This window comes from Bubalus bubalis, chromosome 16 (genome assembly GCF_019923935.1).
Source record: "Bubalus bubalis isolate 160015118507 breed Murrah chromosome 16, NDDB_SH_1, whole genome shotgun sequence".
Taxonomy (NCBI): Eukaryota; Metazoa; Chordata; class Mammalia; order Artiodactyla; family Bovidae; genus Bubalus; species Bubalus bubalis.
Genome location: NC_059172.1, coordinates 43,497,460 through 43,569,115, shown reverse-complemented (window position 1 = coordinate 43,569,115; position 71,656 = coordinate 43,497,460). Strand labels below are relative to the sequence as shown.

At 41.5% G+C, this 71,656-nt stretch overlaps 2 protein-coding genes, 1 non-coding gene and 1 pseudogene across 3 annotated transcripts; 2 read left to right on the top strand and 2 right to left on the bottom strand.

Annotated features, from left to right (window-relative positions):
• Positions 1-7,311: 7,311 nt before the first annotated feature.
• On the top strand, positions 7,312-19,063 carry EIF4G2 (eukaryotic translation initiation factor 4 gamma 2; the record flags this gene model as incomplete). Its single annotated transcript, XM_044929027.1, has 22 exons — positions 7,312-7,611; positions 9,023-9,087; positions 9,402-9,467; positions 10,085-10,225; positions 10,717-10,819; positions 11,507-11,638; positions 11,724-11,790; positions 12,354-12,505; positions 12,873-12,983; positions 13,140-13,223; positions 13,312-13,410; positions 13,688-13,829; positions 13,919-14,079; positions 14,469-14,582; positions 15,172-15,297; positions 15,461-15,565; positions 15,653-15,868; positions 15,948-16,206; positions 16,523-16,727; positions 16,885-17,096; positions 17,178-17,299; positions 18,234-19,063. Coding segments are annotated over 22 exons (3,048 nt in total), but the record flags the coding sequence as incomplete, so codon positions are not given.
• On the top strand, positions 14,635-14,785 carry LOC112579753. Its single transcript, XR_003104089.1, has one exon. It is a non-coding gene; the product is annotated as a small nucleolar RNA SNORD97 (small nucleolar RNA).
• A 16,846-nt stretch (positions 19,064-35,909) lies between the features above and the next one.
• CTR9 (CTR9 homolog, Paf1/RNA polymerase II complex component) lies at positions 35,910-59,893 on the bottom strand. The gene is made up of 25 exons (XM_006045986.4): positions 59,345-59,893; positions 57,921-58,019; positions 55,833-56,072; positions 55,207-55,324; positions 54,220-54,309; positions 53,105-53,253; positions 51,922-52,029; positions 49,916-50,023; positions 49,573-49,809; positions 49,267-49,356; positions 49,033-49,161; positions 48,739-48,922; positions 47,184-47,272; positions 46,138-46,323; positions 45,970-46,057; positions 45,682-45,830; positions 44,014-44,130; positions 43,729-43,874; positions 42,151-42,222; positions 41,490-41,625; positions 41,193-41,339; positions 40,677-40,834; positions 39,568-39,664; positions 39,252-39,364; positions 35,910-36,978 (listed from the first exon to the last, which is right to left on the bottom strand). Exons 1-25 carry the CDS (start codon positions 59,387-59,389, stop codon positions 36,552-36,554), a joined length of 3,522 nt encoding a protein of 1,173 aa, XP_006046048.1. The 5' UTR covers positions 59,390-59,893; the 3' UTR covers positions 35,910-36,551.
• Positions 59,894-68,370: 8,477 nt separating this feature from the next.
• On the bottom strand, positions 68,371-68,682 carry LOC123329627 (annotated as a pseudogene).
• Between the last annotated feature and the right edge of the window lie 2,974 nt (positions 68,683-71,656).

Genomic DNA, 71,656 nt, shown 5'->3' with positions numbered 1-71,656 from the left:
CACCTGAACTGGCTCTATGAGAGACGACTGAGTGGGAGTGGTGAAAAGGCCATCAGAAGAGGTAGGATAAGGCCCACATATGAAGGGTTTGGAAGCCAGGCAAAGGCATTTGAACTGGGATCCCTAGGTTTTAATGCCTATTTCCCTACTTGGGCAGAGTCCTTAATTATTTGTAGAACCCAGTTTCCTTTTCCTAGGGTTTTATTTAATTTCATGCAGCCATGAAATGAAAAGACCCTTGCTCCTTGGAATAAAAGCTATGACAAACCTAGACAGCATATTAAAAAGCAGAGACATTACTTTGCCAACAAGGTCCATATAATCAAAGCTATGGTCTTTCCTGTTTGACCACTTCCAATTTGCTTTAATTCATGAACCTAACATTCCAGGTTCCTATGCGAGATGGCAAGAGTGAACGTTGACATTCTAGGAATCAGTGAACTAAAAGGGACTGGAATGGGTGAATTTAACTCAGATGACCATTATATCTACTACTGCGGGCAGGAATCCCTTAGAACAAATGGAGTAGCCATCATGGTCAACTAAAGAGTCCGAAATGCAGTACTTGGATGCAATCTCATAAACGACAGAATGATCTCTGTTCGTTTCCAAGGCAAACCATTCAATATCACAGTAATCCAAGTCTATGCCCCAACCAGTAACGCTGAAGAAGCTGAAGTTGAACGGTTCTATGAAGACCTACAAAACCTTTTAGAACTAACATCCAAAAAAGATGTCCTTTTCATTATAGGGGACTGGAATGCAAAAGTAGGAAGTCAAGAAACACCTGGAGTAACAGGCAAATTTGGCCTTGGAATATGGAATGAAGTAGGGCAAAGGCTAATAGAGATTTGCCAAGAAAATGCACTGGTCATAGCAAACACCATCTTCCAACTACACAAGAGAAGACTCTACACATGGACATCACCAGATGGTCAACACTGAAATCAGATTGATTATATTCTTTGCAGCCAAAGACGGAGAAGCTCTATACAGTCAGAAAAAAACAAGACCAGGAGCTGACTGTGGCTCAGATCATGAACTCCTTATTGCCAAATATAGACTGAAATTGAAGAAAGTAGGGAAAACCACTAGACCATTCAGGTATGACCTAAATCAAATCCCTTATGATTATACAGTGGAAGTGAGAAATAGATTTAAGGGACTAGATCTGATAGAGTGCCTGATGAACTATGGATGGAGGTTCATGACTTGTACAGGAGACAGGGATCAAGATCATCCCTATGGAAAAGAAATGCAAAAAAGCAAAATGGCTGTCTGAGGAGGGCTTACAAATAGCTGTGAAAAGAAGAGAAGCGAAAAGCAAAGGAGAAAAGGAAAGATATAAGCATCTGAATGCAGAGTTCCAAAGCATAGCAAGGAGAGATAAAGCCTTCCTCAGCGATCAATGCAAAGAAATAGAGGAAAACAACAGAATGGGAAAGACTAGAGATCTCTTCAAGAAAATTAGAGATCCCAAGGGAACATTTCATGCAAAGATGGGCTCAATAAAGGAATAATGGTATGGACCTAACAGAAGCAGAAGATATTAAGAAGAGGTGGCAAGAATACACAGAACTGTACAAAAAAGATCTTCACGACCCAGATAATCACGATGGTGTGATCACTCACCTAGAGCCAGACATCCTGGAATGTGAACTCAAGTGGGCCTTAGAAAGCATCACTATGAACAAAGCTAGTGGAGGTGATGGAATTCCAGTTGAACTATTTCAAATCCTGAAAGATGATGCTGTGAAAGTGCTGCACTCAATATGCCAGCAAATTTGGAAAACTCAGCAGCGGCCACAGGACTGGAAAAGGGCAGTTTTCATTCCAATCCCAAAGAAAGGCAATGCCAAAGAATGCTCAAACTACAATTGCACTCATCTCACACGCTAGTAAAGTAATGCTCAAAATTCTCAAAATCAGGCTTCAGCAATACATGAACTGTGAACTTCCTGATATTCAAGCTGGTTTTAGAAAAGGCAGAAGAACCAGAGATGAAATTGTCAACATCCACTGGATCATCGAAAAAGCACGAGAGTTCCAGAAAAACATCTATTTCTGCTTTATTGACTATGCCAAAGCCTTTGACTGTGTGGATCACAATAAACTGTGGAAAATTCTGAAAGACATGGGAATACCAGACCACCTCACCTGCCTCTTGAGAAACCTATATGCAGGTCAGGAAGCAACAGTTAGAACTGGACATGGAACAACAGACTGGTTCCAAATAGGAAAAGGAGTACATCAAGGCTGTATATTGTCACCCTGCTTATTTAACTTATATGCAGAGTACATCATGAGAAATGCTGGGCTGGAAGAAGCACAAGCTGGAATCAAGATTGCTGGGAGAAATATCAATAACTTCAGATATGCAGATGACACCACCCTTATGGCAGAAAGTGAAGAGGAACTAAAAAGCCTCTTGATGAAAGTGAAAGAGGAGTGAAAAAGTTGGCTTAAAGCTCAATATTCAGAAAACTAAGATCATGGCATCTGGTCCCATCACTTCATGGGAAATAGATGGGGAAACAGTGGAAACAGTGTCAGACTTTATTTTTTAGGGCTCCAAAATCACTTCAGATGGTGATTGCAGCCATGAAATTAAAAGATGCTTACTCCGTGGAAGGAAAGTTATGACCAACCTAGATAGCATATTCAAAAGCAGAGACATTACATTGCCAACAAAGGTCCGTCTAGTCAAGGCTATGGTTTTTCCTGTGGTCATGTATGGATGTGAGAGTTGGACTGTAAAGAAGGCTGAGCGCCAAAGAATTGATGCTTTTGAATGGTGGTGTTGGAGAAGACTCTTGAGAGTCCCTTGGACTGCAAGGAGATCCAACCAGTCCATTCTGAAGGAGATCAGCCCTGGGATTTCTTTGGAAGGAATGATGCTAAAGCTGAAACTCCAGTACTTTGGCCACCTCATGGGAAGAGTTGACTCATTGGAAAAGACTCTGATGCTGGGAGGGATTGGGGGCAGGAGGAGAAAGGGATGACAGAGGATGAGATGGCTGGATGGCATCACTGACTCAATGGACGTGAGTCTGGGTGAACTCCGGGAGTTGGTGATGGACAGGGAGGCCTGGTATGCTGCGGTTCATGGGGTCGCAAAGAGTCGGACACGACTGAGTGACTGAACTGAACTGAACTGATGATCTTTCCAATAATCACGTATAGATGTGACAGTTGGACCATAAAGAAGGCTGAGTGCCAAAGAATTGATGCTTTTGAACTGTGGTGCTGGAGAAGACTGCTGAGAGTCCCTTGGACAGCAAGGAGATCAAACCTAGTCAATCTTAAAGGAAATCAACAATGAATATTCATTGGAGGGACTGATGCTGAAGCTGAAGCTCTAGTACTTTGGCTACCTGATGCAAAGAGCTGACTCATTGGAAGAGACCCTGATGCTGGGAAAAACTGAAGGCAGTAAGAGAAGGGAACGACAGAGAACAAGATAGTTTGATGGGATCACCAACTGAATGGACATAAATTTTAGCAAACCCTGGGAGATGGTGAAGGACAGGGAAGCCTGACGTGGGGTCATAAAGAGTTGGACACAAGTGAGCAACTGAACAACAGTTTTCTTCAGCTGTACATGTTTTCATTTTCTATAATTCTATGACCTGTTACAGTGTTTCTCAAACCTTGACTGCACACTAGTCACTTGAAGAGCTTTAAAAGCTGTTGATGTCTGGATCCTACTCTGAGAGATTTGGTATGTCTAGTCTTGGATGCAGCCTGGACTTGAAGAGTTTTAAAATATTCCCTCAGGAGACTACTGTGCAGCCAAGGTTGAGATCAAACTGATGTAGAAAATAGTGAAGCACTAAAATTCTTTTAAGAATGATAATAATACATTGTGTTGCAGTGGGGAGTGTTTTAAAGAAGACCAATATGAGTACACAGCTAAGAAGGAAAAGATTCTAGGAGAACAACTGGAATTTTTCAATCATTCAGGAGGAACAATTGCTAAGGCTAACCTTAGCATGCATGCAGTGACACTGTAGGAAAGAAGATGAATGTAGGAAGATTATTATTTAGAGGGAAGTAACACAAGGACTTAGTAATTGAATGTCATACCTGATCAAAGGGAAAGAGAAAATGTAGAGTCAAGTTTCTAGTTTAGAAGAATCCTTAGCAAAACTAAAGTAGTTATAAAATAGTTGGATAATCAATATTATTGATAATTTGGTAACTGACATTATGTAATTACTACATCAGGGACTATGCTGTGTGCTTTACATACATTATCTTATTTAATCTTTACAACTCTGTAGATACAGCTATTCCCACTTTATAGATTCAGAAACTAAGAAGAGAGAGCAGTTAATTTGCCCAGAGTTACACAGTAAGTGGCAGAGAAGATATTTGTACTAAATGGTCTATTCCTTTTCCTTTAATAGGAAGATGATCAGTTAATACTAAGTCTGTTGCATTTGAACAAATAACAAAAAAGAAAACTGGCTATAAGAGGCCATGAATGCATGTTCAGTTGTACTGTACTGCCAGGCTCCTCTGTCCATGGAATTTCCCAGACAAGAATACTGGAGTGGGTTGCCATTTTCTACTCCAGAGGGTCTTCTACTTCAAGGGATCTTCCCAGCCCAAGGATCAAACCAGAGTCTCTTGTGTCTCCTGCATCGGCAGGCAGATTCTTTACCACTCTGCACAACCTGGCCTATGCGTGAATCAAGTCAGTTTCACTGTGGTGGAATTTCAGGCCAGTATTGCCATATTTTCATGAAAAGATGGAAATCTAGATTTGTATGGAAAAATCTCATAAAATTTCAATGTCAACTAATGCAAATGTTTAAAATTACCGTGTGGCCTAAACTAAATATGGCTACAAGTTTGTGTCTCTGATAAACAGGCGTTAGAAACTCAGAATTCTAATAAGAGATCTGAGCTAGGGATGTATGACTGGGGAATCCTTAAGCACAGAGAGGATAGCAGACACTTTAGAAGTTAGAATGTTATAATAATAGACAACATTTGATATTATTAAAATAATGCAATTATCTGTAAGTTAACAACTCAGGACTCTAAGATCTTCTCAATCTTTAGAAAACTAACATAAAATATAAGTGTTAAAACTAGCAGATTGAAGTGGGTGTATTTAAAATTCAATTTCCTATAAACTGAAAGCTAAATTCCAGATGACTTGAATTTTCATACATCCATGATGTGATGGAAACATTTCAAAATATGAATGTCTTATGTCTCCCACCTATTGAATATTGAAAGGTAATTGAAAGATTATATTTTATCCATATTTCTACTTTACTCCTCTTAGCCCAGTTTCTACATACACTTATCCTTCAAAGCCCATAGCAAAGGTTCACAATCAGCAAAGATTAAATACAAGATTAAGTAAAACCTCTTTTATGTTTAATTATTGAGTTTCAAGTTCCTCAATTAAAAGACTATCCAGTGACTTCCCTGGTGGTCCAGTGGCTAAGACTCCACTCCCATGGCAGGGGGCCTGGGTTCCATCCCTGGTCAGGGAACTGGATTCCATATGCTGCAATTAAAAGATTCCACATGCTGTAACTAAGACCAAGTGCAGACAAATGAATAAATAAATATATATATTTTAAAAGACCATCTATAGGCTCTAGGGTTCAGTATATTATTCTCTTTGAAGTCTAACCTAGTGTAGTGTTTTTAAACACTATTCTATCAGATTAATGTCATGAAGAATGTAACCCAGTTATGTAAAAAAAAAAAAAATCAAACATATGAAAACATTTTTGCAAACTGTAAAGCCCTATAGAAATTATTTTGAAATATTGTGTTATTTTGAAGCTAAAGGGTCCTAATCCTATTTGAAATACAATTTTTGTCTTTCCTAAAAATATAGTTTATTTTTTCTTTTAACATGTAACTAACTCCAAGGGTGGGAATATCAAGTTGTCAAAGTTCAAGTGAAATTAGCTTAATAGCAAAATAACTTTAGAAAAATATGAAGGGGAATGATCAGCCTAATAATATATGGCAAAGATCTAAAGATGTTACAAACGTTCAGGGCCCCACCGCACCCTTCCATATTCTGGTATAAATGTCCTAAGAAAAAAAGGCACCTCTCTTGAAAATCATATGGACTAGGTACTTTCAACCCCAAAAGCTGTTTTCACATGTCAAACATGTTGGAAACCTTGAAAATCCTGGTTTATTGGACTTTCTTTAAAGGTTATCCATGTTAAACAAAACATATACATATGGTTTCTCTCTTTAGATTACACATTGTATCAAGAACAAAATTCTAAATGAAAATGGGGGCATTTTTGTTGTTGTGTAAGTATATGGAAACATGACTCCATTTTTGTATAGCTAAAATGTCGCATACGATGGAACACTTCATTTTACCCTTCCTCTCACTTAAAACATTAGCTGAGAAGTATAAATAGTTCAGCCTGACGCCTTTGAAAAGCCTAATCCTATTTGTTAGAGTGGACCTTATATAAAATGTAAAATACAGTCTTCAACGTGCTTTAAAAAAACAAACCAGGAGCTGGCAATTAAAATCCTCCAGACGCCCGCGCTCCGCAAACACTACTTCTCAAGAATTCTGGTATATTCTGGGTCTTCCGTGACTGTTGGACGGACATTCCTTTGGGAAAAGCTTTCTCCACAGTGAGGTACGAAGACTATAAAGCCCTTCCTTTCATCCTTTTCTCATTCACTCAGTAGGGGATGGAATAAATAGGGAGCTGAATAAAGCTTTCTTAACGCACTGAGGTGCACCGTCCAGTCTCCTGAACCCTACACTCAGGGCTTCCCTACCCAAAGGCGAAGCCGAGCACCTGAAGACCAACGATTCCCGGCGCTGCGCCCCAGCGGCGCCAGGCCTTAGCACTGCAGGCCAGTCCCAGGGAGGCTCAGCCTGCGAGGGGCAATCTCGGCTTCCCGGGGGCGCCAGAAAAATCAGTGCTCGCACACGCCAAGGACGGGAATCGGGCCGGGTGGAAGGGCGAATTTCCTTCCCACATTCCCTGTGAGAAAACGAGGTGGAGGAGCTGAGGGCTGCATATCTCGAACACGGGATACGGACCCCGGGAACAAAGAGACAGGAGGAAGACGAGGCAGCCACACCAACGCAGACTCAGAGGATTCTACGAGTTTACGCAAGCGAGCCGCATCTCGACCGTCCCCAGTTCCCCTTACGCCACTGGCTTGGTCTCAGAGCCTTCGCGAATATGGCTTTGCGCACTGCGGCGGGGCTGCACCGCAACCGAGCTTGGCCTTGTGGCTCCTCCCCGTCGCCCTGCGCCGATTGGCGGTAGACAGCAGCCAGGCCGCTGATTGGGTGGCGAAGGAGCCATTCGGGGTGGCTCTGGTGGGTTCGGCTGCCCTAGAGTGATAAGTTCGGCTTCAGACACGCCTCAGCGCCAGCAGCGAGTCGGAGCTCTATGGAGGTGGCGGCAAGTATCGGGTGGTGGTTGCAGCAGCGACTCTTCTGAGCTGTTTCAAGCCGGTTCCGACTCCTTCCTCCCCCTTCCCTCCCCCTTTTTTGTTTTCCGTTCCCCTTCCCCCTCCCTTCCCCGTCCCCGACGACCGGATCCTGAGGAGGCAGCTGCTGTAGCAGCTGCTGAGTTCTCGGTGAAGGTGAGTGGAGCTACCGCCGGCGCTGCCGCCGAGTGGAGCGCTCTAAAATGGCCGCCGTCCCCGGCCGCTTCTTCCCGAGCAGTACAAAATGGCGGCCACAGGCGGAGCCGGGCGGGGCGACCCTTTTTTAGCGTTTCCTCTGGGCTTCTGGCACTTGGAAATTCCTCGTCTTTGTTCTCCATTCCCGTCGCTGGCGGAGTAGGAGGAAGTTGGCAGCCCTGGCGGTCTATGGCCGTCTTCGTGGCTGTCGGTGGCCGTCCTCCGCGGGGCCCGGGCCGGGACGGGCCAAGGCGCGCGTGTGCTCGGACGTGGAGAGAGCGTGGCCGGGCGGCGCGCGCGGCGGGGAGGGACGCGGGCCGGCGGGGGCGGGGGGCCCGGCCGTTGGCGCGGGACCAGCCGAGGCGGAGGAGTCCCGGAGCCCGGCCTCCCGGCGGGGAGGAAGTGTGTGGGGCCGGCGCCGTCGGGGAGCGGTGGGGCTGCCCTTGGTGGGGGAGCGGAGGGCCTGCCCGGCGAGCCCCGCCTGCGACGGGAGAAGGGAGGGAAATGACGGTTTCTGAGGTTTTGTCGATTGGGCAGGGAGCGGCGAGGCGGCTGTCAGTCCCTCGGGGATTTATGGGTGGGAGGGGGCCGCTGGAGGCGGCGGCGGGTGGGAAGGAGGCCGCCTTTCTGCCCGAGAACAAAGAGCCGGGCGCCTAGCCGCGGGGGCGGCCTCCGCTCCTCCCCGAGGTTTGCCGCCGGCGGCTTCGGTAGGAAGCTGTCGGAAGCACTTCCCTAACTCGGGCCTGGGTGGGAGGAATCCACTGCTCTTTTGTTCCCAGGAAGGGGAAAATGGGGCGGAGGTTCCTGCTGCCATGTTGTGGCCCTGGTTTTCCGCCTGCCCGATGTCAGCCGCTGTGCGCCTCTCGTCTCCCCCTCAGGCCCTCTGCGCCCAGTTAAGGGGTGGATAGTGGGAAAAGCCGTCTTCAGTTACCCCTTACTCAGTGTTGCTCGTCGTTGAGGCAGTAAAATATTACAACGTTTTCACATGGTGTACCCGTTTGCTAACATTTTTCCACTATTGATCTCCGTACTCAGCTGTAAAGGAGGCAGAAAGTGGCTTTTTCAAAGATTGATTCTATCGCTGTGTAGTAACTTGCTGCGTCCTTGAACACAAGTGAATTTCTAAGTGGCCAACAAAATTTTACTGTTCGTTTGTGTTTTGAGTACGTTCTATTTTAGTCTAACGGGACCTGCAATGCAGTGTAAGTTCAATCAACTGCAGTGTCAGGCTGAAATACATTGTAACTGAAGGAGGGTTTACAAATTTGTATGTTAGCGGTGACTAATTTTGGTACTCTTTCTCATTCTAGGTTTTTCATTTCTCCCATCCTCTTCCCTCCCCACCCCATCCATTAATATTATTCTTTTGAAGATTCTTCGTTGTCAAGCCGCCAAAGTGGAGAGTGCGATCGCAGAAGGGGGTGCTTCTCGTTTCAGGTATGTGTAGATTTTGTTTTGGCAATTATTAGGACCGAAAGAATAACCACACCAAATAGTTCTGACTTAATTGTGCTGAGGGATTAATTTATAATGAGCATGTACCTTTCTTTAAAGCCCTTAAATTTCCACTGTTTTCTGTTTGCTATCTGAAGAATAAATGTAATTACTTGGCTTTCCATTGGGCCTAAGTTCAGTCTTCATCTATGATGTACTGTAATGCAGAATAATTAGAGAGATCCTATATCTGTTTTGAGTGAAACATACTTGGGGTGTACTTTTTTTTTTTTTAAAAAAGTTTTTCTTTTAAATAGTGCTTCTTCGGGCGGAGGAGGAAGTAGGGGTGCACCTCAGCACTATCCCAAGACTGCTGGCAACAGGTATAGTAAACAGTGAAAAGAGTGACTTATATAGCAGGTTGAGGTTAAGGGTCTTTCTAACATTACAACATATAGTTAGTAGGACATCAGCAATCCTAATCATTATTTCTGCTACATATTTTAAATATAGACTATCAGTTCTTGATTATTCTTTAGCCAAATCATCTAATAAGAGTTGAGGCTCTCAAACTGCTCTTTTATTCTCTTACTCTGGATTATTTTCACTGATGTTATTTCTTCAAACATTCATACGAAATTATAGTAATAAATCTGTAAGTGTATAACGTGGTCATGAGACATTAGAAAATGTTGGTTTTCATTCACTATGTGGGTTCTGGACCAACATCACTGACATCACCGGTGAGCTTACTAGAGATGCGAATTAATCAGGCCTTACCCGGAGCCACTACAGCAGAGACTGGGGTGGGAGTGGGAGTTCCTTTAACAAATTCTTCAAGTTATTCTGATGCACTGATTAAGAGTTGCTTAGTTGTAAGGGAGTTGAGAAAACCTAAACTTTTTTCTATTTAGAAGGATTTTTGATCTGTATGATACTTGATATGTGACTGGATGCTGTGCTTAAGTTGTCTTATTTTAATTCTCTTAATTTTTACTAGCGAGTTCCTGGGGAAAACCCCAGGGCAAAACGCTCAGAAATGGATTCCTGCACGAAGCACTAGACGAGATGACAACTCCGCAGCAAACAACTCCGCAAATGAAAAAGAACGACATGATGCAATCTTCAGGAAAGTAAGAGGGTAAGTTTATTAGGTCTGTTTTGCCTTTTAAAAAGGAGGGGAGACTGGATTAACTACTTCTGTGAAATGCCAATGTTGACAGTTTTAAGCTGAAAATCAGCACATCACTGTTTGGGGCTCAGTTAGTTGCTTTCGGTCATTAGATTAAAATGCAGAAGCCTATTGTGCTGACATATTCTGTACCTGGTGTGTAAGCCAGTGATGGCAAAATATAACAGTTTAGCTCCTGTATCTAGCCTCGATATTAAGGAGGGACGCTCTTGATCTGGGTTTCGAGAATGAGATCTTGCCCAGTAGCTGGGAACCCCCACCAGTTAGATAGGTGTTCTTAAATAGGTTTATTTCAACACTGCTTTGGTTAGATGGGTAAGAAAAATGTCTTGATGTTAAAGGGGAAAGTGATGAAAGGGAAAAAGCATAATTTAAAGGCTATTTTTTTAACTCGATAATTTTGTATGTTGGTGATACCTAGTCTGATTCCTTTTTCATAGCATATTAAACAAGCTTACTCCTGAGAAGTTTGACAAGCTATGCCTTGAGCTCCTCAATGTGGGTGTAGAGTCTAAACTCATCCTTAAAGGGGTCATACTGCTGGTAAGTTAAATGTTGGCTTAACTGAAAGGAGGAGGAAAATACTTTCAACCCAGGTTGGGTTTTGAGTGGTTTTTTGTTGTTTGCTTTTGTTTTTATACACTTCATTGTTGCTTCTAAAACTGAGGTGTGAGTTAAGTGTATGTATATTTGAACACTGTTGTTGTTGCTGTTGTTTTTAATTACTTTTGATGGTATCAAACTTCAGAGGTCAATTTGAAATGGTATATACTGTGCTTGGGTTAATTGGATTATCAGGCTCTTGGGGGCTGGGGGTTGCTTTGTTTTTCCTTTTGTGAAAAATACCACATTTTGGAAAAGTTCGTTTTATGGTGATTCCATTTTTCCAAGGTAATTTCAACTCCTCAAAGGGGAGAGGGTTTTACTAGTATGAGATATATGTAATTAGACTTTTTTGGTACTCTGTAATAGCTAACATTTAAGTGCTTACATTTTTCCGGCCTGTGTGCTGGGCATTTTACATACCTCATCTTAAGTTCATGTAAGAAGCCTTCCAAAAGAGATGTGCTTATTTCCAGGTTACCAGTAAGGCATTTGTATAGGGAATTTGTCAGAAGTTTGTTGTGCGATTCAAGATCCTTAAGACTGCAAGGAAGTATTAAGTTATAAAGAAAGGTTTTTCCAAAAGTTGTCATATTTAATTTTTTTTTAATGGCATATTTTCTGTAGATTGTGGACAAAGCCCTAGAAGAGCCAAAGTATAGCTCACTGTATGCTCAGCTATGTCTGCGATTGGCAGAAGATGCACCAAACTTTGATGGCCCAGCAGCAGAGGGTCAACCAGGACAGAAGCAAAGCACAGTAAGTGGGCGTGTGTGCTTGCTTATTTTAAGTTGATTTGGAAGGTTTTATTATCAAACCCTGACAAATGTCTCGTTTCTTATAGACATTCAGACGCCTCCTAATTTCCAAATTACAAGATGAATTTGAAAATCGAACCAGAAATGTTGATGGTAAGAATTTAATACTTAGTAGTACAGGAGAAGGCAATGGCACCCCACTCCAGTACTCTTGCCTGGAAAATCCCATTGATGGAGGACCCTGGTAGGCTGCAGTCCATGGGGTCGCTAAGAGTCGGACACGACTGAGCGACTTCACTTTCACTTTTCACTTTCATGCATTGGAGAAGGAAATGGCAACCCACTCCAGTGTTCTTGCCTGGAGAATCCCAGGGACGGGGGAGCCTGATGGGCTGCCATCTCTGGGGTCGCACAGAGTCGGACACGACTGAAGCGACTTAGCAGCAGCAGTACTGTGTAGGGCTTCCCTGGTGGCTCAGATGGTAAAGAATCTGTCTGTAATGCAGAAGACCTGGGTTTGATTCCTGGATTGGGAAGATCCCCTGGAGAAGAGAATTGCAACCCACTCTAGTATTCTTGCCTGGAGAATCCCATGGACAAAGAGCCTGGTGGGCTATAGTCTGTGCAATTGCAAAGAGTAGGACATGATAGAGCGACTAATACACAGTACTGCGTATGTTCAACTTAATTCGGAATGTTGATTTTATTCTTTTTAGTCTATGATAAGCGTGAAAATCCCCTCCTTCCTGAGGAGGAGGAACAGAGAGCTATTGCCAAGATCAAGATGTTGGGGAACATCAAATTCATTGGAGAACTTGGAAAGCTTGATCTTATTCATGAATCTATCCTTCATAAGTGCATCAAAACAGTAAGTAATGATTGTGAATTTAAGCTTTCATTAATCACCACGTACATCATTTTTGGGAGATATGAGTCAATTACAATTTTGCCATCTGAGACTTGGTGTGCTAGTTAAATATTTTAGATTGCTGGCAAAACTGCTGTTTAAATGTTGTAAATATGGAAGTATGCAGTATATTTTGCAAGATAGGGATAGAACTCATTCCCTACTTAGGTTTAAATTGCTCAATTTGGAGAAATTTCTTGAACAGAACCAGATAAGAATAGTATGCTAGACACTAGGAACTGTATGCGTTAGTGGAAACTTATGGAAAAGTGCTACATCTAAACCAAGAAGAATTTGTAAACAACATGGCATTTATTTCTTTTGGTAGCTTTTGGAAAAAAAGAAGAGAGTCCAACTCAAAGATATGGGAGAGGATTTGGAGTGCCTCTGTCAGATAATGAGGACAGTGGGGCCTAGATTAGACCATGAACGAGCCAAGGTATGTGCGTTGCTGACAGAAATAGTGTAAATAGCCTGTCATAATTGTATTAAAATCAAACAGCTTATTTGGTGATATAGAGGATTGCCTCTAGTCATTAACTTTGATAATATCTTGAAGTCTTAAGCAGTACACATTTTTATTTTTCTCTCTTAGTCCTTAATGGATCAGTACTTTGCCCGAATGTGCTCCTTGATGTTAAGTAAGGAATTGCCGGCAAGGATTCGTTTCCTGCTGCAGGTAAAACTGTTTTCTTTAGGTGTGTTGGCACGCTGACTCTTGTTTACTGTATTGAAATAATATTTATTAAAAACATTTTATATTAAAGGATACCGTAGAGTTGCGAGAACACCATTGGGTTCCTCGCAAAGCTTTTCTTGACAATGGACCAAAGACGATCAATCAAATCCGTCAAGATGCAGTAAAAGTAAGTTTTGCTTTACTTTTTAATCATTAAGTGGGTTTTATGTTTATAATGGCACAAAAACCCTATTAAAACATCTTTATTTGAGACTGTCTTGTCTTAACCAGTAGGGCTTAATGTTTTTGCTGTCTGTATTCTCTTTTGAGAACAAGTTGTTTATAGAGAATGCATCAGTGGCACTCTTATCCAGAGAAGTATTTCTGATTTTACCGTTGTAAGAATTTTCACTCTATATAAAATAGCGTCTAGAAGTAAGTGTTTATTCACTTTATTTCTGAAGGATCTAGGAGTTTTTATTCCTGCTCCTATGGCTCAAGGGATGAGAAGTGACTTCTTTCTGGAGGGACCGTTTATGCCACCCAGGATGAAAATGGATAGGGACCCACTTGGAGGACTTGCTGATATGTTTGGACAAATGCCAGGTGATTTTGAACAAAAGATAGTTTGATTGCATTAAATAATGAGTTTAACAGTTTTAATGGTAAAGAGTTCTTCGTGTCTATATTTTAAGGAAGCGGAATTGGTACTGGTCCAGGAGTTATCCAGGATAGATTTTCACCCACCATGGGGCGCCATCGTTCAAATCAGCTCTTCAATGGCCATGGGGGACACATCATGCCTCCCACACAGTCGCAGTTTGGGGAGATGGGAGGCAAGTTTATGAAAAGCCAGGTAAGAATACATTTAAGGATGTTTAGGCAACAAGTAATTAAATTTTGGAATACATATGATTAGTATTGTGTTTTTGGTTTTTTTTTAAGTGTAAATGTTTTAGGTTTAGAAAACCTAAAAACAATGTTTTTCTAAACCAAATTTATATGTGTGACAGTTATTTCAAACTGGGTGAAATGATTTTATTCAGATTAGTAAAGTATTAGTAAAATCACATCACTTTATTTGACAGTTAGGTTAGAATTTTATTCTTCTGTTTCATCTTTTACTTTTTCTGGGCAAATGCAGTTAAGCTTCCTTGTGGCTTGGCCTCATCACTTTGGTACTTGATTACCATAATTTGTGGACCCCTTTTTATCTCGACTTTTCTTTCTCTCTTTCTGAAATAGGGGCTAAGCCAGCTCTACCATAACCAGAGTCAGGGACTCTTATCCCAGCTGCAAGGACAGTCGAAGGATATGCCACCTCGGTTTTCTAAGAAAGGACAGCTTAATGCAGATGAGGTACATTTGCCTATGTTATTTATATACCATAGTTTGTCAATTCAGAAATCTCTTGCCCGATGATTATAAAAAAAGACGCATTATTAAGAGGACTTAATGCTGGAATTCTTTATCTTTACCTTCTTTCTCTCTTTTCTGTACTACTTTTTCTTTCTTTGAATGTCCAGCGTCCTATGAGCGAAGATTATGAGATATGAGGGCAAGTCTTCAGTTAGAGTAAGGAAAATGGTTGTCAAGATTTTGATTGTGACTTCCGTGCAAATAGAATGACTCAGGATAAAGTAAAACATTTTTTAAGCTCTAATTAAATTTTCTGGTTTTTATTTTCATGTTTTATTGATGCTAATCCTTGGAAAGTTGTGGTATAAATACAAGATTTATAGCCATGTTGTATTTTTGTCTGGATCAGATCTTTAGTTTTCTTGCTATAAATTAAATATAACAGTAACATTTTCAGTCATTTAACTTAGATTTCTGCCACAGGTTCCATCATGTGTGTATATGCTGAATTAACTTTAGAGCATTGCAATTAATGTTAGTTTGCTGCTTGTTAACTTGGATATCCGTTTTGCTTTGTTTTCGATTCTAGATTAGCTTGAGGCCTGCTCAGTCTTTCCTAATGAATAAAAATCAAGTGCCAAAGCTTCAGCCCCAAATAACTATGATTCCTCCTAGTGCACAACCACCACGCACCCAAACGCCACCTCTGGGACAGGTATGGGATGTATGTAGTAGGACATTTTCAATCGTTCTGATAGCTTTTGAAGATGTCTGAAGACTGCTTTTTAATGTTTGCTTTCAACTTCATAAGCACTTTTTTTTTTAACGATTAAAAAGTTACTAAACATTTATACTTAATCATTTTGCTGTTCTTTTAGACACCTCAGCTTGGTCTCAAAACTAATCCACCACTTATCCAGGAAAAGCCTGCCAAGACCAGTAAAAAGCCACCACCGTCAAAGGAAGAACTGCTTAAACTAACTGTGAGTTTCAGACAGTCTCATCGTTTAGCTCCTGGGGGTGTACTTGAGGCAGGAAAACTAAAGAAACTTGGATTTCGTTCTTTTCAGGAAACTGTTGTAACTGAATACCTGAATAGTGGGAATGCAAATGAAGCTGTCAATGGTGTGAGAGAGATGAGAGCTCCTAAACACTTCCTTCCTGAGATGTTAAGCAAAGTAATCATCCTGTCACTGGATAGAAGTGATGAAGATAAAGAAAAAGCAAGTTCTTTGATCAGTTTACTCAAACAGGAAGGGATAGCCACAAGTGACAACTTCATGCAGGTAGAACACTTTTTGATTCTATAAGAACTCTTCAAATTTGAATTGACTACGAACTGACTATGTACTATATTCCTTTCAGGCTTTCCTGAATGTATTGGACCAGTGCCCCAAACTGGAGGTTGACATCCCCTTGGTGAAATCATATTTAGCACAGTTTGCAGCTCGTGCTATCATTTCAGAGCTGGTGAGCATTTCGGAACTAGCTCAACCACTGGAAAGTGGCACCCATTTTCCTCTCTTCTTACTTTGTCTTCAGCAATTAGCTAAATTACAGGATCGAGAATGGTTAACAGAGCTTTTTCAACAGAGCAAGGTCAATATGCAGAAAATGCTCCCAGGTAAGAGAATGCTGGGGATTTTTGTTTTTAATACTAGATCTAAAAGCCCTTAGTACTTTGGGTGAATTTATATAGGTCAGTGTGATTATCTTGTCTGGATAACAATAAGCATTACCACAGATAGACTTCACTTTTATAAAAAAGTTATTATGATGTGACTATTTTCATTTGGTCCAAATACAAAGTTTCCTTTGCTCAGTTCTTTCATTATTTTACATAAATCTTACGTGTTTGGAAAATTGTTGGTAAAGCAGTTTTAAGAGGCCAACTTAGTAAAATGAACTACCTGGTGATGGGAATGGCTTTGTCTCTTCAGAAATTGATCAAAATAAGGACCGCATGCTGGAGATCTTGGAAGGAAAGGGACTGAGTTTCTTATTCCCACTTCTCAAACTGGAGAAGGAACTGTTAAAGCAAATAAAGTTGGATCCATCCCCTCAGACCATATATAAATGGATTAAAGATAACATCTCTCCCAAACTTCATGTAGATAAAGGATTTGTGAACATCTTAATGACTAGGTAAGATAACAAAGTTGTGCTTTTCTACATCGAAAACAGTTAGCCTGTGTTTAGTTTACTAGGAAGAAAGTCTACAAGGCAGGGGATTGAGAATTATCTGTTTCTTGAATTAGAAATTTTTCATTTGGAGGTTGTAACAAGATCTTTTTCTGTACAGCTTCTTACAGTACATTTCTAGTGAAGTAAACCCACCCAGTGATGAAACAGATTCTTCCTCTGCTCCTTCCAAAGAACAGTTAGAGCAGGAAAAACAACTGCTTCTTTCCTTCAAGCCAGTAATGCAGAAATTCCTTCATGATCATGTTGATCTACAAGTTAGTGCCCTCTATGCTCTTCAGGTGCACTGCTACAACAGCAACTTCCCAAAAGGTGAGAGGACTAGCATCATAATTACGACAAATGGATGGGCAGTTGTTACACTAAATAATGGGGTTACATTTTGTCTTCTAGGCATGTTACTCCGCTTTTTTGTTCACTTCTATGACATGGAAATTATTGAAGAAGAAGCTTTCTTGGCTTGGAAAGAAGATATAACCCAAGAGTTTCCAGGGAAAGGCAAGGCTTTGTTCCAGGTAAATCTTAGAGAAATTTGTTGTGCTTTTTCCATTTTAACTGGTGTTACTTTAATGAAGTTTTTAAAGTGAGATATAAGCAAAATAGCCCTGGTAATATTGCATACCATGATTTTCTAACTTAAAATGAATTCTAGCCCTGAGGAAAATTTTTATAATGTCAGGGGATTCCACAGCATACATCAGTCACCTGGAAAGTAATTTTCAAAGGAAATTTCAGGTCTGATTGTAGACATTCTGACTTAGGTCTGTGTGTGGTATACAACTCAGGGATTCTCGTACTACTTTTCCCAGGGGCCAGGCTTTGAGAAATGCTAATCTGTAGTAGTCTTCAGGAGGATCACCGTCACAGTGTTTGTCCTTAGTCTTGTCCTTGGGGAATCTGGTCCTAAAGTTCTGGGTGGGACTAGAAATTACTCTTTTGGGATCTTCTTTGTCCCCCTCCTCCCTCCCCAGCATTGCTAACATTTAAGTTTGGGATGAGCCACTGTCCCATATTAAAACAGTTCTGAAGTGTGATGGGAGTGGTGTCAAAGAATTGACACCCACGTTAACTGCCCATAAACAGCTTGTGTCAATTGTTTATTGCTCAGTTGTGTCTCTTTTTGACCCCATGGACTGTAGCCCACCAGATTCCTCTGGCCATGGAATTCTCCAGGTGGGATTATGAAGTGGGTTGCCATTTTCTCCCCCAGGAGATCTTCTCTACCCAGGGATCAAATCTGCTTCTACATTAACAGGCAATTCTTTACCCCTGAGCCATCAGGGAAGCCCCAAACAGCTTGTATGTTGGGTTCTGAACACTGCTTGCAATTATAAGATGTGTGGTACTGTCTAAAAACTTTTGTTCTTGGGGCAGTTGGTTGGTTGATTGGGAATACTGCTATTTTGTATCTTCTAAGTACTACTTATTTTGTTAAATTACAAATTACAGGTGAATCAGTGGCTAACCTGGCTAGAAACTGCTGAAGAAGAAGAATCAGAGGAAGAAGCCGACTAAAAGAACCAGCCAAAGCCTTAAATTGTGCAAAACATACTGTTGCTATGATGTAACTGCATTTGACCTAACCACTGCGAAAATTCATTCCGCTGTAATGTTTTCACAATATTTAAAAGCAGAAGCACGTCAATTAGGATTTCCTTCTGCGTAAGGTTTTTTTGTAGTGTAATGTCTTAATCATAGTCTACCATCAAATATTTTAGGAGTATCTTTAATGTTTAGATAGTATATTAGCAGCATGCAATAATTACATCATAAGTTCTCAAGCAGAGGCAGTCTATTGCAAGGACCTTCTTTGCTGCCAGTTATCATAGGCTGTTTTAAGTTAGAAAACTGAATAGCAACACTGAATACTGTAGAAATGCACTTTGCTCAGTAATACTTGAGTTGTTGCAATATTTGATTATCCATTTGGTTGTTACAGAAAAATTCTTAACTGTAATTGATGGTTGTTGCCGTAATAGTATATTGCCTGTATTTCTACCTCTAGTAATGGGCTTTATGTGCTAGATTTTAATATCCTTGAGCCTGGGCAAGTGCACAAGTCTTTTTAAAAGAAACATGGTTTACTTGCACAAAACTGATCAGTTTTGAGAGATCGTAAATGCCCTTGAAGTGGTCTTTGTGGGTGTGAAACAAATGGTGAGAATTTGAATTGGTCCCTCTTATTATAGTATTGAAATTAAGTCTACTTAATTTATCAAGTCATGTTCATGCCCTGATTTTATATACTTGTATCTATCAATAAACATTGTGATACTTGATATAGTTGTGTGAATTTTAAGTACGTTCAGTTGCTCAGTCATGTCCAACTCTGCAACCCGGTGGACTGCAGCACGCCAGGCTTCCCTGTCCATTACCAACTTTCAGAGCTTGCTCAAACTCGTGTCCATCAAGTTGGTAATGCCATCCAGCCATCTCATCCTCTGTCATCCCCTTCTCCTGCCTTCAATCTTTCCTAGCATTGTGGTCTTTTTCCAAGGAGTCACTTACTTGCATCAGGTGGCCAAAGTATTGGGAGTTTCAGCTTCAGCATCAGTCCTTCAGGACTGATCTCCTTTTTCTCCAACACCACAATTCAAAGGCATCGATGCTTTAGCACTCAACTTTCTTTATAGTCCAACTCTCACATCCATATGTGACTACTGGAAAAACCATAGCTTTGACTAAACTTTGAAGTAGTACATACAAATATATGAAGTGACAGCTTTTGTTTTGAGCTAGGACTTAGGAACTTTAAATACATAGACATACATAATTTTGATAAGGAAATTCAAGGTGGTCGTTGCTCTTTATTTCAGGTTACTGTAAGTAACCAATATATAGTTCCTGTAATCAAGAACAGTGCTGGGAAGTCTCCTGAATTGGGAGGGACATTACTAATGCATAGCAACAAAACTTGAACTTGGCTGACATCTTTTCATCGTCATACTGAAATGCATGATGAATGCATTCTCACTGATTGTCCCTCCCAGGAAGTTCCTTGAAACCCCACAGTAACCATTAAAACTGTCTCCTTACTCTAACTGAAGCTAGCTTTTCCCTGTATTCTAGCAGACGTCATTGAAGTTACAACATTTATAGTTTCTGGTAGATAATTTTTAAGTATGAAATTAAAACTAAGTGGAGTATCAAGAAGCTGACTTTACTAGGCTATAGATAAAAATGGCATTCCTGGCACCTCTATTCAACCCTCCCCAAGGGGGAAACTTAGCAAAGTATCCAGTTGGCTTCATTTACAACCAGAATTCTCCCAATTCAGCTAGAGAATTGGGCCAAAAGAAGGTCCAATTAAAGAGTTAAATCTGGTGTGCATTAGTTTGTCAGAGGGTACTTGGATACCTCCCCACCCTGATGCTTCAAGAACAAATAGCTCTTAAAGAGTAATATTCCATCTTGTGTGGGGAAAAAAAAAAAACACCAGCATTTTACAACCTGCCACACTATGGAATGACGGTATTTATATGTTTCTTGTACCAAGGACAGTGCTTTGGTATCAGTGTACAAATAGTTACATGTAACACTTAACATGTCTAAGATTCCACATCATACCCAACTTTGGTGTTCCTTTATGTATCAGCAAGACAGGTGGTCTTCATTTTGTCGACTCCTTTTCTTCACGTGCTCTAACAGGCTGCACTTCATTCCTACACCAGAACTTTGTTGAGATCACCAGTAACTCCAGAGCTATTAACTAGTAGGTATTCATTATCCCATAAGCAGCATTTAACAATTTCTTGAGACTTGTTCAGAACATCTCTTTTCCTTCTTGCTCTGATCTTTCTTAATCTCCAGTGGCAAGTGCCTGATGTCAAACCCAATGTCCAACTATCAAATCTTGTTGATTTTCCCTTCAAAACATTAGAAATTGAATAACTCCCCTCTTCCACTGTGGCTCTCATTTCTCACCTGGGTACCGTGCCAGCCTTTGTTTTCACTCTCCTTTTAGTCTCTTCAGCAGTAGCCAGAGGATGAGGCATCTTCAAGAAAAAACAAATACCGCTTAGCACAAAATCTACCAAAGTGACTTCCCACCTAGATTTTTAAATCAGTATTTAAAATTGTTCTACACAGCCCTAGGTCTGATTTAGTGTCCCCCACTCCTCCCTCTACCCACACTGTATTTCTCTGATCTAGGTTTCTGCCACTGACTCTTGCTCATTCTGTTCCCACGTCCCTGGCCTCCTTGAGGGTCCTGGGGTGTGCCAAGCACCGGAGGCTTTCTGTTCCTGCTACCCTGTGGATAACTGGGTGATGGCTGTCTTCCCCTGCCAGGTCTTGGCTCAAATATCACTTTATAGGGTCCACACTGTCTATCTTAAGTATAATCTTGGGCATACCCTTCCTCTCTTCCCTGCTGTAGGTATCTCCCATGTCTGCCTATGTTTTGTGATATGCTGCTTATTTGCAATTGACTATCTCCAGAATGTGAGGAGCATGACATTTTTGACTGTTCGGCTCACTGCCATATCCCCAAAACTTGTTAGTGCCTAGCACACATAGGGTTTCCTTTGTAGCTCAGTCGGTAAAGAATCTGCCTGCAGTGCAGGAGACCTGGGTTGGATCCCCGGGTCAGGAAGATCTCCTAGAGAAGGAAATGGCAGCTCACTCCAGCATTCTTGCCTGGAAAATCACACGGACAGAGGAGCCTGGTGGGGCTGCAGTCCATGGGGTTGCAAAAAGTCGGGCACGCCTGAGCGACTAACCCTTAGCACACATAGGCATCTCAATATTTGTTGAACAAAATCACCAATTATCCTACATTGGCAGGATTTGGACATAGATGGAGAAAGGAATAGAAAACACAGGCTGGATGGTGTTCTAGATCGAGAGTTGGATCCTATCACTAGCAATGTGGCTAGGCAAAATACTTGAGTCTTGATTTCTGTTGAAAATGAGACTGATGCTTAAGTGTTGCCATAAGATCTAAGTAAGGTGGTTACGTGGAAGTCACTAGCAGAGGCCCTCACACAGCAGTCCTTCAGTGTACATGTGAATGACCTCAGCAGCTTTTCTACGACATGAGAACTGCTTCCCGCCTGAGCTTGCAATCACCTGATCAGTCCAGTGGGCATTTCCAAGTCTTCCTGTTTGACATCAAAAACATTCAATGATTGCTCGCTTTCCTATCATTTTCCTCTCAGGCTTTTCCTTGGTCTCCTTTAAAGGCGCTCTTCTATAGCCTGGTTCATGAGTGTTACTGTTCTGCTTTCCCCTCTGAACACTGCCAACTCACCCCAGTAGCTCCAATTACCACCTATCTGCTGACACCTGTATCTTGAGTCCAAACGTCTTTCCAGAACATCAAACCAGCTTCTGGACATTTTATCTGAGTGTACCACAAGCACTTCAGACTCAACATGTCCATCACTAAACTTTCCCTCAAACCAACACGTCCTCCTCTCCTGGCTCTCAATGATACCCCATCCAAGCCAAAAACCTGAGTCATTTTTAGCCCCTTCTTAGTTTCAACCAATCGCCCCCCAGGTGCCCATCTTTCATTACAGCTCCTGCAGTCATTCACTTCCCGTTTCTTCACTGCACCACCCTAGTCCAAGCACCAACATCTCATGGGTGAAGTGCTGCAATAGGCTTCTACGTGGTCTCCCTGCCCTTCATCTTTCTCTCTCTCTAGTCCATTCTCCACATGATCCTCAGAGCAGCCTTTTTGTAAAAGTCTGATCCTTCCTCTGCCCTTCAGGAGCTCCTAGTTTTCCTCAGAATAAAACTCAGATTTTCTAATAATCAAGGCTCCAAGTCATCCTTTTGCCCCCTTTTGCATTCTCTTCATTTTCTTTCTCAGCCTTGGCACAGGCTGTTTCCTCTGCCTGGAACGTTGCTGTCACTGCTATACCCACCTCTTTGTGCCCCTTCATCTATCTTATTCATCCTTTAGGTATTAGCATAAAATTCCCACATTTGGGAAACCTGATATTTTCTGCCTAGGCTGTTAGGAGCTTGTGCCTGTCAGGGTTCTTGGTTGCAAAGAGAAACTTACTGTGGACAAACTAAGAAGAAAAAGAATTGATTATAATTCAAGGGATCCACAGGAAGCACAGAGAATCAGGTTTAGAAACGAATGGGGGACTTCCCTGGTAGTAGAGTGGATAAGAATCCACCTGTTAGTGCAGGGGACACAGGTTCGATCCCTGATTCTGGAAAATCCCACATGCTGCGGGGCAACTAAGCCTGTGGGCCACAACTACCGAGTCTGCCCCCAAGAGCCTGCGAGTCGCCAACTACTGAAGCCCCTGGGCCTAGAGCCTGTGCTCCACAACAAAAGAAGGCACCACAATAAGAAGTCCTCGTACTGCAGCTAGAGAGCAGCCCCCACGTGCTGCAACTACAGAAAGCCCGCATGCGGCATGGAAGACCCAGGCTAGCCAACAATAAAATTTTAAAAATGAATAGACTAAGGGAAGGTAGGCAGTCCTGTATCAGAGAAACAGCCTGTCTAGTGCAGTGCTGTAAAACCAACCCTACAGACTTCAGAGCATCCCCTGCCTGTATCTGAATGAACTGCCTAGTGACACCATGTCTGGGTCAGAGGCCTGGGCAGAAGCCTGCAGTTGACTTAGGTCATATGTCCACCCCTTGCCACCTTGGTTTCCTTTACTGGACCAAGGATCTGGCTTTTGCGTCAGGCAGACCCCAATTCCCAGCAATGCTGTGTGTGTGAGGGGGAAGGGAACTCTGGGAGAGATGTGGATGGACAGCTGGGAAAAAAAGGTCATTGTCCATTGGGAGTCCTCTCTACCCCACTTCTCCACCTAGAACTTACTATACTGTATTGTGACCACCGCTTGCTGCCTTTCTTTCCACTCTCTACTCCAAGAGGAGGTGGGGAATGTCTCATTCGTTGCTCTATTCCCAGTGCCTAGCACAGTGCCGGGCAACATTCAGTTCAGTTCAGTTCAGTTCAGTCGCTCAGTCGTGTCCGAATCTGCGACCCCATGAATCGCAGCAGGCCAGGCCTCCCTGTCCATCACCAGCTCCCGGAGTTCACTCAGACTCACGTCCATCGAGTCAGTGATGCCATCCAGCCATCTCATTCTCTGTCGTCCCCTTCTCCTCTTGCCCCCAATCCCTCCCAGCACCAGAGTCTTTTCCAATGAGTCAACTCTTCCCATGAGGTGGCCAAAGTACTGGAGTTTCAGCTTTAGCATCATTCCTTCCAAAGAAACCCCAGGGCTGATCTCCTTCAGAATGGACTGGTTGGATCTCCTTGCAGTCCAAGGGACTCTCAAGAGTCTTCTCCAACACCACTGTTCAAAAGCATCAATTCTTTGGCGCTCAGCCTTCTTTACAGTCCAACTCTCACATCCATACATGACCACAGGAAAAACCATAGCCTTGACTAGACGGACCTTTGTTGGCAAAGTAATGTCTCTGCTTTTGAATATGCTATCTAGGTAACATTAGGGATCAATAAATAGGTATGGTGTGCAGCATGAATCTAGGTTTTGTGGAACCCAAATTTTATGCAGTTAAGAGTGGAGGAGAAGTTGTGGCTCTTAAAGAATACAAAATTGGGTTCAGGGTCCATAGGAGTCCTATGTAAGGAATGGTCTTGAACTGTGAGCTTTGTTCTGGGCCAAACTTGGTAACTCTAAGTGAGAGACTAGAGTTTATACACTACATTGTAATAATTTTCATACCTATTTGTACCCAGTAGACAGAAACTAAAAACGGTATTTATCAAAAATCCTTGTTGAAGGGACTTGACATTTTCTCATTTGTGGCTGCCCTGGCCCTACTGGGCTTCCCAGGTGGTGCTAGTGGTAAAGAACCAACCCGCCAATGCAGGAGACATAAGAGATGCGGGTTCAATCCCTGGGTTGGGAAGATCCCCTGAAGGAGGGCACGGCTACCACTCCAGTGTTTGTCTGGAGAATCCCAAGGACAGAGGAGCCCAGTGGGCTACAGTCCATGGGGTTGCAAAGAGTTGGACACGATTAAAGCAACTTAGCACACATCGCACAGCCCTACCATTTCCCAGTGCTTCCAATCCAATCACAAAGCACCCAGTTCCCAACATCCCATTAACGTATTCATTTGTACATGCAAAAATAAGTGCCTCATTTGTGCCAGCCAGGCACCCGGGGCTGGAACACAGCATGAGTAAGATGCCATCTCTCCCCCCAGGGAGCCCACAGTCCAGCAGGGGAGCTGACGGGAGCAGACCCTGTGGCCATGGGGCAGGCGCTGGACACACTGAGATGGGAGGACGGGACCTCCTGAGGGGCGAGGAGGAAACATCCATAGAAGCTGAGACTTCAAGGAAGAATGGCTTTCCCAGCAAACGTCTGAGGGAGGGCTTTCAAAGGCACAAGTGGAGAATCCAACTCCACTTGTCTCCTGGCTCCACAGAGCTTCACTCTCCCTTCCACTTGACACCAGGACAGAGTCCACTTCCAAATGAGAGGATGTCTTTCATCTTCTGCTGGAGAACAGCAGCTGTTCAGCAGGGCCAGGAGGACAAGGAATCACAAAGCTCTTTCACATTTATCCCAATCGATTTTGAGACTTCCAAGAAGCATCCTCCAAGGAAAACCAGGGCTCTTGCCAAGGGGACTTCTCAGCACGCAGCAGAGAGGAGCAGAAACAGGATGCTGAAGTCACATAGGCTGCCCAGACTTGCAGGCTGTCCTCCCAGCCTACATCACCTGGAGTTAGTCCAGAAGGATGGTGTAGAGCAAGGCCACCTATCAGGATGCTGTCTCTATTGCGCCCTCTGCTGAGCTCTCAGGAGAAGACACTCCTCCTTGGCAGAAAGATACTGTATCCTTGTCCCCAAGGAAAGGCCAAGACCTATTGGACATGCTCTTCAGTGGGAGAAGAGACAATGAGATTTTTGGCCTCAACGCTAGACAGTGTAACAATGTGACTGATAAGCACTGAATCCTTGAGGGCTGTTCAGGTCTCCATGGGACATGCAGAGTAATAGACCAGAGCCTGCATCCCAGCTTCCCCATTAATTAGTTCTGTGAGCTTAGGTCAATAGCTTTACCTCTCTGGGCTTCATTTTCCTTAAGTGTGAAATAATCCTTGGTGTGTCCACCTCCTAGGGTGGTCGTGAGGAGACAGGCAATGAAAAACGGTGTTGTTCAGGTATGGGATTGCTCTCCAAGTCCACTCATCTCATAAATAATTTATTGAGTCTCAGCTATGTGCCAGGCACTATTCCAGTGCTAGATATACCAGCAAATGAGGGAAAGTCTTCTTAGGAAGCAAACACTCTAGGTGATAGGAAAGAGAGAGAGCAAACACCTATATACTGTCAGTAGTGAAGAGTGCTTTACGTGAAGAAATAAAGACATAAGGAGGTACACACATGCTACCTGAAACAGGGAGGAAATGACCTTTGAGCAAAGATCTAAATAAAGCGAGGGAGTGAACTATGCAGATATCTGCAGGAAGTGGGGAGGAAAGCCGCCAATGGCCCTGAGATGGGAACACTGGTGGAGCGCCTGTGGGTCAATGAAGGGGTCAGTGTGACAGAACAGACCAGGGGCCTGAGGCTGCAGAGGGGCAGGGGCGACCTGTAGAACTCGTAGGACATAATTATGGCTTTAGGTTTTTTTCTAAGTGGAGTGGACTGTCTTTGGAGGATTCCTATTATTATTTATCAATGATGTTAATAACATTAATACTATCCAGTGCTATGCTATGGCATATTATTATGATGATTCTAACTAATGGGGCTTCCCAGGTGATGCTAGTGGTAAAGAACCTGCCTGACAATTCAGGAGACATAAGAGACATGGGTTCAATCTCTGGGTGGGGAAGATTCCCTGGAGAAGGAAATGGCAAGCCACTCCAGTGTTCTTGCCTGGAGAATCCCATGGACAGAGGAGCCTGGCAGGCTATAGTCCACGGTGTTGCAAAGAGTCAGGTGCGACTAAACAACTAACACACTTTCTAGCTAACATTTCTTGGGCATTTAGCCTATGCCAGGCTGGACTAGGTACCATTTCATCTTCCCGACATCCTTGGGGCAGGTACTGTGCCATTTCTATTTCACTGATGAGGAAACGGAGGCTCTGAGAAGTTAAACACCTTACTCAAGGACTTTCCTTTACTCAGCCCGTGGTTAGGAGCACCTTCCTCATGCTCTTTTGAAAGTTTGAAGTCACGGAGCCGTGATTTGGACCCTGCATCGCATCTCAAAGAGCCAACCCTCACCACCACATGCACAACTACATGTCGAGGGGACAGAGAAGGGGTAAGAAAGTAGAAGATCCATCCTGGCGGCAGTGAACCCCTCCTCCCTGGGGGTGCACAGAGCTGGTGCAGCACTTCTGAGGGCTGGGCCACAGGACCGAGGCGAGGAGCAGTCAGCCTCTAAATCCCCTGGTTATGGGGTTCAGTTGTGACCCCTCAAAAGAGATGTTGATGTCCTCACTCTCGGTACCTGCCAGTGTGACCTCATTTGGAAATCAGGTCTTTGCAGATGTCATCGAGTTGTGTCAAAAAGCACAAAGAAATTTAACACAGATTTAACCATTATTCCTGCGGACATGATCACACAATCCAAAGAGTTAAGAAAAAAGGTAAACAAGCCATTTTAAGGATCATTTTAAAACTCCGTACTCTAAACAAAGTTGGAAAATACCCCACCTACTGGACAAAGGGGAAGGTGGAATATCCCCATGTGATGCTGACAGGCACTTGTAACTCAGGTGCCAGGAGTAATGCTGCTCCTGTAAGCCTTATGTTTCCCCCGGAAATGATGCGTGTATTACCAGAGCTGCAGGAGACAGTATCGTCCAAGGCCCTCCATGCAGCCTGAACTGGTTGCCCATCTTCCCATCGGGCCTCACCCCCTCCTCAGTTCAGCAGAAACCTGAAGCCCCCTGACATCCACCCTGGACCCCCCGCCTCTGAACTTCTCCATACATCTGCTCATCTACCCCAATTCCCTGCTCGCAAGCCCTCACTTCATACCCTATGGGTCCTCACCCCTGTTATCTTCAATCTCTCTCTGAACTTTCCTGCTACTTGTTCTGAGGGAAACTCAGCTGTCCCCGATGCCATCGCTTCCCCTGCTGTCCCTCCTCTCAAGCCAATGGCCTCAGGGGTGGGGGGGGCCAGTATCCACCTCGCTTCCCACGAGCTCTTTCCAACCACTTCTGCCCTTCTTTCTTCCAAACCCCAAGATCCTTTGAAGTTTGTACCATCAGACATCACTAGCTCCCTGGCATGTTGACTTCACTATTCTTCAAAATAGTAATAAAATAATCTCAAATCTTGTCCTCCTTCCCTAAGCTATATCTGACTCTCTCCTCCCCTTCTCCACACCCCAGCCCTAGCTGGTGAAACTGCCTTGCCAGGTTTTTCAGCCCCAGTGGGAAAAAAGAAAACCACCGTGGGTGTTCCCCCGGTGAAGGCATATTTGTAATGATAAACAACCTTGCTACTCCAAGTAGAGTCTTTGTTCTAGTATCACCTGGAGACTTACCCAGTCTCATTCCAGACCTACTGGATCAGAATCCCCATTGAAGTTTGACGAGCCTTGATACATAACCTAATAGAGTACCCCCCTCCCCCTTGCTGACCACCAACCTGTGGTGGCCTGGGACTCAGCTTCTAGTTCATTGAGAAGCAATTCTAGTCCTTCCAACTCTTCGTACCACTGAAACTATCGACTTGCCAACAATTGTCCCCATGTGACTCCCTTCCTTTTACTATGGATCAAAGGTCCCAGATCTTTCCAAAAGCCAAACCATCTCCCTCTTCTTGGAATCCATTCCCTGGGGCCAAATAACTATAAGGCACTTGCAGTCCCCACCACAGGAAACAGGGCTCACTGGTCACAGCATGACTGTCCCTTGGGGTGCACTGTCAGCTCATATGACAAGTGAGAGCTTCAAAGTTTATTTGAGTAGGGGTTTTGGACAAGATCAGCCGTTTGCAGTGTGTGACTCCAGCAGGAAGTGTCCCCGAATCAGTCTCCTTGCAATCAGAAGAATGGAATACTGAATTCTGCAATTTCTGTGAACCATAAAAAAGAAAGATGCTTGCGACTCCAATGACGGGAAACTCAGACTAGACCGAAAAGAGGGTTGCAGGTGCTGCAGCAAGGTTTGAACATCCATTAAGCCAGCCCCAGCGTTGGTCCTTCCCTAAAGTGCTCATGGCCAAGGGATATGATGGTGCTGCCTTCTCCCACCTCCTTGCCTCTTTCCCATTGCTTCGCTGCCACTGCGGGCTGGAAAGATAAGCAAGGAGCGTGTCTGCACCCAGCAGTGGGCTGCAGCGGGAAATGAAGTCTCCACTTCTTTCCAGCCACGGAAATTGGAGCACTAGTTCCCACTGGAGAAATCAAAGCAGCATTGTTTCAAAGAGCAAAACTGCCCAAGAGAGAACAAAGGTTTTGGCATTGAGCCCTTTCGGGAGAAGATGCTATCATGGACACTTCACCTCACTTAGAGGAACTCAGTCTGGGACTAAAAACCAACCCACAGTTTTGTTTATTACACTCATACTCAGAGGAGTCACCTTTTGGTATGTTCACTAGTGTCTGTGCCTTCACAATTGTCAAAATGAGAACAAAATCTGGTGAGCCAGATAAAGGTTTCTAAGAGGACTTCCCTGGTGGTACAGTGGATAAGACTCCATCTGCCAATGCAGGGGTTACGAGTTCCGTCCCTGTCTGGGAAGATTCCGCTTGCCTTGGAACAACTAAGCCTGTGCGACACAGCTACAAAGCCTGTGCTCTAGCGCCCAGGAGCTGCAACTACCGGGGCCTGGGCAATCTAGGGCCTGCACGCTGCAACCACCGAACCTGTGTGCGGCAACAAGGAACACACTGGATTAGTGTCCTATTAATACTTAGGAGATAGAATTGACAAGAAGGTAAATTCACACATTTAGTCACCTTTGGATAAGAGGCTTGAAAATCCAGCATAATGCCTTTTTCCTAATAAGTGTCCACTTCACTGCTTAGCTGTGGACGGCATTAAAAAAAAATACAGATGCGCCCCCAGCAGTGTTGCCATAGTGGCAATCTGGAATTGATCAACTATGTCAAGAAAAAATGCATTAAAAAGATGTTTTTCAAAACTCAATATTTTTAAAATGAAAAATGTTACAAAACACCTTTTGCTGTAGTAAACAGAATAAATAAAAGCAAAAGAGTAAATACATATATTTCATAAGCAAAACCTAAACATCTGTATTGATGGAAAAGTTAGGTTTGAAATAGCAGACTTGATTTCCAATTACTCGACACAGAAAAACCTTAAGTTACTAATGCAGTGGACATAGACTAGACAACCTGTTTAAAATTTTCTGCAATGACCCTGGAATGTATAACTTTAAAGGGTCTCAAGAAAACAACAAAATTCTGTAAAGCAATTATCCTTCAATTAAAAAAATAACTAAATTTTTTAAAAAAGGGTGGGTCTCAGACAACTTTATATTTTAGGTAGGTAAGGATACTGAAGCTGAAAAGTCAAGCATTTTGTCACATTAGTAGGGATGACAGTCAGGCTGGAGGCCTGGGAAGCCTTCCTATTGCCGGAGCTTGATGCAAAGTGAGTCTCTGATGACAGGCTGATTTGCTCCACCCAAATCTGTGGACACCCTGAGATCTAGATGAACTGGATTAGCCTGTAGCATATACAATTTCCTGTGCTCCTGACATTATATGGCGAGCATCACAACTGACCCGCACTGCTCTAACATACCCAAACGACCAGAGCAGCAGAAACTACCTTTAGGAAAAAGTTGCTCTGCCCATGCTCCAAATTCTCATTTTAGGAGCTGACTCTAATCTCCTTTAAATAGTCTTTCCAGACTCTATTGGCTACCTACTCTCCCAGGGAATAAATTATTCATGCGTGGGATCAAAACAAGGGATACTTTAAAAGCTCCAGGAAAGTCATATTTCCTGGAGATTAAAAATATTTTTCTCAACAGGAACTAGGAAGAAGCATGCAATTTTAAAAGGATGACCTTCGAAGGAGTAACTGACCCAGTCCCCCCTTGGACTGAACAAGCATCTGTGAGTTTGATGAATATTGTCAGACATTCAGAATTGATTCAGTGATAGCGAGGGCATTCCTGGGAATTCACCATAGGTTCATCACTGAATCTAACTTTATAATCCTCACAATAATCCTATGAGTTAGGTATAGACCTCTGCTATATTGGAATAATTGCCCAGTTAGGAAACCTCATGTTATAAACATAGTAACTCCAGTGGAGGAAGTGAGTTAGTTTCAGAGTCAGACAAACAGTGGTTTTTCTTACCTCAATTTAAGCAAAATTTATTTTAAAGTTTAATAGCTCAAATAATGGTTGTGGAACTTGGTCTGATTCTAACCGTTTTTTGTTTCTTTTGGGGAGAGTGAGGGCCACATCGCACAGCAGAACTTCCCTGACCAGGGATTGAACCTATAACACCCTGCATTGAAAGGGTAGACTCTTAACCACTGGACCACAAGGCAAGTCTGGTTCAGTCCGAAGTTGCATCAAAGTCAGTGTAAATAGCATTCTCTAATTGTGACAGATCCAGGTGAGGCTTTCAAAACATACAGGGAGAAGAAACGGCTTGTTAGACAGAAGGTGACTATAGGGAAGCAGCTTGCCCCAGGCCAGTGGCTTGTCAGCGGCACAAAACGAGATTCCAGGGCTCCTGGACTGCAGGATCTCTGCTGTTCGGAACTATTCCCTGCTGCCTTCTGCTGACACCAAGTTCACTAAGAAAAAAGGTGTAACAGTCCCTCAGTCATGTCTGACTTTTTTGCAGCCTCATTGACTGTAGTCTGCCAGGCTCCTCTGTCCATGGAATACTGGAGTGGGTGGCCATTTCCTTTTCCAGGGGATCTAGCCCACACAGGGATGGAACCCTGGTCTCCTGCATTGCAGGCCAATCCTTTACCGTCTGAGCCACCAGTGAAGCCCAAGCCATTTCACCAATTCACCAAGTAAAATAGAAGATGAAGATTCCAGTTCAAGTAGGGGACTTGAAGGGTCTTGAATTCTTTCCATGGGTGTGCTGAATCTACAGCTACCTATGGAACGATTTTCTCTGGGGAAAAAAAAAAAAACCTAAAAACTAGCAGAACAACTCCTTTGTATTGGGTACATGAGAAAAAGACCACATTAAACTGGGTGGAAAAGGCTGAGACACAATTTCATTATAAACCCCCAACCCACAATGGGAAAGGAACTCCAACCCAGAGCTTATCCCTGAGCAGAGGGTTTGGACTCCACATTGTGCAACCCAACCTTTAAGACCTGCTCCTAAGGCAAGCCCCCAATACATCTAGCTTTGAAAACCAACGGCTCATGCCCCCAAAGACCTGTGGGGCCGTGGCATACTGAGAAGTGTCTCCTAAAGAGTTCGCATGCCGACTGCTTCACCCCAGGGTCCCGCAGAGAGCAGACTCTGAAAACTGCCCAGACTTTACGTGAGCAAGGCTCATTTGCTGATTTTAAAGCGTTGGACTGAGGGGCCCTGGCCTGCTGGGGTACTCTCAAGGGATGGTGGCTGGTGGATCCTTCAGCACTCCTTCTGCCTTGCTAAAGCCAGCAGGAACCCTCTTTTTCTTTTTATCTTTAAAAAAAAAATTCTTCTTTTAAAATCCTTTTTTTTCTTTCTGTGAACGCCAGCCCTGAACCTCCCCCGCCGGCCTCGCTCCAGCTGGACGCCATCTTTGCTCCCTCGCTGCCCTCCAGAGCCAGCATCTCCTGCAGGGGAGCTGCTACCCTCGTCTGGTGCCCGGGTTTTTACATCTGGTGACCCAGTTTTTACAGCTGTAGCCCAGGGGACACCTCCTCCATCGCCTGGTTCTGGGGGTGGGGTTAGTTCCTGGGGCCCAGGGGGCTGTAACAATCAGATAAGTAGTTATCTTTGGCACACATCCACCCGCCCTCACCCCCAGCCCCAGCGTCACAGACAGCAGATTGAAACTTACCCCCTCTTTCTGGTGAAAGACGCCTATTTTCTTGCCCAGGAGCTGTGGCCTGAGGGGCAGGCACACTTCAAGGGCACTTCTGGGGAAGCTAAGGCCTGATGCCATTTTTGCATTCTCTCTCCGCCTTGCCCCAACTCATCTGTATCTTAAATACTTTCCACTGAGACACTGACAGGTGTCAGCAGACCCTCCCCTGCTAGGATCTATTAAAAATGAAGCAGGCTGTATGGACAAGCACCCAGGTTTGAGAGACAGCCAAGAGCAAGGGCAAGATTAACGATAAAGTTCATCTGTTACCCTGTATCATTACAAAACATTTTTTTTCTTGTGATAAGAACTTTTAAGATCTCCTCTTTCAAATATGTGTTACAGTATTATTAATTATAGTCTCCATGCTGTACATTAAATCCCATGACTTATTTTATAACTGGAAGTTTGTACATTTTGACTTCCTTTACCCTTTTACCCACATTCCCCCACACCTGCCTCTGACAACCACCAATCTGTTCTCTGTGTCTATGAGCTTAGGTTTGTTTGGCTTTGATTTTTAGATTCTACATATAAATGATCATAGGATATTTTTCTGACTTATTTCATTTAGCATAATGCCCTCAAGGTCCACCTGAGTCATTGCAAATGGCAAGAAATTTTTGTGTGTGGCTGAGTAGCATTTCATTTTGTGTTTGTGTGTGTATCACATCTTTATTCATTCATCTGCTGATGGACACTTAGATTGTTTTAATATCTTGGCTATTGTAAATAATGCTTCATATTTACAATATATAACATGTGTGTGTGCTAAGCTGGTTCAGTTGTATCTGACTCTTTGTGACCCTATGGACTGAACCCTGCCAGTCTCCTCTGTCTGTGGTATTCTCCAGGCAAGACTACCGGATTGGGTTGCCATGTCCTTCTCCAGGGGATCTTCCTGACCCAGGGACAAAAGTGTGCTCCTGAATTGCAGGCAGACTCTTTACCGCTGAACCATGGGGTGGGGAGGTGGGCAAAGCGCAGGAACCCTTATATAACATAGTGAAGACATACATCTTTTTGAATTACTGTTTCATTTTCTTCTCATAAATACACAGAAGTGGAATTTCTGGATCTGTATGGCAGTTCTATTTTTAATTATTTGAGGAATATCCATATTGTTTCCATTTTTGTAAAAACATCAGATGACAGATGTTAATTAGATTAAGTGTGGTGATCATTTTGCAATACAAATATCAAATCACCTAAAAATAACATCATGTTATATGTCAGTTACACCTCAAAAAAAAAAAAAAAAATTAGGAAGAAGGCTGATCCAGACACACAGGCTCCAGGCAGTGGGGCTGCTCTGAGTCTCGGAGAGCAGCAGCAGAAGAGCAAAGGCAGCAGGTCAGTCAGGTTTCCTTTGTCAGAAGGGTCTTCCCCATCCTCAGGAGCACCCCCTGCTCCACGGTCATTTCCGTCATCTCTAGGCTCCTAACTAAGACCAGAGGGAGCTGGACCTGAAGAAACCACACGGTGCTTTCTAACATGAACAAAGTGACTGCAGAGAATATTCCTGTTCTGCTGATCTGAGGGCTTCCTGATGGAAGAGAGAGCCATCTTAAGTGGAACTGACTTAGATGTGCAAAAGTGCTTTGGAACTGTACTCCAAAGCACCATCCTAGCCAAAACCTGAAGTGGGCAGAGGAGTATTAGGGAAATCACTCTCATTAGGTTAAATCTCTCCATAAACGGCTCTCCAAGGGAACTTCTACCAATAGACTTGAGTTATTGCTTGAAGTGAGTCATCATTTAGGAAGTGATTACCCAGTAGTTGGATTTGTCATTTGGGGATTAACTATGTCACCCCAAGTTACATGTGACATATTGGAAAAAGCAGGGAGTAGACAGAGGACCTGGAGTATAGTCTGAACCTCACCTTTGCTATTATAGATTCTGAATCTCAGGCTTGTCATGTTTCACAGGGGGTGGGGTGGGGTGGGGTTGATAGCCACCTTTCCTCCTTTAGTTATTCTAGTTTCTAGAGTTGTACATGCAGAGAACACCTTCCTTAACTCTCCACTGGGTGAGTTGCTTCAAGTTGCTTCAGGAAACCTTCCCTTGACTTTGTTCTCCCTTTGCTCCCATAACCTGTGCAAACATCACTCCATTTGAGAATAGGAAAGACATTTGATCTCTGTTCTCAATGCCTTTTATAATGCATTTCATACTTGCTGACTAATTTTAGTTCTTTTTACAAACTGTTCAGTGCTACATAAAATGATGATCCTTAAGTCGTTAATCACAAAAGGTACTAAAAATAAAAATACTAGCACCTTGGTCTTACATATTAAAACATCTTTTTCTTTTGAAGTATAGTTCATTTACAATACTGTGTTAGTTTCAGGAGTACAACAAAATGATTCATGTATATGAATATATATTACGAATATGTATATAATTTTTTAGATTCTTTTCCACTATAGGTTACTACAAGATCTCGAATATAGTTCCCCATGCTATACAGCAAATCCTGGTTATATAGTAATGTGTATCTCTCTTAAATCTCATACTCCTAATTTATCCCTCCTCTCCTTTTCCCCTTTGGTAACTGTTTTTTACGTCTATCAGTGTGTTTGTTTTGTAAACAAATTCCTATTTATTACTTTTTAGATTCCACCTATGAGTGATATTGTATATTTGTCTTTCTCTGATTTATTTCACTTAGTATGGTAATCTCTAGGTCTGTCAACATTGCAGCAAGTGGCGATATTTTATTTTTTATGGCTGAGTAGTATTCCATTGTATATGCATTATACATACTACATCTTCTTTATTCATTCATCTGTTGATGGACACTCAGGTTGCTTCCATGTCTTGGCTTCCATAGTTTTTTTGTTTTTAATTTTTTGGCTGGGCCACACTACATGTGGGACCTCAGTTCCCCAACCAGACACTGAACCCACCCCTACTACATGAGAAGCCCAGAGACTTAACCAGTAGCCTGCCAAGAAAGTCCCTGTAAATAGCTTCTTGCATCTTTAAAAACACTCCAGAAATCTACATAGAATTACAAAACTTTTGAGTAAACAGCCTTCAGTTTAATTCAGTTTAATATTCTTCCAAATATTTGCAGTTTATTGATACTAAATTTTCATATACAAATGTACTGCTCCCCCCCTCCCCAAATGACACAAAGTTTACACATAAAAATTGGTAAAAGAATTTTATTATGTGGCTTAGGTAGGTCTTTGCATTCTACTAACAGAAAAGCATTTTTCCACATCTTAGTCAACCTAACGATATATTTGTGGTTTTATCTACATGGCTGCAGTATTACCCTATCGAAGAAACCTTCCTTTCATTTGTACTTTGGTGCAATTATACAGTAGATACCTCTTTCTCCAGAAAATAAAAATATTCTTGATCTAAGCTTGAAATGGAAAAAGACAATAACACCAAGTTTCTCACACCACTTGGTAAAAGATTGTAATAGAAATCCAAACAGTGTACTGCTTAACACACAAAGATGGCAGGTGTGCCACTGTGGCAGGCACTCAAAACTCTGTAGGAATGCTTCAGCACGTGGGTTTATTTTTCTGGGGTTTTCACATGTGATAGGTGGAATTGTACCATAATGAAGAATAGTCACCTTTTGCTCAAGAGACTCAAATATTAGACTCCAGCACAGGAAACATCTCTTGCGGTCATAGTAATGTACGAATGGATAGGGAAAAAAATTGCCTTAGCAAAAATTTCACCACTGACCAAACACCTGAAATGTTTTTATCACAGCTTTCATATGTTAAAAAAAAGTTTCCTGCAGAGATGAAGCGTGTTCATGAAATAAAGCCTAGTCGCTATCATCTGAACCGCGTTCTGAGCCCCTATCCGAGGCCTCGTTGTTGGACCCCTCGGGTTCAGATTCATTTCCGGAACCTGGGCCGGAGCCCTCATTGTCAGAGGCTCTTTCGGAATCGTGGTCCGACTCGGCACTCGGGGACGCGGGCCGGGAGTCCATCTCAGAGCCTGGGGAGCGGCTCCGCCCAGACTGCAGGGACTCGTTGTCCGACTGTTCGGAGCCTGAGGGCCTGCGCTTCCTGGCCGGCTGGTCGCTGTCCGAATCCTCATCGGAGTGGGATCTCCGGGACCGCCGGGGGCTGCCGGCCTCGCTGCCGGACTTGTTCTGGTTCTCGTCAGACTCGCTCTCCGAGGAGGCACCCTTCTTCCGCCGCTCGCCCTCATCCGAGTCGCTGTTGCTGTGGCTGTTGCGGGGATGCCTGGCAAAGAGAAATGCTCGTTATAGGCCAGGTCTCCGGACGACACCACCTGACAATCAGGGGTTGCCCTTTTAAAAGAGAAGGGCAGAATATTCTGGACCTGATCGGTGTTTTTACTGTGATATTTCTTTGGTGTACTTTTTTTGCAAATGAGATGTTGTTCATAATAAAAAGGGGAGTACGCAGGCAAAAAGAATAAGGCACATTAGCTCTAAGACAGAATAAAAACAGTGAAGGATGACTCTCACTGGTCATACCAGGCACTTTTCATCAGAATGAAGCATTTCTCAATTTCACCTGTAAAATTATGTAAGGAAGGAATACATTTATCTTTATAAGCAAATCCATAGCAGCAGAGGTAAAACCTAGGACCTCACTTGGCTGCAGAGACTCTGGACATGAACCCTCTCCCAAGGGTTGGCTGAGTGGGGCTCCCCTGTCCCATCTGTGCAGGAGTCGGCCAAGGAGCCAAGTCACCATTCCTATTCTGGGATTTGCTTCTGCTCTGATGCCCTCCGACACGACTAGAGTTACTCTGCATAGGAAGCTGTGCTAAGGGGGTTCTGCTGCTTGCTTGTTTACTTTTGCCCGAGTTTCTCCTCTACATATCACATGTTAAAGGAAAGGGACTAATGCTTGGGATGGTGGTGGCAAGGTAATCTTGGCTTCCTACAGGAACAAACGTTCCCTTAACCACTGTGACAGCTGCTACCTCCCCCCAGTCCCCCACTGCACTGCGCTCACCAGGAGGGACATGCTTCTCCTCTGGCATATTCCTTGGTTTGGGTTTCCATGACAAATATACCAAGAAAGGAATATTAAATCCTACAGGGTCAGTCTAAGAAGGGTGATGGAGGTGAAACAGATTACTCTCCCCAGCAATGAAAACATCCCTGCAGACTGAAGAGAGGCTCTTTGTGCTTACATCTGAAAGAAATCTAGACACATATCATGTAACTCAGGTCACTCTGAAAGGATGTGAAGCATGGAGAAGAGGATGCTGGATATTCCGTCTGTATATACACCAAGTACCAGTGGGCCCCTTGAATCTAATTCACTCCGTTCCATCTGGCTAAAGAAGGAAACACTTCCTGAGGGTTTAACCATCACGCCTCTAATCAATGGACTAGGATAACATTGTGGGCAAGGACCAGTGGTTTATGGAAAAGCAATCCAAATCTGTGTCAACCACTGTCTTCAGAGAAAATGGGAACCAAACATCTTCACAGATGCTTTACCATACCAGGCTAGCCACCCCACCCCCGGCCGCAGACCCCTAGCCCCTTCAACATGCTAACCTCTCACTGCTGCTTCACCTCTAACCCACCAGGACTCCCTCTCTTGCTTTTATTTTAAACACTTTTATTATTTATTGGTTTTTTTTTTTAGAAGTACAGGTGATTAGGACTCTTTATTCTTCTAAAAGACTTAAACAGCCTTTTACAAAATTTATCTCAGTAATTACCCTCACTACTTCAACTCCAGATTTATTGCTTGCTTGTCCCTGGCAAGCAATAAATGGAAAATATAAGTGATAACACTTTCCCCAGTATACTGTAGTTTTGGTTTATCTGTCATTCTCTACTGTTTCTAAAGCACAAATTCCTTTGGGTGGGGTCAATGTCTTTTTCCTCTGCATCTCCAGCACTTAGCACTCATCTCATAACATGGATGTTCAAATATCTGTTGGATGAATGAATGAAATGATGGCCATCAGTGAAATGATGGCTATCAGTGAAATGGCCATCAGAAGAACAAGGTGTAGTATGGTATTAAGAGTTCTAGTCTAGGAATCCAAATGTGGAGCTTCAGGGGCAAGTTCAGGACAAGTAAAACAGAATACTATTTAACCAAGTGGGCTGTAAGCTAAAGGAGTGCAGGATAAGCCCTCCACAGGCAGGTGGTGCTAAGTCATCCCTGCCTGACAAAGGACGAAATGGTCAAGAAAGTGCCTTTCTTCCTGTGACCAAGATCCAGCTACTCCTACTACTTTAAGCCAGTCAATGGCAGTGTAGCCAAATGATACATTTTGTGTAGGAGGATGTCATATAGAAAATTTCAACTAATATCCATGAAGAAAGAAGGTTTCAAAATAGGTTTCCTTCTGTAAGGGACAAATATTTGGTAGACAAAATGACAAGATCAGAATGAGGTGTGTGATAAGGTGTCTTCCAGTTCTAAGATTCTAAGAAACTACAGAGATGACATTCTGTCACAGTGACCACTCTCGGTTATCTTTCATTAGGAGAACATACCAAGCAAAAAATTCCTACCCTTCATCAGCAATTTTCAGTTTATCTTCATCAGACGAATCATCACTTGATGATATTATGGCTTTGGATTTTATTTTTCCCTTCATTGAAGGAGGCAGACGTTCTGGCTTGGGCTGAAGAAAGAACACACATAAAGTGAGGACTCTTCTGTTAGGATGTCATGTTAAATTGGGTTTGCACTGCAATGATACAATCAAACGGCAACCAACAAACTTCAAAAACAAGCGTCTGTGCTTGAAGACACTGCAGGAGAAGGATGTATCTAGCAGACATCTTTTATGCCTACCAGGGACAGAAAAACGTGTTGGACACTTACAGCCTTCTTCTTCTCTGCTCTTGGTGGACGGCGCTTTTTCGGTTTGGGGCCATTTTCTGTTTCATCATCATCAGATCCTTCATCTCCCTTCGGAGGTCTATAGTGAATACCAAAAGAACGTGTGTCAAGATTCACTCATATGCGTATAAAGCCCAAGACTTCTTCGCCATTCAAATAGTATGAATCATTCTCAACGCCCTCCTCTACGGGTGCTGACTGCAACCAGACTGTGCGGCCACAACGTGCAGTCGCTGCACAAGGCTCAGCAGTCTGCCATACAAATAAATCATGGATTTATGCAAAGTCTGCTGACCACATGAGTCACTGTTGAGCCCTCTTAATGAATGTAAGATAAGCTCAGATCTTGCCCTTGGTGAGTGACAGAGGATGTGAGAAAAGATCCAGGCTCCAGACTCAGCATCCTCCCCCTCCTCTTCCTTCCTTCCCAACTACTCATCCTAGGTCTGCTAATATTCAGCCACAGCTTCAATTCCACAGGTCAGTGTGTCTGATTGAATTCCACAAGCAGAGTCAGCCTCGGTTTGGGAAGAACAGGCCTAGGTAATCCTGGAGGTTCCTGGACAGGGAAGCACCGTGAGAGGAGTGGGAGAGTTCAAGGGCCCCTCCAGGTAAGAGGGGACAAGGCACCACTTGTCCTCACAGTGGATGGCATGGGAGGATGAAAAGCCCTTTTTTCAGCTAAATTCACATTTTACACATCCTGTAAAACTTGAAGTGAGCCACGACTCTCACCATTTTACAGAGAGAAACTGAGGTTTGGGGCTTTTGTAAGGTTATTAAGATAGACAGTTGGCACGGACCCACTAACTTTTCTCATTCTAAATTGCACAGGTTTTCCAATTAAGTTGCAATTTTATAGACGTAAGAAAGGCAATTATGACTGGCTCAGAGCTCTCAGAAGGAAATTTGTAGTATTTGGTAATTGGGGTCCATTTTAGGATTAAAGCAGGAAGCAGGAGCATGAAAGGTTTCTGTCTGGGTGCATCAAGAGATTACCAGGTGTTCCCAATTCTAGCCCTAAGATTCAGAAGGTGAGAGGCATTCCCCACTTTCATGAGGTGATTGAAAAGGTTTTCCCATGACGCTACCTTCTCCTCTTCTTCTTCTTTCTCTCGCCGCCCTCCTCTTCCTCGCCTTCCTGCTCACTACCACTGCCCTTCCTTCGCTTCTTCTTTTTGGAGACAGGCAGGTCCTCATCGGTGTCATCATTGACAAATTCATCAAACTCTCCTCCCTTCTTGGAACGCTGAAATCCAAAGAAGACCACAGTCAGTGCTTTCCTGGCTGGTAGAATATGGCTGTATGAAATAGGCCTCATGCCACCAGCCCTCTGAGTCACACTGAAGAGGTGCATGGTGAGGCCCATACTTTAAAACTGCTAATTGGGATGAATGTTTCTCATAGCAAAGATCATCAACTGCAAGGTTGCTACAAGATAAACTATACTAAAACTAACACTGAAGTGCATTTCTAAAGACTAGATACCATTTAAAGCATTCTCTGCGTTGAAGACTATCCTTTAGCAAAGGAGGAAGCCAAAGCACAACTAAATATTGAGTGCATTTAGTCAGTTAACATCATTTCTAGCTGGAGTCACATCTTACCCGTCCACCACCACCACCTCTTTTCTTTTCTTTTGTTGCTTCAGTCTCTCCAGTAAACATAAGAATATTTTTGGTCTTTTCTACATACTGGGCCCGCTGTTCCAAAAGTTTCTTTTGCTCTTCTTTTTCTCTGAGACGTTTCTCTTCCTATGAGGAAAAAAGGGTAGGGAAAAATCTCATCAAAATGTTATGATCATAAAATCACGGCTATCATCAAAAGAACTCTTGATGAACTAACATACAAAGTGTATGTATGCCCACCTTTAATTCTAGTATCACCACAAACATAAGAAATACCTGTTCTTTGAGAAGTTTCTGCCTTAGCAGTTCTTTCTCTTGTTCCTGTTTGGCCCGCAACTCCCTTTCTTCTTCGTCTTGTTTGCGTGCCCGGGCCACGTGGTATTGCGCCTGGCTCAGTAAGTCAGAGCATTGCCTAGAACGTTCCCAATTTCGAGAAATATGAATGTAGCTAGTATACTTTTTATTTAAAAACTCAGAGCATTTATATTATTTACACATATTTAAAAGTTTGAAGCAGAATCATAGAAGTCTTAATTAGCAAAATTAACTTAATTTCTCATAAGCCAATACTGTCAACTATTTTAAGTTTCCAAATCATAACTGTCTTCCCAAAGCACAGCTAAAAAGATTCCCAACAATATCTTCACATGTAACTCAGCATTGGGAATCGTGTCTTGATTCTGACTACATAGCTGATGTTAGTGAAATCAGAAAAGTCTTTTCCCATATAATTTTAGGACTTGAACTAAATTAACTTTGGCATATTCCCTGAAAGAACCCTCAAGAAAAAGCCTTAGCCCAGGGTGGAACATCCCAGAGAGGAGTGTGAAAGACTGATACCTAGAAGGTCAGAATCCCTCACTGCTGTGTCACTCTCCCAGCCCATACGGCTATCACTACCTCACCCAAAGTCACCTTCCATAAACAGTAACATTACCTGGCTTCTGTAGCAGCGAGGGCCAAATCAAATCTCATTTTATCTCCCACTTTACTCAAGTAACTGAAATATCTAAATGGGATGAGAAAATAAAATACGTTAAAAAAAAATTAATGGAACAGACCCTTTAGATTAAAAATTAAAATTTAATTAGATTAAAAACAGATTAAAAATCTGTTTTCAAAAAAGTTTCAGAGAAGGCTTACATACTGACTGAAATTAATGAACACTTAATACTTAAATGTATTCACAAAGGGCTGTCATCTCAATAGGAAAAACACATATACAACTCACTGAAAAAGAACTCTCAACAACATACCACGCAATACCAGCAAGTTCATGAAGATAAAGTTATATTTAACATTATCAGTAAATTCACAAACAACCAAAAATCAATTTCAGCAACTAATATTTACTAAACACCAAGTTTACTAAATATGTCAGCATGGAGGTTAGGAGGCTTAAGCCATGAAAGCACATATAATTTATTAGCCAAGGCAAGAAATACTTAAAACAAGAACTCAAATAAGGTTGGATAAAATCTGAAGAGATGTAAGATTTTAACTTTAACATACACTGAGTTACCAACTAAATACTACAAAGTTACATAAATTGCTGCTAATCACTTCAGTCGTGTCCGACTCTGTGTGACCCCATAGACGGCAGCCCACCAGGCTCCCCCGTCCCTGGGATTCTCCAGGCAAGAACACTGGAGTGGATTGCCATTTCCTTCTCCAATGCATGAAAGTGAAAAGTCAAAGGGAAGTCGCTCAGTCATGTCCGACTCTTCGGGACCCCATGGACTACAGCCTACCGGGCTCCTCTGTCCATGGGATTTGCCAGGCAAGAGTACTGGAGTGGGGTGTCACTACCTTCTCCCCATACATAAATTGAGTTGAGCCAAATAAACTTATTCAGTTATTTAAGAGGAAAGGCCTTAATCTTAGCTCAAGGAAAACTCGTATCTCAAAGAAGACACTGGTATAACAGGTAAAAACAACATACTGCTACTGCTGCTAAGTCGCTTCAGTCGTGTCCGACTCTGTGCGACCCCATAGACGGCAGCCCACCAGGCTCCCCCGTCCCTGGGATTCTCCAGGCAAGAACACTGGAGTATGTTGCCATTTCCTTCTCCAATGCATGTAAGTGAAAAGTTAAAGTGAAATCGCTCAGGCGTGTCCGACTCTTAGTGACCCCATGGACTGCAGCCTACCAGGGTCCTCCATCAATGGGATTTTCCAGGCAAGAGTACTGGAGTAGGGTGCCATTGCCTTCTCCAAAACAACATAAGTGGAGTCTAAAAGTTTCTAGTGTGTAAAATGCTGGGTCATATTACTCTAAGATTAATAAAAAATCTAGGGCAAGCCTGTAAAGCTAGCCAGTTATAGGGGTCGGACTATAGGATCCAATTCTAGCAGGATCCTGGCTATGGTTTGAAGTCACCTAGTGGCAGCTGTCTGCTTTGGTTTAAAAGTTGCCAGAATGATTCTACTAGAGAATGATTCTACTTTGAGACATATGGGTTTAAAGAAACAAACAATTTCAAAGATTGTTTGGAAAACAGGTACAAAATCTTACCTGTGTGCGAGCTCCAGTTCCTTCACAGCATTAAGTACTTCCTTCAGATTACTCTTTTCATCTTTCAGGACAGAGGTAGCTAATCTTTGTAGGACCAAGGCCACATTAAACATAAGAACTGTATCACTGGGTGCCACGTGTCTAGCCTATAAATAAAAACAAAGCAAATTTTTCATATGTTATAAAGACATGAAAAGAATTTTAGTTAGAGTATTAGGCATGTAAGCATGTGTAAAACAGAGTAAAAAATACAAACCAGCACAGAATTGAGTTCTCTTTTTTTACCTTCAGCAGGGTTTGTTTGCATTCCTGTAACTTGCCACATTTGAAGAGGGCCCGGGCCAAATATAGCACAACTTCTGTGTTCTGGTGCTTATAAAACTTTCTGAGGCAGTTTTCATACTACAAAAAGAGAAAAGGTTAATTAAAGCACAACAACAATTATATAGTATTATTTTATAAGAAAATTTCAAGCGATTTTAAAGCTAAGTGAAAAGGTATTTTATCTTCTGGATGGTTAATTTCAAAGACTAAATTGAGACTGATTCTTGACATTCACCAGCATACATTTTCACAACATAAAAACCTGATAAGAAAAATTACATACTCGAAATAGTCTTTCCATTTGAAATCTGCACCAACACTGACAGGTGAAACAGATGGAAGGTCTTTTTGTATCTTTAGCAATACAATCTAGACAAGACTTACTGATGATTTATCAGAAGTCATACAGCTGGCTCCTATGGGGCTCTACCACCTTTCTTTAGGGCTGGTGGAACCTACTGGCAATCAATATGAGAAGCCTCACAGTTCTGGTTGTTAATCTCTTAGTAAAACTAATATAGCAATACTGGTATTAATTTTGCCACGAACAAGTCAGTTTCTGACCATGCAACGTCAGGAGTGTCGTAGGCAAGTTCTTCTCGGTGAAGACGGTTAGATGGTTTTTCCCTGACTATTCCTAGCAATTGATTTGCAGACCAAGAAGGCTGACCTCCAAAAATACAACCTCTGAGACTACCATATGCAATCAAGGTTCTGTAAGTCCTTGTGACAAGTTACCTTTCCAATAATAATAATACTCCTCGCCCTTTTTAGAAAAAATGGTTAACTACTTCCTAGAGCCTGGACTGCTCATATCTTCTATCTTTGGTCAGAAACTTGTTTTTTTCTGGCCATAATAATTTCAATAAGAGCATTTTTCCTTTTTCACTAGGTATGCTAAAGATGCTCACTATGCTAAAGATGCTGGGCATGACTCTTTTACTTCAAGTAATCAACAAATATGAAAAGCATAACAAAAGTCTCTAGCTATGAAAACTTATCCCCATGGAGGGAGTTTTTTCTTTTTAAATGTCTTTTAACCTTTCTGAAATGCAGTTCTCTCATCTGAGAAGGAAGAGGATAAAATGAGCAAATGAATAATTGCTCAATCGTGCCTGACTCTTTGCGACCCCATGTACTATACAGGCCGTGGAATTCTCCAGGCCAGAATACTGGAGTGGGTAGCTGTTCCTTTACCCAGGGGATCTTCCCAGCCCAGGGATCGAACCCAGGTCTCCTGCATTGCAGGAGGATTCTTTACCAGCTGAGCCACTAGGGAAGCCCAAATGAATAATAAATCCCACTATCTTCTGGCACTTACTGCTATGCTAGGCAAATTAGTGCCAAGTATTTTTCATTCTGGATCCTCATAAAATTCTATGAGATTAAGGTTACAAGTATTTCTGTCTTATAGAGACATGCCCAAGACGTGCAATTAATGGTGGAGCCAGGACTCACATCTCTGTCTGGACATCAAAGACTGGTCTTAACCTTATAAAATTATAAACCTCTATTGGTTTATATCTATTGGTATTATATATATTGGCCTATCAGATGAGGCCAGAATGGTTAAGAAAACTGCTCAATGATGACCACAAAATAAAAATATTTTGAAAAATAAAACATTACCATCTGAACAGCGCTGATATATTGCTTTTGTTCCACGTAGATGTGTGCTAGGTTCAGCCACACATCACTGATATCTGCTGTTGCTTCTCTTACTTGGGCAAATACATCACGAGCTTCACGGAAATATCCTTTGTGGGCCAAAACAGCTCCTAAAGTTATAAAAAGGTTCACGGAATTAGAACTTCCTATTTGTAGCCAGAAAAAAAAACTAGAGAGAAAATCTGATCTATAAACATCCTTCCAAAAGCATTTATTTCACAATTATGGATATCCAAATCTTATAATTACCTATGCCATTAGCAGCGTATAGATTCTTTGCATCATTTCTGAGTACTTGTTTGTAGATAGCCAGAGCACGATCCTGATGACGCTTTTCCTATAAAAAGATTATTTAAAAAATTCAAATAAGAATCGAGTAAGAATCAACTTTGTTTTAAAGAAATGAAAAGAGATTACCTTTTCTCTATCTCGGGTGGGCTGATGCAAAGTCTGAAGCCAGACGTTGCCAAGGGCCAGCATAGAATAAGTGTCACTCTGAGTAGCTGGTTGTTTTAATATCCTCTCAAATTTCTTCTGGCCTGGACCCCATTCTTGTTTTGCTAAATGAAGATTACCAATCAAAGACCAAGCATCTGGATGGTCCTAAAAACACATATAAAAAGAGGCAAGATCTGTAATTTGGATTCGAAGATAAACCATCTTTCCACAATAGGTGATTCCTGATTTATAGGCTACGTTTACAACAGTCTTTTTCAAACTGAGAGCTGAGATGGATTAATGACTTGTAAAATCAATTTAGTGTTTAGTTATCAGCATAAGAAATGCAATAAAATGGAATACAGTAAAAATATCAATGTACTGCCTAGGGCAATATGATTCTACAAATCATTTTTAATTTATAAAACTCTGATCTCAGTATAGGAATTACTAGTTAGAAAACCTGATCTCTTTGTTTGTATACACGTGTGTGTGTCCTAGGCTGTGATGTGAAATCTAATTCTAATTGTGGGCCACAATCCAAACATCTAGATGACTCTACACCCTTTGAAGTGAAGTGAAAATCGCTCAGTTCTATCTGACTCTGCAACCCCATGGGCTATACAGTCCGTGGAATTCTCCAGGCCAGAATACTGGAGTGGGTAGCCTTTCCCTTCTCCAGGGGATCTTCCCATCCCAGGGATCGAACACAGGTCTCCCTCATTGCAGGCGGATTCTTTACCAGCTGAGCCACAAGGGAAACCCAAGAATACTGGAGTGGGTAGCCTATCCCTTCTCCAGTGGATCTTCCCGACCCAGGAATCAAACCAGGATCTCCTGCATTGTAGGCTGATTCTTTACCAACTAAGCTCTCAGGGAAGCCCTTTAGTATCTTTAAAAAGTAAATGGGAAAAAAAAGGCGGGGGGGATGCCAACCTAGACAGCCATTTAAAGAAAAAACTGATTTACTGAAGGAAAATGGTGACATAATTATTTTTTCAAACCCAAGAGTTATTACTACCAACCTGATTAATCTGAAGAGCTTCCTTAAACCAATCTGAAGCCTCATAAAAGTTTCCTTTATCTCTAGCCATTGCTCCTAGGCGCAGATAGCCTGAAAATGCACAAGTTTTTATGTTTAAAATATTAGCTATAAAGTAGGATCATAACTTTAAAGTTGTACTTTTAAAATAATTGCTTTCAATTAACACATCACAGGTGAAAAAATATCAAGCATCGATATAGCTAATTAAATATCTAATAAGTTAAATGCAACTTCAATACCATCAAACCTTCCTGTTTGAAATCTCAGATTCTCTCTTCTACTCCATTCCTCAAGCTGGTACTCTGGATCAAGTCATTATCTCAAGCTAAGTTATTTTAAAAGCTTGTCATCATTTTGTTTCCAGTTTCTCTCTGACATACAGCACTGTGCTTGGCATATCACACCAACAGTGAAAACACAGACTACTAAGGGATTACTAGTTAGAAAACCTGAGCTCTAACTGTGTCTCTTTACCTTAGGTAATTTTAAAAGTGAAAGTGTTAGTCATTCAATCGTATCCAACTCTTTGTGACCCCAGGGACTGTAGCTAGCCAGGCTCCTCTGTCCATGGGATTCTCCAGGCAAGAATACTGGGGTGGATTGCCTTTCTTTCTTCAGGGGATCTTCCCTACCCAAGGACTGAACCCAGGACTCCTGCATTGCAGGCATATTCTTTACTATCTGAGCCACTAGGGAGTGCCACACAAATGTCAAATTGTTATTTGTTCCAGAAAATGTCACTCTCTCAAGAAACCAACAATGGTTTATAATTGCCTATCAACTCAGTTCAAATTAAGCCTGGAATTCAACTAAAATCTTATTTATTTTAAATCACTTTTTTATTCATAATAGTATGACAGGGGCCAAGTTACTAGCCCTTGATTTGACCAGAGTCAAAATATCATAGCTTTAGGTTCTTTTAAGGGAAGTGCAGCATATAAATGATTTTTAGTTAGAAACTTTCCAAATTTCACACTGTTCAGGTTGCAAAAACTCAAGGTAGGACATTTTTAGGAATAATTATTTCCAGGAAAGGCCCTGTCCTTTATGACTATTAAAAGCACTGTAAATCAAAACAGAACCCACCATAAAGATAAACCCATAACCAAATACGTCAAGGAGTTGTTAAAAGCCTAGTAGAGGTAGCTGACCCACTGAAGATGGACTAGTCTATAAAATATGGTCCCACTGATTTTCAGTTGTTTCCTTCTGTTTCCAGGATAAATTTAAGTGAAGCTGCATTTTTTTTTAAGGCCACAAATTTGCTTTGAAGAAAGGGTATAACCTTTAGAACAGTTGTTTTGTTTTTTCATAGTTTTTTTTTTTTTTTTTGGCTGTACTGTGTGGCTTACAGGATCTTAGTTCCCAGAACAGGGAGTTAATTTCCAGTGGAAGCAAAAAATCCTAACCCCTAGACCACCAGGAAATCCCCTAAAACTGTTTATTATTAGTTCCAAGAAAGATTTTTTTCAGGCTAAATTTTTGCTGCTGTTGTGAGCATTTAATACATAAAAAATAAAGTTTAAAATTCTTACAGTCAACATAATTAGGATGTTCCCGTAAGATGTTTTTATATAGTTTTTCAGCTTCATGGAATTCACACATCGCTTCATACAGCCTGGCTAAATTGTATGACGTTGTAACAGAAATGGCGTTATAATAATGTTCATCATGCTCGGCTTCTGCCTTTGCACGATCCAAAGATGCCAAAAAGTATTTCTAGGAGAAAGAAAATAAAATTACATTGTGAAAAGACTTGGTTGACACATCTAAAAAAGCCTGCACTGAACTTGCTAGTTCAAAAGAAGGAACTAGTCCTTCATTCCTACCTTTGCCTCACCCAGATTTCCAAGTCTGAAATGAAGGGCACCCACGTTATTCAGAATCTCTGGGGGGACATCGGCCTGCACTTTCTCCTGAAGGATGCGTGTTGCTGTTCCGTAGGCTGACAGGGCACCCTGTATTTTCATGGTGAACAGAATAAGGTGTAAGTGAAAAAGAGAGAAGCACTATACCAGGCTTATCAAAAACACATTAGGTAGACGAAAAATGTGATCAAATACCTGTATATCAGTCTGTTCTAAGATCTGTGCCAACTCAATCCAAGCTTCAACATCATCAGGATACTGTTCTGTGACCTTCTTCAAATGGCCCTGGGATAAAAAGAGATCATTAAGCTAAGACATTCCAACTCTAGGCTATGAAAGTAAAATGTGGTAACTACTCTACCCTGTTTAATGTCAGTTGTTATTTCAACTGGAGCAAACTCAGCTATCAAAACCAAGTCCAACGTATTTCTATAAGCAATAACAAGAAATGAGCATCTAGGGATAGCTACCAGAAAATAACTAAGACTTTTAAAAACGTACCTTGGCAATATCTCTTTTTTCTTGGTCTTCTGAAGCAGCATATAGAGAGCCAAGAATTTTCATAGTTTCATAATTATTAGGATAAGCTTTCAAAACTTTCTCAAAGCACTGAGATGCATTCTCTTTGTCACCTCGATAAATGTACATTTGTCCCAAACCAAAAAAAGGCAGCACAAAAGAGGATGAGGCAAACTGTGTAGCTTGATAGTAGTATTGGAAAGCTTGGTCATAATCTTCCTAAAAAATGAAAATAAAACAAGACCAATAATACATATAAAAGTTTTTAAAAGACTTGGAAAACCATTAAAGAATTAAGATACTCCAGGGTGTAAAATTAACTTACCTGGACATGGAATGATCTAGCCAACTGATAGCAACTTTCTGCTTGCATGGCCTCCACTTCTGTATTATGGAATGCATGGAGCGCCAAGTGCTGGACTTTACTGTAATCCTGAACAAGGAAGATCCAAAAATCAATGGGTAAGGTCCAACAACTCTACTGGTCTGTCATAGGGTTCCTCAAATTTCACTTTAAAAATTTGTTAACTGAATTAACAATAGCAGCACTGTACCCATATTTACAAATCACTCTCCTTATTCCCCTTGCTGATAAACTTAGGGAAGATGGGAACTAACATTTGTATAGTACTTAACATTTGTTCAGTATGTCTATTACTTCATTTAATCTCCACAATAATCCTTTGAAGCATCAGGCCTATTTTTGTGATGAGAAAACCCAAGAGAAGTTAAGTCCCTTATTAACAGTAATGGGAGCAGTTACAATTTAATAAGAACTATTATATCCAAGGGTTTCTCTTGTGGCTCAAATGGTAATCTGCTTGCAATGTGGGAGACCCAGGTTTGATCCCTGGGTCGGGAAGATCCCTCGGAGAAGGAAATGGCAATCCACTCCAGTATCCTTGCCTAGAGAATTCCATGGACAGAGGAGCCTGGTGAGATACAGTCTATAGGGTTGTAAAAAATGAGACACGACTAAACGACTACACTTTCACTATATCCAAAGTACTCTGCTGCTTCAGTTGTGTCTGACTCTGTTCGACCCCATAGACGGCAGCCCATCAGGCTCCCCCGTCCCTGGGCTTCTCCAGGCTAGAACACTGGAGTGGGTTGCCATTTCCTTCTCCAATGCATGAAAGTGAAAAGTGAAAGTGAAGTCGCTCAGTCGTGTCCGACTCTTTGCGACCCCATGGACTGCAGCCTACCAGGCTCCTCCGTCCATGGGATTCTCCAGGCAAGAGTACTGGAGTGGGGTGCCATTGCCTTCTTGTGTTAATGTTTTATCTTAAAACAGTAACACTTCATTTACTTTTAAAATACATTTCCATCTTCTCCCTAAGTAGTTGCCTTTTAGTACTGTAATAGCTATAGCATAAAATTTAATTAATAATTCACTATGAAAGGGGAGTATGCTTCTATAGCCAGGGAGAATAAAGCACCATGGTTAACAGCTGTGTGACCTCAGGGTATTAACTCTGCTTCCATGATTCATCCACGAAATTAAGAAAATATTACCTATCTCAGAGGATTGTTTTGAATATTACATAAATTCATGGCATGCACTTTTAACAGTACTTGGCATTTAGTAAGGATAGAATGCATACCAATAGCAACAATAACAGCAATATAGCATCTATTACTAATAAGGATCGATGTAGTTTTGTGAACTTTTACTTAAATTGCTATTTAATTAAAGTTCTTGGTATAATTTAGTACCTAGTTGCAAAATGATTAAACTCATGCTTACCAACTATATAAAAACTTTTCTAGTATTTGAGAAATCTAGAATGCCATTGTTCTACAGAATTAGTGGCAACTTTAAAAATGACATCATGATCAACATACAAAAATAAAAAAGCAAAAAACTAAGACTCATAGAGCTGTGCCTCTCTTCTTTCAGCTACCTAGTGATCGTCTTCTAAAAACGTAGCTCAAGAGCGTTTTCCTTCTTGGTGGTAAACACTTTTCTTAACCACTTAATCATTTCCTCTTTCATTTCTCTGCCACAGCAGGGTAGAGACCTTTATTTTTACATTTACATTTGTTCACATGTCTGGGTTTCCTATGAAACTCAACTCCTTGAGTGCGAAAACTGTCTTACTGAACTTCACACCTCCATCATAATATTGGGTATGGTATACAGGGTCAATAATTATTAAATGATTGAATGAACAAACAGACATACCTAGATACTAATACAAACTCTAACTTGAAAACAACTCTCTTGATTAAAATTTCTTTTGAAGTTAAAAAGATAAAGTGTCAACTACAGTGCAGAAAAGCAAAGATAGGATTTAACATTAAACAACTTTAATAAATGATTTCTCCTACCTTTTTAAAGAAAAAGTGATTTGCTAAGTGGTTTAATACCATAGGGTTGCTAGGATCAATTGTATAGGCTCTGGAAAGAAGCTGGACACCATTTTTGATCGAATCAGCCTAAAAGAAACACAGTGATGGCAGGGATGAGTCAAACATTACTTAAATAGCACTTTTTCAAAGTTTCCTTTCTAGTCTGAAGAAATAAGATTATACAAATCTAAGTTCAGATACCAAAATATCGTTCTTTTTAACTTTCTCACCAGCAATAAAAAGTTTCAAACTGTGATGGTGGGATTATAAATTGGCACAGCCACTAGGAAAACAGCATGAAGGTTTCTCAAAAAACTAAAAATAGAACTACCATACGACCCAACAATTCCACTCCTGGGTACACAGCTCAAAAACCAAAATATTAACTGGAAACACTACCTCAAAATACACGGCACCATTACTTATAATTGCCAGGATATATAACCTCAGTGTCCATCAACAGATGAATGGATAAACATGTGATACACACACATATACATACAATGGAATACAACACAGCCATAAAAAAGAATAAAATTTTGCCATTTGTAACAACATGGATGGACTTGGAAGGCATTATGTTAAGTGAAATAAGTCACAGAACGATAAATGCTGTATGAATCTAAAAAATACAACAAACTAGTGAATGTAACAAAAAAGAAGCATACTCACAGATATAGAGAACAAACTACTGATTACCAGTTGGGGAGGGACAATATAGGGGTTGGGAAATGGGAGGCATAAACTATCAAGGTGTAAGAAAGGTTTAAGGATGTAATGTACAACATGAAGAATATAGCCAAGATTTTGTAATAACACAAATGGAAAGTAATCTTTAAAAACTATAATAATTAAAGGAAAAATAATAGAAATAAATTCAAATAGAGTTAAACTTTCAGAATTTAGCTTTCTTAACAGACTTAACTGCAGAAACACTGCCACTGGAAAGCATTTCCGGCCCTTTGAAATTGGTTGAATGTAATAAATATACCTGGTATCACTGTCTTAAACAATCTACTGCTAATCCCCAAGGCAAATAATAGAAAAGACTCCATAAGATTGCATTTTTCAACAGGTCTGTTGAGATATAATTCAATATATAATTTAATACTATTCACCTGACAAAACGGTCAGAAACTAAACAGTTTTTTTAATCACACACCTCTTTATTATTGAGTTCTAGAACAGCCAGTCCCACCAATGCTCCCACACACTTGGAATTGAGTTCCAGGGCTCTGCTGAATGCCAGACGAGCTTTCTCCAGTTTGTTAAGTTTCACAAAGCAATGGCCCATTCCTAAACGAACTTCCGCTACAAAAATAAAATCGTTATTTAGTCTGTCAAACTAAGGCATTCTTGGGTTCAAATTTTTTTAAATGCTTAAACATTATTTATAAGTTGCAAAATCCCAGAATTAACCTCAATATAATCCCACTATAAAATCTTTGGGTATATCACAATCTTGGCTTCACTGGAGGTCAGAAAAATAATGCTATTTTTCTTGTCTTCCAATATGCCTGGCTATACTGTACCTTCCAGATCTAATTTTTAAAGAGCAATTTTTTAAACAAAGAGCTTCATTACAGGCTTAAATAAAGTGACTGGCTACATGCACATCTGCAGAACTAAGCTTATAAATGCTTCCCAATTTCAAAGCCATGCCAAAAGTCAACCATGTTCTTATCAAAGGCCAACCTCTCCAGTGCTCATTAGATGTTACCCCTTCTCATCTAAGGTCACTGCACCAGCAACCCTCCCCTTTTTCCTGCATCATCAAAATTTCCCTCTCAACTAGATCATTCTCATCCATACACACTCCTATCCTAAAAAATCCTCTCTTGATTCCATTTCTCTTTCCAGTGTCTCTTCATTCCTACTTTCCTTAGAAAGTCAAGCTCATTAGACTCTATACTTGCTGCCTCCAATTCCTTTCCTTCCCTTTTCTCTCTGGACTCCACTCCGATGAGTATCTCACCTCTACCATTCCAATAGAACTGCTTTTATCAAGGTCACTAATGATTTGTACGTTGCCAGATCCAATGAGCAACTTTCATTCCCTATTTTACTTGGCCTAACAACAGAATTTGACACAGTCTGACACCCTCTCCTTCTGGAAACACTTAACATTTAATTTCAAAATTTGCTAAATGAATGTGATTTTGCAAAGGAAAAAAGTATAGGGCAAATACTAAGAACTACTTCTATTCAGCCTTTAAATCAAATATCAATATTTTAAGTTGGATCATATACAGCTTAGACTTGAAGTTTTTCTCTTACCTGGACAACCTGGGTTAGTCCGCAAGGCTTTCTTATAGTAAGCTAGAGCGCCTCTGTAATCCTTCTTGTTAAACGAAATGCAAGCTTTACCTGTAATGATTTTTAAAAATAAACATGCACTTATTAAAGAACTCAAGTGTTATATACTCTCCACTAACTCACCTAGATCAAATATATCTCCCAGTAAAAAACAGTCAAAAATAGTAAAAACGATTTCATATTTAAACTTGCTTTCCATAAGGATGTATTAATCTATGTCTATAAATAGAACAGTCCTATATTTATGTGAAATGTTATAAAACAAAAATTAGCTTAGAGTTGTCCAAATAGGTTGTTTACTGATTCTCTAGAAGTAGATTACAAATTATGCTTAACTGGTATATATTTTATTTCTGTAATTTCAACAGAAATGATGATCTACTGCAATAAGTTTTTTTTATTTTTGTTTTTTTGGCCACACTGGGTGGCCCTGAACCCAGGTCCTTGGCCATGAAAGCATGAAGTCCCAACCAATGGACCACCAGGGAACTCCCTACAAGAGTTTTTTTGTTTTTTAAAATTTTATTTATTTTTAGCTGCACTGGGTCTTTGTTACTGCATGCAGGCTCTCTTCTAGTTGCAGTGAATGGGAGCTCCTTTATATGGTGCATGGGCTTCTCACTGTGGTGGAGTCTCTTGATGTGGAGCACAGGCTCTAAAGCACTTGGGCTTAGTAGTTGAGGTACATGGGCTTAGTTGCTCCATGGCATGTGGAATCTTCCTGGACCAGGGATTGAACCCATGCTGCCTGCACTGGCAGGTGGATTCTTAACCACTGGACCACCAGGAAAGCCTCCTCCCCACCCAACGAGGTTTTATTTTTACTAAGGTAAAGCTCTTCTACTTTGCTGCCCAGCCCAGTTACTAAGGAGCTATCAACAAAGAGATGCATTTTAGGCACATGCTGAAAAATAAAGATTCCTAAGATGGTTGCTGAAAATGACTTACCAAGCAGTGCTGGAATATTATTTGGAGACTGGTTGAGTACAAAATGAAACTGTGCATCAGCTTGATCCATTTTGTCACCTTCAAGAAGGCAGAAGCAGGCTCTTCCCAACAAATGGTTCTGAAAAAGTAACGTACCATTTTACACTTGACTCTACCCAGGACTAACCATGATAAGACAAATGTGTAATATGAAAATCAAAACCATACAGGAGAGCAGTCGAGCATCACACAAATTCCTCTCTCACTATAGTGTGTTTAAACCATCAGTAAGCAAATTCTGAATCACAAATTGAGAAATTATCCCAAAATGCAAGCTGTCTGTGCCAGGAAAAATGACAAAAAGTTCAAACTCCTTAAAACACATAAAATACATTTGAAATTCACCTGAGGATGTTAGAGTTACCAACTCAACATGTTTATAAATTTCTATGCTAAATCTGCCCATATTAATTCAACAGTATAAGAAATTTCTATTTTAATAAGGAACCCTTCTCCTTTTTTACTGTTCTTATCAACCATATTAAAAAAATTTTTTTCAGAAACTCTGTTGCCTATTACACACATTTTGCTTTCATGTGGCAATTTTTTCCTCTTTCATAAATTCAAAGAAATCTGACTTAATTTACCTGATCATACATAATAATTTTATCTGCCATTGTATACAATAGGGTTGCCTGTGTAATAAGATCCTTCTTGTTGTCCTTATTCTTTTCCTTACGAGCCTGTTGAACATAATAGGCTGCCAATGTATCCAAGCAAGTCATCTGGTCTTTTTCATGGTCTCTGTAATCCAAATTGCCATCTATACGTGCTGCTTCCAACAACTTGACAAACTCTTCTGTTTTCCCTTGCTTGTAGTATTCCAGCTATAAGGCAAATAATTAAGTTAGAGTTATTGTATGTCCATACAAAATGTTGTACACAAATGTTTACAGAGGTTTTATGTGTAATAGGCCCCAACTGGAAACAACCAAACTGTTGATGAAAAGGTGAATGGGCAATCCATGGTCTATCTGTACAATGGCTACTGCTCAGCAGTAAAAAGGAGCTACTGGATATATGCAACTACGTGAATACATCTCAAACTAATCTTCTGCGACAAAAAGCTGATCAGGGGTTGCCTGGGCACTATTTTGCTTTCATGTGGCATTTTTTTCCACTTTCATAAATTCAAAGAAATCTGACTTAATTTACCTGATCATATATAATAATATTAATAACTGCCTGGGCACTATGGGAGGGTGGGGAAGGGAGAGTTGCGGGGAAAGTGTCAGGGGTGATGGATGTATGTGTTATTTAAATATGGTGATCATTTCACAGGTGTATGTATGTGCTAAAACGTCTCAAATGTCTGTGTTGTATTCAGTAGCTCAGTCATGTCTGCAGTTTACTACAGTGAATTATATCTAACCAAGTTGCTTAAAAAATTAAAATCACTACAAATGTTTCCATCTCCTTACTCAGTAATAATTAACTGATTTCAAATTAAATCAGAGCCAAAGAGAGAAAGAAATAGTGAGAGGTATAAAGAATTCCAAACAAAAAACTTGGGTTCTAGTTCTAGATCCACCAAAAATTATCTATGACTTTGGGCCTGTTGAATAACTTCTGTGGATATTTGTTTCATTTGTTAATATTATAAGGAATATCCATCATTAGCCCCTTACTTTGGGCCACAAACAATGCCAGGAGTTTCATAGACATCATCTCTAATCTGTACAACTATCTTTTAATTCAGTGTTAACAACCCCCTATTTTAGATAAGGAAATAGGCTCAGAAGATAGATCATTTGTTGAAGGTCACGGAATTAGTTAGCAGCTGAGCTGCAGTTTAAACAAAGGCCTTTCTAATCCCAAAGCCTACATTCTTTCTTGTTTTAACAACCTGTAGCCCACAATGATTCATAAATTTATCTTACTACAGGTGTCATGCTAACCCTGCAAGACTCCAGTTTTCATGTAAGTGCTGTGAGGAGGCATTTACAAATGCCTTTTTAGTACACTAAAAAAAAAATTAAGTTCCCTTCTGGTTTTAAAAAAATGAGTGACAAGCATTAATGGCCTGTTCTCCATTTCTCACTGAGAAAACGTAGCACTTAAGTCAGGAAGGCACTGCTTGTCACTGATAGTACCTCTCTGTAAATCCATGCCTAAGAAACTCAAGAGTTAGGCTTGAGCACTGGACACAAGCCTAATTCCAGATCTATTTCTCTGACTATTCAAGATAACATTAGATGCCCTGTTTATGTCCTTACATGAAAAGTGACCTGTGGCAAACTTGCTTAGGAATAATGATTAAAGTATTCACTATATTTCACTACTATAATCATTTCCTATAATGTTCCCACAAAAAAGAAACATAATCATGCAGCTAGTACTGAGGAGGGTAGAGGGTGTTAGATTGTTTACATTGTGGCACCTTGTTTTTTCTCAGTTTATCCACAAATCATAAGCCAGTCCTCACTGAATAACCACTAAATAATCAAATGTTCAATACTGAGTACTATTTGGCTTAAGTGAATTTTGCTTTTACCAACATATTCTAATTTACCAGAGGCCAGCAGACCACTTAGGAAACTGGACTATAATATAATTAATTTCCACATACATGGTACTATCATTCACCCAAGCTGGCTATTACTGTATCTGAAAACAGAAACCACATATTTTTTTCCAGTCGACATATAAAAAGTATTTGTTACACGAATACTCACCGCCAAAGCAATCCATATGTGCAGTTGTGTGTGTTCCTGTTTCAGAATACTAATAACTTCATCTCCCTCCGGTAACTGATCAAAATCAAGTTCAATGACCTAAAATACAAAATGTAGGTTTTAACTCTTATTTTTCTTTTTTTTTTTGGCCGTGCCACCACAGCATGTGGGATCTTATATCCCAACCAAGGACCGAACTTGTGCCCTCTGCAGTGGAAACGCAGGGTCTTAACCACGGGGTGCCAGGGAAGTTCCTGTTTCTCTTTTTGAAATTCATGTGTCTCCTTGGACTGCTCTTTCCCCAGAGATTCATCAGTCTGGTTATACGTAGAATTTTTTTTTTTTTTTTTAATACATAGGCTTTGTGTTCACTTTCTGTAAGGCTAAAACAAGTATATGTTAAGAAATGTTTAAGGAGCATATGCCAAATACATTATATGGAATAGTAAAGTAAAAGCATAGCAAACAAATCCTGATAGCTGTCTTCAAATCCCTAGAACTATAAAAAGCTTTGAAAAAAACGAAACGAAACTCTGCTTAATGCATAATGCAGGTAAAGTGTAGATAAGCACCCCAGACAATCTGATGTCATTGGTCTGACAAGAAGCACAATCCTAGAAGCAAGGCAATCGTGAGTTGCCACTGCACACATTCTTCATGGAGGCAGCTTTTGTGTCACACACACTCCTGACTGTGGCACAAAAATAACAGTAGAAAAATTTTCTAGAATTAGATCGTGGTGGTGATTACACTGCTTTGTGACTATTACTAAAACCACTGTATTTTATGGTAAGTGAAACACATTTCAATATTGTACCTCAATCAAACAAATAGGAATATGAGATAGCCAATAAGACAACAGCAATTCTGAGAGCTTTACTCAGACAAGCTATTGGCCATCCATAAAAGAGGAGACAAGGAAGAGGGGGGCAATTCTATCAGCACACAGCAGCGGCTTGGGGTCTCTATTTCGCTGAAAGAGCCTTGTGCAGCGACACTCGAGTTTCTAAGGGAGGAAGGGCGACATCCTACATATTCCTGGGGAGAGATACTTAGTTTGAGCAGCAGAGAGAACACAGTGACATCAGTGTCCACCTCTGTGGTCTGTGAGGTGCCTAACATTTGATCAAGCACACTCACACTCCCGCGCCTCTGAACTAGGAAGAGCAGAGTACTGTCAAATACGAGCAGGTTGGGGGGGAACTTTCAAGAACTCCTTCTTGGGGTGGCCTCAAGGTTTCGGGGACCTGATGCTCCCAGCCTGGGAGGGTGCCGGGGCTGGGAAGGAAGTGGTCGGAGCTTCGGTAGGGGAGTTCGATCTGGGAGAGACAGTGCTCTTACTTCGGAAGCGAAGTCGGGAGAAAGGGGGAGGGGGAGATCGTCCAAGTTCACGGCCCCCACCCTCCCCCATGCTCGACACTTACCTCGTCAGTGTCCCGAAGGGGAATCTCAATAGAGCCCCGCGACATGGTGAAATCAGGAGAGCGGGCGTCGGGCCCCGCCTCTCCACAGCCGGTACTCCTGGCTTACAGCTCGTCCGGAGACGAGCGGCGGCTCGGGCTCCAGTTGTGACTGCAGCCCCGCAGCGCCGCCGGAGCTTCGGCTTCTCCTTCCCGTCAGCCGCTCAAACAACGAACAGCAGACGGCTACCGGCGACTTCCGGCAGCCCCGCCCCCTGCCCCGGAAACTCTCCCCGCGGGAGGGCCTGTCCGTTGGGAACGCTCCTCCTGTGGTTTAGGTTCCCCGATTTTAAAAGGAGGGTTCGGAAGATTCGTAGCCCTACCTCGCCGAGGGCCTGAGGCTATTGAACCTGAAGCCGCCCAGGAGCGGGGATAAATAGGTGGAGGGCGTATCCGCCCCGCCCACCTTGGGGACGAATGAGGCTCGGATTCGGGGCCTGGCCGCTGACTGACGTGTGTGAAGTGAAGTGAAAAGTCGCTCCGTAGTGTCCGACTCTGCCAGGCTTCTCTGTTCATGGGATTCTCCAGGCAAGAATACTGGAGTGGGTTGCCATTTCCTTCTCCAGGGGATCTTCCTGACCCAGGGATCGAACCCAAGTCTCTTGCATTGCAGGCAGACTCTGTACTGACTGAGCTACAAGGGAAGCCCTTGTCGCCCGTGACTGGCATGGGAATTCTGGCCAATTATAGCCATCCTTTCCTGAGCCCGATTCCGCCCCCGAGCCCCGGATTTATCCTCTTCCAGGTGGGCCTGGCCAGTCTCATTTTCTAATCTAGATAACCATGAATGAGACAGTCGGTTCGTTCCTTAACGCAAATTGGTGGTTCAGTTAGCAGCTACTTTTCGTTCGTCATATCTGTGCTACCTTTGTGACGAGCTTAAATAGAAACGTTGCAGTGAATTCCGTAATCATTGTGCTAGTTCATGTATTTTGTGTGGGTTTTGTTTGGGATTTTTTGGCGGGGGGTGGGGGGGGGCAGTCTTTGAAGCATATGAGAATCTGCTAGATTTGTGATTTTTAATAAAATTGTTGAAGAATTGGATTAAATTTGTAATCAACGTTTTGATTATAGAATTTGACTAAGGACATTTTAATTAGTGTTTACATTAAATTATAGAATGTGATTAGATTAGCTTGTAATCACTGTTTTGAGTGAACAAGAAAAGAAACTGATTAAATAGATTTGTAACACCGTCAATTTTACCTAGTGCCTCTTATATGTATGGGCTTCATCTCCACAACCTCCATTCTAGACCAAACCAATTGCCTCACTTTCGTGGAATAAATTCCTGTTTTATCCAATATGTCATCCACTCTTGATCCCAAACTCCAATCCAGCTTCAGCATGTTACACATCTATCTTTAAAAAAAAATACTAGTTTGATATTTGCATTTCCTCCCACCTCCCTCAAAACCTTTAAGTGGAAACTTCATTAAATTTATGTTTTGATTAGTTGTCCAATATAGACATAATACTAGGTATGTATGTAATTTAAATTTTTTCCGCTGCTGCTGCTAAGTCGCTTCAGTCGTGTCCGACTCCGTGTGACCCCACAGACGGCAGCCCACCAGGCTCCCCCGTCCCTGGGATTCTCCAGGCAAGAACACTGGAGTGGGTTGCCATTTCCTTCTCCAGCGCATAAGAGTGAAAAATGAAAGTGAAGTCGCTCAGTCATGTCCGACTCAGCGACCCCCTTGACTGCGGCCTACCAGGCTCCTCCGTCCATGGGATTTTCCAGGCAAGAGTACTGGAGTGGTGTGACATTGCCTTCTCTGTAAATTTTTCTAGTAACCACATTAAATAAATAAAAAGAAGTAGATGAAATTAGTTTAATAATATTGTTTTACCCAATATATAAAAAATATAGCTTCAATGTATAATCAATATAAAATTGAGATAGTTCACATTATTTTTCATAGTAAGTCTTGTAAATGCAGTATGTATTTTACACTTATATACTTAATTCAGTTGCTTAATTTTAATTGGAACTATTGGACCTGTACTTAAATTTCATAAAATTTGGCATTGAAAAAATAGATCCAGGGAATTCCATGGCAGTCCAGTGGTTAAGATTTGATGTTTTCTTTGCTGGGGCCCTGATTCAATCTCTGGTCAGAGAACTAAGATCCTGCAAGCCCCATAGCACAGCCAAAAAAAAAAAAAAAATGATCACATACTTGAATTTTCTAAACAAATTTATAAGTTTTCCAGTAACTGAATGAATTATCAGTTTAAAGTTAAAATTTTAAGTTAATTAAAAATAAACAAAATTTAAAGTTCAGTTCCTTAGTTGCATTAGCCATGTTTCAAGTGTTCATTAGGCACATACGGTTAGTGGATTCTGTATTGTATTTTCAGGAAATACTGTTTAATACATTTTAAGGTTTATAAAGTGAGCATTAGACAAAAGTAAACTTAGTGATGAATGTTATTATTCTTGCCCAAACCCTCCTGGCCTTAAAGACCCTAGCAACACATTTGAGTTGGTGTTTCAGTTACTGGCAATCAACAGCATCCTAACTGACAGTGCAGGACACTATCATTGAATAACATGAGAGCCTGATTTAGAGTGGAATTTGAAGGAAGTGATATTTAGGTTGCCACTGGGAATATGAGTAAAATTTGGCTAGATAAAGGCTCAAGTGGAGTGTATTCGAGACAGAAGGGACATTATGCTGGGGAAGAGCTTTGTGAACCTGAAAGTCACATTGCTGGAATTCCAGTATGCTGGAATGTAAAAAGTGATGGGGAGAGTAGCATGAGTTGAGGCCTGAAGACATAAGACATAGCCCAATCATGCCCATGTAAAGCAAAACTGGTGCCTTGCCCTGTTTCCATGTAAGTATAGATGTCACAGTTAGAAAAAAACAAAACAACTGCACTCTGAGGTAACCAAACAAAATCTGTGTCACACTCTCTGTAGGTCTCCAAAGTGAATGAAACCTTCAATGTTTCCCATGTTATTGATTCCCTAACAAAAACAACTCAATTAATGACGTTTGCATGGCTGACTTTTGCAAGTCTGAAAATACGCAAGAATTTGGGGGAATATGGAAGTCGTATGAGAAAATTGCTCTTCAGTCATGAATCAGCTGACTGTAAACCTTATAACCTTGGGTGCGGGGAAGAATGTTTGATGAACCAGTCCTACTAAAACCTTAACTCACTTGTAAACTTTTGCAAGTATTTTTCTAAGGAAATCCTTTTTCTAATGCATGTGTCCATGAGACTTCTTTTGACATAAAGTAGGTTAAGGAGTTTGGATTTTATCTTAGGTGCAATATAACTGAAAAGTTTGAAGTGATGTATATGTATCATTGAATAGGTGTCTATGAAAGAGAATTGTTTTGTGGTTTTAAAGATTGTCTTGGCTACCTTGTGGAGAATGGATTAGAGAGTGTTTGAGAGGATGTGGGCAGAATACATAGAAAACTACTGTCTGAGTAACATGATAAATAGCTAGGAATAGGTTTAAGGTGATGGAGGTGGCATTAGTGGTAAAGAACCCACGTGCCAATGTAGGAGACATAAGAGACGCTAGTAGGGAAGATGCCCTGGAGAAGGGCGTGGCAACCCACTCCAGTGTTCTTGCCTGGAGAATTCTGTGGATATAGGAGCCTGGTGGGCTGTCATCCTTAGGGTTGCAAAGAGCTGGACATGACTGAAGTGACTTAGCAGGCAAACAGGCAGGTGGTGGTAGATATATATCAATATAATCTCTTCACTTTTCTCCATTTCCACATGTGTATGTGTGTGTCTGTGTGTGTGTGTAATCTTGTGGCTCAGCTGGTAAAGAATCGGCCAGAAGTATAGGAGATCTGGGTTTGATCCCTGGGTTGGGAAGATCCCCTGAAGAAGGGAAAGGCTACCCACTCCAGTGCTCTGGCCTGGAGAATTCCATGGACTGTATAGTCCATGGGGTCACAAAGAGTTGGACACGACTGAGTGACTTTCACTTTCACTTCTTTTGCTAATGAACTGGATACAAGGGTCATTGAAAAAGTAGGGTCAGGAAGCACTTCCAGGTTTCTGGCATGGACAACTGGGTGAATGAGGTGCCATTTTCCAAGATACATATGATTAGTGGAGGAGCACATTTGGGCAAGTGCAGATCCCTAGTAGGGTTTCAGGTGTGTTGCCTGCCCTGTCTCTGACATCTCTGAGACAGATATCAGACAGGCTGTTGAATATACAGGTCTGGAGCTTAGAAGATAGTTTCTAAGAACTGGAGAATAAGTCTGAAAGCTCCTTCTTAGCATATAGATGAAATTTAAAATTATGGGACAGGTTGAGATAAACTCAAGTGAGAATGTAGAGTGACAAGGGAGGGCCCAGACCAAGCTATGAGGAACTGTAGCATATGCAGTAGGCAGGTAGGGGAAGAGGTTCTGTAAGGAATTAGAAGACTAGAAGGAGAGGAAATCATGAGGCAACCATTGGGACTTGATACAGAGAGTGATAGGCAGCCTTTTGTTTTCCCCTAACCATAGCAGACATGGGTGAAATTAGACTTTTTTTTTTAAAGATGTATTTATTTATTTATATATTGGCTGTGGTAAGTCTTTATTGCCGTGCGCAGGGCTTCTCACTGCAGTGGCTTCTCTAGATGTGGAGCACTGGCTCTGGGCCCGTGGGCTTCAGTAGTTGTGGCTCACAGGCTTTGGAGCCCTGGCTTAGTAATTGTGGCGCTTGAGCTTAGTTGCTCTCTGCCATGGGGGGGGGTCTTCCCAGATCAGGGATTGAGCCCGAGTCCCCTGTACTGGCAGGTGGATTCTTAACCACTGAACCACCAGGGAAGCCTGAAATTAGATGTTTTTAAGCTGCAGATCTAGTTTGGTAGTGAGTACAGAGATCTTCCTTCAGCTGACATGGGTGTGCGAAGTCCGTTCACAAATGCTGTGCTCCACGTTGGGCTTGAGTGGCCCAGATCAAGGTAAAGCAATTAGTGTATTTGGTCAGTGTAGGTTTTGTTGAGTACGTATTCTAAATAGATTGCTAAGATTCTTCAGCTTTCTGATGTTGATTCTGTGGTTGGTTGTAGTGTTGGTAAACATGTATATTTAACCATTCTGAAGAGTGAGCTGTTTTACATGTTGATCAAATATAGTACTAATTGAAATATTTGATCTGTTGGTAAAGAATATTTGAGATCTCAAATTAGATATCTTTTATTTATTTATATTTTCTATTATGGGAGTATGATTGTTTTACAACATTGTATTAGTCTCTGCTGTACAACAAAGTGAATCGGCTGTATGTATACATATATCCCTTCCCTCTTGACTCTCTCTTCCACCCTGCCCCCTAAATAGCAGGACACAAAGGGGTATATATTTTAAGTAGTTTGTATATATTATTAAGAAAGAATAGGAATTGCATTCATTTGCTAGGGCTGCCACCAGCAAGTACCACAGGCCTGGTGACTTAAACAACAGAAATTTATTTTCTCATAATTCTGGAGGCTGAAAGTCCAAGATCAAGGTGTCTGCAGGGCTGGTTTCTTCTGAGGATTCTTCTCTCTTTGGGTTGTATGTGGTGTCTTCTCCCTCTGTCTCCACCTGGCCATCCATTGGGTGTGTGTGCCCTAATTTTTTCTTCTTTTAAGGATGCCAGTCATAATTGGATTAGGACTAACCCTAGTGACCTAATTTTAACTTAATTACCTCTTTCAAGATCTAACTCCAAATAAGTCAAATTCTGTGGCACTGTCTTCCCGTAATCTGAATTACGGAAGACACAATGCAGGCCTTAACAGAGCCTATCATAGGATATGTCTTTGCGGGTGAATTTTTTTTTTTTAAGATTTTTTTTTTTTTTATGAGGACCATTTTTAAAGTCTTCATTGAATTTGTTACAATATTGTTTCTGTTTTATGTTTTGGTATTTTTGGCCACGAGGCATGTGGGATCTCATTTCCCTGACCAGGGATTGAACCCATGCCCCTTGCTTTGGAAGGTCAAGTCTTAACCACTGGACCATGAGGGAAGTTCCCAGGCGAATTTTTAAATTGTGCTTTTCCTTGTCATTTTTAAAAATAAGGCTTGTTTCTGTAGTAGTGGGACACCTGATCATTAGTAAAACTTTTTAGGCTTATAGTTTGTCATTACATTTTTCTGGGCAGTTGTTTTATGATCTATGTCACAGTTTCCTTTAGGTATTTTTTTTTCCCCTTATTCTTCCCCCACCTCTAGGTTTTTAATAAACTTTCATCTCTAAAACATGAGCCTATTTTCAGGAATTTAAAACTATATAAAATGCTCCCTTAGATAAGAACTGGGAATGTAAAGATCAACAGAACTATTAATAATTTCATTGTCAGTAAAAAAGAAAAACTATGATAGAAATCTTAGTTCTGGCAAACTGAAATAACCAGAAAATCCTTCTGCCAGACATGTTGAATATGCTGCTAGATAACCTAGATATGCTGAATTTTAAAAAAAAAAGCAATAAGAACATTATAGTATGGCATGTCCTTGTAAATGCACAGCTGAGAGATCTACTGATCTGAATGACAGAAACTAAAGCCCATGCTAAGACTACCCAGATAGTGGTGGGTAAAAGTAGGATTGTTTCCCATTACTTCAAGGCGTTGAGTTTTAATGCTCACAGAGAGAGAGAATTAGAGGTTTGGGGCTTATGCTAGAATCCTTAAGAGGCTATTCTTTAAGTAAAAGAGGGTAAGGAAAAAAATCCCACCAATACAGATAACAGTCTGGTCTCAGGATATAAAATTTGCAGTTGGTAGTGGGAGAGGGGTGGGAGAATCTCCCTCAAGAAGTTGCAACCACTGAGTCTATATATCAGGTAGATTGAGTATCTGACATTTTCCTCTTGGTCTGGGAATTCTCAAGGCAAGACATTACCATAGGAATTATCCGTAAGTGTGTGGTATCCCTGGCATGACTGGGCAAGTTACTTAATATTTTTGATTGATTGGCCCTTACTTCCCCTGCTGCTGCTAAGTCGCTTCAGTCGTGTCCAACTCTGTGTGACCCCATAGATGGCAGCCCACCGCCTCCCGTCCCTGGGATTCTCCAGGCAAGAACACTGGAGTACTTCCCCTACTGGAAATTAAATAGTAGTAACTAAGAGGTATTGAATGTTTGCTTGTTCCATTACTTGAAATGCCAAAACTCCTTTAATCCTCAGAACAGCTTTATGACATGGGTACAGTAATCTGTCAAAGGTATGGAGGCCAAGGCGGGTGGTCATATCTCTCTCCTGGGATCAATGTGGAAATAAGGTGAGGTATAAAGTGATGGGCCAACATGCATGTGACTCTACTTTGGAAACCGCAACCATATGCTCTATCCCTTGGGGTTTTCTACTTCAGATAGGATGACAGTCTCTCAAAGTCATCACTTCTTCTCTTTCTTATTGTCCCCAAAGGTAAGAAGCACAAGGTCCCTTCTTATTTTAAGGATGTTATAGATTCTTGTTGAAAGAAGAAAAGAAGATGGACTTTGAAATGGGTAGGATTTGAATAGGCAGAATGTGGGAACCATTTCAAGCAAAATCTTAATGGCAAGAATAACACTCTTTAAAGGCCAGTGACAAATGAGTACATCCCAGCATTGTTCTTTAGTTGCTAAGTGGCGTCTGACCCCATGGACTGTAGCCTGTCAGGCTCCTCGGTTCCTTGGATTTCCCAGGCAAGAATACTGGAGTGGGTTGCTGTTTCCTTCTGCAGGGGATCTTCATGACCCAGGAATTGAATTTGAGTCTCCTGCATTGGCAGGCAGATTCATTACTGCTGAGCTACAAGGGATGCCCACATCCCAGCATTAAAACTTACCAGTTCTTTGACATTCATTATGTGTGTGTTGACAAATATTCAATTAAAAGTCACATTAAGAAGAAAAAAGAGGATTTTATTTGGGCCAAACTGAGGATTAGAACCCAGGAGACAGACTCTCAGAAGCTCTGAGACCTGTTAGAAGTTGAAGGCAAGGTCATATACATTCTTGAGACAAAGGATGGCACATCAAAATGATATACTGATATATAACATTCACCAAAAATACATAGTCCAGGTAAACATGTACAAATTGAGCAGTAAGTTCCTACAACTGCCTACAGACTTGGGAAGGAATGTGAATCTTTTGGGAAGTTATGTTGCTAGCATCAGAAGAAAGAAGAAAAAAAATTGATGTTTAAGTTCGAGTAGGAATTTCCATCTTTGAGGAGCTCTGGTTAACTTGTAATGCAGATAGACCCACACTGCACATTAGGGAGGAAGGGAAGAGGCCCAAATGGAACAGAAAGGCAGAATTTTGTTTAAATGTTCTTGCCTGCCTTAAAATATACATTTTATTTCATGTCCCATCTCCTCCAAGAAGCCTTCCTTTCTAGCATCATTCACGAAACTCTGTCCTTTCTATTTGTCTTATTGTCTCCAAAAATAGCTTGGCATTGAACTATATTCAGTTTTGTTGTTGTTCAGTCGCTAAGTCCTGTCCAACTCTTTGTAACCCAACGACTGCAGCATGCCAGGCCTCCCTGTCCTTCACTGTCTCCCGGAGTTTGCTTAAACTCATGTCCATTGAGTCAGTGATGCCATCCATCCATCTCATCCTCTGTTGTCCCATTTTCCTCCTTTCTTTTTGGAAAAAAGTATGTATCACAGTATACTAATTTATTTTTTTACATTAGAAAAATTTAAGTATAGTTGATTTACAATGTTTTGCTAATACACACACACATATATATTCTTTTTTAAATATTCTTTTCCATTAAGGTTTATCACAGGATACTGAATATAGTGCCCTGTGTTATGCAGTAGGACCTGTGTTTATCCATCCTATATATAATAGCTTGCATCTACTAATCCCAACTTCCCGCTCCATCCGCCCCCCAATCCTCTCCCCCTTGGCAACCACAAGTCTGTTCTCCATGTCAGTATATCACAGTATATTTAAAATACCTTTTTTTTTTTTTGAGGTAAACAATCTCAAACTTCTACTGTCTTCATAATAAAACTGTGAAGCTCAGAACGGGATCATTTGCCTCTTTCTCTTATCTCCTCCCAGCTCAAAATGCTTGTACCTCTTTTTAGCCAAGATTCTCTTGTAGTTGGGCTTCATGCATTTGAGCTGCAGCACAATCTTCTTTGTAGTTTTAGCCTTTTTCCGGAAAATTGGCTTAGTCTGGCCACCATAGTCACTCTGCTGCCTGGCATAATGCCGCTTTTCCTAGGCAGGCAAAGAATCCTTGCCCTTCCTGGCGTGTGTCACTTTGTGCGGTTGGTGCTTGCCACACTTCTTATCGAAAGTCTGGTGGGTTTTAGAAACATTCACCATGTTTGTGAGAGCAGTGCCAGCATGGAAAGAGGCTAAAATACCAATTTTGTTTCAGTGGCAGGTGAGATCTTAATTACCCAACCAGGGAGCAAACCAGTCATCCCTCTGCATTGGAAGCACAGTCTTGATCCCTGGACCCCCAGGGAAGTCCCTAAAATACCTATTTTGAATGCAGTCTTTTTTCCCCTCCAACTCTTCCTTTCCTCAAGGTCAGAATACTTTTTGAATACTCCCCTCTCCCAGCTTAAGGAGCCTAGACGTTCTCAGTACATAAATAGATTTTAAATTGCTTGGTAAAAGCCACAGTTGGAAGCACAGTAAAGGATATTCCTTTCAAAACAAATGTGCCCAAGGAATTTGGGTGCTATTGCTTTGTGTAGATGAAGCTTTCTGCCTGACTGTTTAAACAAAATTTTCAAGATAGTCTCAGAACTTCGAAAAGTGAATACTTTTCTTTGCATTCATTCCTAAAAATCGTGAGAAACATTTCAAATTCAAGAAAAAATGGATTATTTTGATGGAATTATCCTAGGTTCTGTATATTAAAAGATCCCCTCTGTTTATAAAATGGGTTTCAGTTCAGTTCAGTTCAGTCGCTCAGTCGTGTCCGACTCTTTGCGACCCCATGAATTGCAGCACGCCAGGCCTCCCTGTCCATCACCAACTCCCGGAGTTCACCCAGACTCACGTCCATCGAGTCAGAACTGTTTAAAAATTACTTTAACCTGATTCTGTGTCCAGGTTTATGTATATGATAAACATATCACTGAATTCTGGGACTTGTTCGGGCAGAGAAAAAGTTAATGTGCACTCCACTGAGAATTCTTGTTACTTACCCTCGAGATGACTTCCCGTCTAGAGAAGCATCACAGTTTAAGAAATTCTTTTCCAACTATTCTGCTGACTTACCCCCTTTATGAGTGTGGAAAATCAGCTCAACTGTGTAGTTCATGATTGGTCATATTACTGGTTTACACGGTGTAACCAAAGTAAGTCAATTTATCAGTGCTTTTTGGCTGAGGGCATGCTTGCCAAGCCCAGGTCATACTGACATGTTTACTCCAGAGTGCAGATGACTCCTGCCTGTGAAACCTGCTTACAAAGGCAATTGCCTTTTAAAAGGCATTTGGATGAACATTTCAGCACTAATTTTATTTTATGGTGGAAAAAAGAGAACTTTTCAAGTTTTGGAGAGATTTCCCATTCTTATGTTTCAGAGACAAGACTGTTGCTTAGAGAACTGCTTTTCAAAGTCGTTCAAAGTCTTTAGTGTAATAAGCATCACCTGGAGAGCTAGTTAAAACTCAGATTTCTGGGGCCCAATCCCAGTTTCTGACTCAGTAGGTGTGAGGTGGGATGGAGAGCTTGCATTTCTAATGAGTTCCTGATGCTTGTGTTCTTGGTCCAGGGACCACACTCCGAGAACTGCTGCTGAGACTCCCTGGGGTTAGAGAATCCTAAAGTTGGACCTCTGAATGTTGATATTAGGTCAGATACTGTGCAAGCCATTTTGCGTCTGTTAACATCTAATCCAGATGACAACCTTACCAATTGGGAACAATTATTGCTATTTTATAAATCAAGGAACTGAGGCTCAAAAAGTTAAATTGGTTATCCAAGATCACACAGCTTGTAAGTGGAGGAGCCAGAATTTGAACCCAGGTTTTTCTGTCTCTAGATGAATGTTACTTCTGTTAAAATATACTCTTTTGGAGGGGTGGGGTGGTAGGGAGACTCAAGAGGGAAGGGATGTATCTATACTTGCCGCTGATTCACACTGTGGTGCAGCAGAAACTAACACAACATTGTAAGGCAGTTATACTCAAAAAAAAATAAAATAAAACAAGAAGAAAGAAATATGCTTTCTTATCTAGATTTAAGATCTTCTAGTCCCAGTTTCTTCCTCACATAGGAATAATTTCTCTAACATCCCTGATCCATGACTCTTCAGCTTTTGTCAAGCCTCTCAGGAAGGGGCACTCACTGCTTCACGAAGGAGCTCTTATTGGGGACAGGCCCCATTTCCACCTACCATCCCACTGGGGGTTAGAACTATGTATGTGAATTTTAGGTGGGAGGAAATTCAGTCCAGAGCAGTATGGCTCTGCGATGGGACAGCAGAGAAGTTGGCCGACTGGGGCAGGCCAGAGCTGTTCTGGCCTCACTGGACAAGCTTTCCTACCTCCTGGAATGCAGGAGGGGGCATGTGTCACCAGGGTGGATGGTCTGGGGCCCTGGCTTAGGGAGGAGCCCTTTAGAATATGTGGGGGGGCTCAGGTTTTTGAGTTTTAAGGGCAGGTTATCCTACATAGGCTGAGGCTGCAGGGCTGCAGAGGGACAGTGCTCTGGGCCATGGCTGGGCAGGCTCTAGTCCCCACACCCACCTCCAACCCTGGAAATGACAGCAAAGCCTGCTCTCTCCTGCAGCATCCCTCCAGTGCACTCAATTAAGAAAGTTTTCACATCCTGCTCACTTTAAAGGAGAAATGCTTAAAGGGATCCTGATGTTTAGCACAGAACATGAAACGAAAGGGGCATTCAGAACTGAGGCCGTAATTTCATACAAACAGTTGAGTGCCAAATTTTTAAAAAGCGTTAAAAAATAATATAAATCCAAGGTGAAACTTTTCAAGTCCTTCAGCTTTACTCCAGAAAACACGAAAATGGAGAATCTTGTTCCTTCCCTTCCCATCCCATTTTCTCTCTTCAAAGGTAAAAAGCATAGTGTCCTATGATTCCTTCCAGAAAAAGATGCACTTACCCACTTATGTGTCAATGCTATAAATTATACAAAAGGGATCATTTTCCTCTACAGAATGCTTTCAATAACAAAAGAGAATTAATAATTAAATAAAAGTAATTATTAATTAAAAATTAAAATATTAAAAATTAATGTACTAAAAGTCTTTCCCCATTGGCGTGTCCAGAACACCCATATTCTTGTTAATCTCTGCACAATATTGCTTCATCTGGG

Bases quoted from the DNA above. Each gene is read 5' to 3' on its own strand.
- CTR9 (XM_006045986.4), bottom strand. From the start codon at position 59,389: ATGTCGCGGGGCTCTATTGAGATTCCCCTTCGGGACACTGACGAG. The intron at 56,073-57,920 runs GTGAGTATTCGT...TTTGCCTTATAG, and splicing joins ACATATGGATTGCTTTGGCG to CTGGAATACTACAAGCAAGG. The intron at 41,340-41,489 runs GTATTTCTTATG...TTTTCCTCATAG, and splicing joins AGAAACTTCTCAAAGAACAG to GAAGAGAAACGTCTCAGAGA.